Genomic DNA, 71,790 nt, shown 5'->3' on the forward strand with positions numbered 1-71,790 from the left:
TGTAAGAAATGCAAATCTTCAGAAAAGACAAACCAGCGGCATTCAACAACTACAAATTTCAAACAAGACAAAAACATGCATTTGGTTTAATCATTGCTATCGGTATTATGCCCATTTTACCAGAATGTATCTGTGACATTTCAGCTCAAAATACCCCACAGATCATTTATTATAACATGTCCAAAATGCCCCTGCTTGGGTATGAGCAAAAATGCACTGTTTGTACCTTTAAATGCAAATAAGCTACAGCTCCTCACTCCCTAACCAACAGAGACAGTGAGCACTTTCAGTTAAAATAGATCTAAGCCCTGTTAATTCGTTCCCCACCATTGACGAGTTATCTCGTCAATAAAGAAAAAACATTTGCATAAAAAAAACTAGTTTTTGAAGAAATGTTGTGTTAATCTGCAATACCGCGATTTTGCACTTACCGAATTTATGAAAAAAAACTGAAGCCAAAACTTTATTTACTCATTTGAAACCCTATGAGCCCTATTTTAATGATCTAAGCGCATTGTCAAGCGCATGCACACGGTCTAAACTGGCATGTCCGATTTCACTTTTGCTAATTTAACAACGGGAACAAAAATTTTATTTGCCTCACAATAAAACAAAAAAAATTTGCAAATGGAATAAGACATTTTTGCTGAAATTTTCTTGTATTAAGAATATTCAAGAAAAACATTCTTATTCCATTGGCAGAATTTTTTGCTTGTTTTAAGCACAAATTCACTTAAATTTGATATGTTTTGTTTAAAAACTAGACTTATTTTCTTAGGTCATTTGCTCATCAAGAAAAAAAACCCATCTTGATTTAAGAACTTTAAGATATTTCTACTGAAAACAAGACAAAAATACTAAATAAGAAAGTCATTTTTTGCAGTGACGAAACTATCTCATTATTGAGATATGGCGGACAGCTGAGGATGGAAACTATGGTAATGCAGGGCTGTCAGTCAGTGGCAGGGCTTTATCAGTGTGACATGACATTAACAAGAGAATAAAAACTGCATGTATGAGCAAGGCCGGCCCTGGCCAATTTGCTGCCCTATGCAAGATTTCACCTGGTGCCCTTTAGAATCACAATTGTGTTCCAATCATTTTCCTAAACTTACACAGAAAAAAAATGCACAGCTTTGTCTAGTTTTTCTTAATTTTGAAAATATTTTGGAAACACACACACAAACACACACGCACGCACACGCACACATATACACAATATCCTGTCACTCAAGGATTTGATCTTGACATTGTTACTGAAGCGGCAGTTTAAAATATAAACCCAGAATTCAGCGAACGTCAAGAACAAGAAAACGGAAACATCAATCAGACCGAGACGCGGGATTTAAATTACGTTACACGGACCATGTTTAAATTTCAATGTTTCTGCACAGAAATACCAACTTTGTCTGGTATTAATAAGCTACACATTGGAGTGCTGGCTGCTCCCCGCGGTGCTGAAGACGCGTGATGGCACTATGCACAGATATTTGCAATCTATTGGAAAGCGAAGGAGTCATTAGTTGGGTTAGTAAAATAACGAAATTATAGCTTTTAAATAGAAGAAAAAAGTTTTTTGTAAAGAGATATTTTTTTAAGTTTAAAAGTGCACAACTCTTCTCAAGAGGAAGAAAGCTATACTTTTCCTCTTTCGTGCAACCTATCGGAAAGCGCAGATGAGTTTGGTTAGTAAAATAATGAAATGATAGATTTAATTACAAAATAGTATTTATATAAAGAGAAATATTGAAATAAAAAGTGCAAAACTCTTCTTAAGTGGAAGTAATAAAGTAAAATAACGAATAATAATTATATAATAACGAAAAATAGTTTCCAATAGGTTGCACGTAAATATCTGTGCCGCCACCAGTACTCCGTCCGAGCGCATCTTCAGCACCGCGGCCAGCACTCCAATGCGCAGCTTATTAATACCAAACAAAGTGAACAAGTTGGTATTTCTGTGTAGAAACATTGAAATTTAAACATGGTCTGTGTAACATTATGTAAATTCCGCGTCTCTGTCTGATTGTTGTTTCCGTTCTGATCTTGTTCTTGACGTTCGCTGAATTCTGGGTTTATATTTTAAACTGCAGCTTCAGTGCAGTATAGCCACAGAGCTATTTAACAAGCACGATCTTCCGAGATTATATGCTACTAATAATTCATTAATAACTGCTGTTTTCTTGTGCAAAACTAAATATTTATAGTTAAATGTTTATATACATATATTAAAAAAATAATAATTTGGGCGCACGGACGCCCCAAGGGGTCGGCGGCGCCCTTAGCATTTGCCTATTCCGCCTATGCCCAGGGCCGGCCCTGTGTATGAGTCTACTTCGGTTTAATGGAGATTATAAAAGAAGAATTGGGTGGATGTTTTGATTGTAGGCTGGTTGTATTCACACACTGCCAATACACATTTATGTCCAAACACCTAGTAAAATTGTATTTTGCATAATAGGGGCCCTTTAATACCAGCATCTAAGGGCGTTTTCACATCTGTAATTCGGTTCATTTGGTCCGGACCAAAAGCAAAAAATGATACATTGTAACTTTTTTAGCAGATTTGGTTCCATTTCACACCACACTGATTGCTCTGATCCGCACCAATTGAAACGAACCAAAATTCTGTCATGTGATAAGATCAACATCACTCATTGGCCACATGTATTTGAACGTATTTCCTAAACGGCTTCACGATTGGTCAGAACAACGTGCGGGAAATTCCAACGGAACCCCCGGAAGTAAACAAAAGAAGGATAATACAGCAGACACCATGGACAAACGGCTGTGCGCTGTGAATATGTCTCCGTGGTTGTTATACATTTGTATACAGCACTCTAGACAAACTGTTCATTTTCAGAATGAATCGCGGATGCGGCTTGAAAACAAAGGTTTAATGCACTACAAACGGCGAAGACAAAAAAAATCCGAGGCTCCGCCCGCACCTCCTTGCAACTCCAGGTATGTCCGCGATTTGTCATTTTGCTAATATTGCTAACAGAGAGGGTCAACAAACACTTCCTCATCCGATAATGCACTGCGCAGTTGCCTACGGCAGCTGGTTTAGTCCAAAATGCGCAGTACTTTTGCAGTTAGGTCGGTTCGATCTTGGATCTTGTTCTCACCACAAACAAACCGCTCTAGAGTTCGTTTGAAAGCGTACCGAGACCACCTCTGCAAGCTGGTCTCGGTCCGCTTGTTTGGTCCGCTTTTGGTGCGCACCAGAGTTCGATTGCTGCATTCTCACCTGCCCAAGCGAACTGCACCAACTGAGCAATCGAACTCTGGTACGATTCAATCGAATCAAACAAGGCAGGTGTGAAAACCCCCTAAAGCTATAGTAATGGCGAGAACCAGTTAATCTGCACACAAGTAGATCCAAACACTTCACAAATTGGAGACTGGCTTTGAACTGTGGGAGGACAGCGGAGTACCCGGAGTAAACCCACGCTCACAAATATGGGCTCGAACCAGGGACCTTCATGCAGTGAGGTAAACTTTAACATTAAAGAATTAATTCAAAAATCATTTAACGCTCAATTTAATAGACATTCTAAAATATGACTATTCAAATTAACTGAAGGGTTATAAAATCAGATGTGAGGTCTGAAAGATAAACAAAGCTGTTTCTATAACCTTACAGATATGACCTCTTGTAATGCATCACTCGAAACCAAACTGATACTAAAAACAACAGCAAACAGAGGAAGAGAAAAAGAGGTTGAGCAGAGCTGAATGTAACAGGTTGCTGGACATGGGATAATGTAGAAAATTAAATAATATTTCCTTTGGATATCTAGTATGGATATAGGATTGGAAAATCAGGGTAAATATATTTAGACATTAAGCCCCACATTTGCATTCCGAGCTTTCTCAATCATTTGTCAGTATCTATGTGATGGATTTTAGACGGCCTCCGTTCAGGTTCATAAAATGTCAGCTTGACTTTGTTGTCTCTGTTTTGCAGATCCATGCGCCTCGTATTAAGTAGTTTTAGTCCGGGGTGTTTATTTACACCATGTTTATTCAGTCACAGCTTGCAAAGATCAAGGCCGCAGGGAGACAGAGACCGAATACATTAAAGCATCATTAATATCTCACTAACTAACTAACTGAACCGAACCGGTCCGGGCGATGTGAAGAGATGAATGCTTTAATAAACACTTCTGAAGGTTCAGGCAATGAGATTTAATAAAGAGAAACAAAAGCTGTCCAAGCCTTTATGGGGGTTTTGATGCAGTTGAAAGACAAGCATTAATGAGTGAATGCAGATTAGAAAGCGTTTGAAGTACAAAGCCGGTGGGTTATGTCAAAGAGACACCACGCAGTGTGTTAACTAAATGGATGCTGTAATTTCTCTCTTCATATTCATATGCTTTAATGTTTTGAAATTGATATGAAAAAGAGGAAGAACCCCGGGAAATCCCTAAACATGCACCAACTCAAGCACGAGGATGCTGCTGAGGAATAAATGTTTGGCTGATCTGAGTTCAAAAGATAGCAAACTACACAAGCAAAAATACATTTTGTGCTATAGGTGTTTTAAAATTGTGATCTAAATTGTTATATCAAACCAAAAACAATTAAATATGACTGAATCATAGTGCATTGCTGTACTGTAGGTTGCAGTAATTACTTTTTTTCAGTCTGGTACTCAATTAATTAGCAAGTGCACGTTTTCATTACACAGTAGATGCCAAACTATCAAAATCCCACTTTGCTGTAAAACTAAAGCTGCACTTTTGGATATCAATTAAAATAAATTCTCCTAGTCATTTATATTTTAATTTCTTTAAACAAGTAGCCTACAGTAATAGCAAGTTAGCACAGCTGTTTAGTTAAACTTTCATACAGCCAACTGAGGAAAGATTTACCTCAGTAGCCTATTAATCTTTTGTTCTCCATGTATGTCTAAGTTAAATTGTGTTTACCTGAATTAAAGGTAGGGTAACAGATTTGATCCTGAAACATTTTTTGTTATGCTGGTTAAAAGTCTCCTTACATCCTGATAGCAATCACTGTGTTAAGTTGTTTAAATGTATTTGTAGAAATTTATGTCATCTGTGAAAGGCGTAGGACCAAAAAATGTTCAACAAATCATAGATTTCGGTCCGAACGGACGTTTCCATTTTTGTCCCTCATACGTAAGCATAATTTGAATGCCCACCGCGCAGCGAGTCCACGCAGACACCATACGTCATCGGCGCGTTCACGTGCGCTCACCTCCTGCCTGTAAACAGTGAGAACAGCAAACTTTTCTGCTAAATTGACAACCTACACAGGAGGCACAAAACTAAAGGCATCTTTTATAACAACAACAGCAAAAACTGCCTGGATCAGCAAGAGCAAAACCCCAAATGAACATCGATAACTTTACTGCTTTACCACGAGATGCAAACAGCTGCAGGAGCTGCAAAGGGTCTGAAAGAGTCGTTGCACTGTTTATTTTGGTAAGGTAGGTACGCGATATGTTTGTATTGAGATGGATTCAGATATTCTACTTTGATGAAACATTGTGTTGCTTATGAAATTTGTGTTAGTTTACGGATTAGCGTAACGATATAGTTACTACGTCTACACAACCGAACGTGTGCTTAAACTAATTCTGATGTAAACCAGTTGTTTGGTTATTTTGGCAGTGTTATTCGACTTTGTACTGCAAAGTTTTCTCACTGCTGAATGAGACATGAGATGTGACCGTCTGATCTGTGCGTGTTCATGTGTTTTGGAAGAGGCGTGACTTTGGATGGCGGTTTGACTTGAGGGTGGGATCGGGATTTCATTGCTAGGCGGCTACCGTTAGCATTTTTCAAAATGTGTTACCCTACCTTTAACCGTCGATCTTTATTTCATGAATGTCTCGTTGGTCTCCTCCTGTACAAACAGCGGTGTATTTGAAGTTAACTGACTGAACTGACCACGTGCGACGTGCGCGTGCCCGTGTCGTTAACGAACGCGACCACTAGCGCATTTTGAGCGGCCGATACTCTCGCGCGAGGCTTGTGTATTTGAAGTTAACTGACTGAACTGATCACGTGCGACGTGCGCGTGCCCGTGTCGTTAACGAACGCGACCACTAGCGCATTTTGAGCGGGCGATACTCTCGCGTGAGGCTTGTGGAACTGAATGGAGCAAACGGCGAGGGTATAAAAAAAGTTGTGAAGCGTTCAATATGTAAATGAGATATTTTTTAATGAAGGCTTTCTGAAAAGGTGACATTTTCCGTACTGTAATCGCGCATATTCTAAAATAATTGGGACATACCCACCCACACGTGCTGTAGCTATTACGTTCCCAAGTGACTTCGAGCAAATTGCATATTTAATGTAAATTCCCTGATGGATGAATAGGATAATTCTTTGACTTAATTTAATAGTGTCAGGTGGTAAAAGAAACATGTCACACTAAGTCTTATGCAAATGTTTAATGTGATGTGTGGTATAAACATTTAATAGAATATGTGCAAAAATATTGTTTAATATGACAGAATTAAAATGATATTAATTTTAAGGGTCTTCATTTCCAAGGACCTTTGACGAGAGAGAACCGGAGCATTGGAAGTCCTCTAAAATGGATATCTGGTGTAATCTGTCATCTTAGAAAGTAAGTAACTTACCAGTTTTTAAACCCATATTTTTTATGATATGGCTTTTCTAGTCAATATCATAGACTGTAAAAAATATGGACGTAGTGTCCATGACACTACCTAGGTTTGTAAAGAGCTTTTTGAAGCCAATAGTTCGCCATCTTGGCCACGCATCACTCACGGATAACTGAAAATTTGTAAAGAGGTGGGATGTGGGTAAAGCTGAGGTGGCTGGTTGCTGAAAACAAAAAGTGACAGCAGTGCCCACGCCCTTAATTATGCAGAAACTAGTAAGGCTTAATATAATTTAAATGGATGAGTTACAAAAAAATCACCCCCTCACAGTTGTCATGAAGGGCAAAATTAGCTATACAGACCAAAATCATTTTTTGTACCTTAGGCTGTAAACATTTATTTCTGCTGAAAAGTTGGACATTTTAAATTGGAGGTCTGTGAGAATTGACTCCCTTTTGGATACAGCCTTTAGTGGCCAGTCGATGAATTGCAGTTTAAATCACTTCTGTATTGGCTTCATCCGACAGACTGCCCCTCGGTCGATATTGAGAAAGCAGTGTGGCCCATATGTGGTGGTTATAACACAAATATAGCTAATTACAGTAAATGAGAAAGAAACTGGTGAGAGACACAAAGATACAAAATGAAAGAAAATCAGTGAAACTGAATTAACATGTGTCATGCATAATATTAACATAATATTAACATATTAATATTAGCATAATTATAATAACATACCATTTTGAAGTACTTTGAAGTAATATCTACAAGGCATATGTGTATTGTGTACTGTGCATACACCTCGCGATACTGTTTGAATAAGACTTTACTGCACACCAAAGTGTTGTTGTGTGTAACACAACGTAACGTCACATTTAAAAGTAAATAATGAATGGTCATTTTACTGTCTGTCAGACTTTGGCTGTACATCAAAGTGTCTTTTCATTACAAATTTAAGGAAAAGAAAGTGTTAGGAATTTCAAAAGACGAACCCAAGCGCAGACGTAACTTAACAAAAAAAGGATTTATTTAGACACAACAGGGGAAAACAAAACTCACGAGGGGGAAAAACAACAAAACACTAAACTAACAAGAAACTACAAGGACTAAAATCAAGAACTAGACTTTAAATATTAAGCACTGGAACAAGATACTCACAACAACAGGCCAAAACGGACCAGTACAAGACACCAAACACAAAGACTTTAAATAGGGAGAAAATAACGCGGCACAGCTGAAATGAATGACAAGTAAGGGAACGGGTAAAAAGTGACGAGACACGGGAAGTGCGTGGTCAGAATAAACCAATAATAACCAGAATAAACCAAAAGCCACGCATCTCCCACATGAAACATTGTACTGTCAGAACCCTGCCATGATGAACTAGATCTAAATAAAAAACAGGAATCTGGCAGGATCCTGACAGAAAGATTTTTATTAAAATATTGTAAATATCAGCTAATATATCAGCCACTGCAAACTATCAATTTAGTTCATCCCTAGTGAAAAATCAAGAAAAATCTCTACTAAAACTGAGCTGGCAGTCCAGCTAAAACCAGCTCACCAGCATATGCTGGTCTTAGCTGGACTCCCAGCTTGGTTTTAGCTGGTTTTGCTGGTGTAGCAAGCTGGTCTAGCTGTGTTTTGGTCACTTTTTAAGCTGGTCTAGCCGTGTTTTGGTCACTTTTTAGCTGGTCTAGTTGGACTTAGCTGGTCAGGCCGGAAGACCAGCTGGACCCACCAGCTTTGCCATAGCTGGATTTTTCAGTAGGGGTATTATTGGCTTTGTGTTTAGTTAAAGAAAACAACAAATTTCCTGTAGAGTAGCTTTACAAGAAAGAGTATGCAACTTGCTTCAAAATTATGCCAATTCGAATAACCAACTAGGGTTACAAAAAACTAAAATACAAGAGTATGATGCGAGTAACACTCAAGATGTCACTCTGGGAAACTGACAGGTTCGGACATGTGTGTGCTTTACAGAGATTACTCAGAGATGTCGAGTGAGAAAGTCTTCACTTGTTTTCTAACATGTCTTCACACTACTTTAACACAATGGAAAGGTGTGACAGCAGTCAATGTTCTTCACTGTCTGGTTCACTTTGCCTCCATGCTGCTCTTAGATGTTTGATTTTACTACATGAAATCTCTTTTTCCTTATCAAATCTCATCAGCACAGACCTTCGACTTATAGCGAGCGAGAAGCTGCAGAGAAATAAAATGTATGTGTGAACTCTTTCACCCATTTACCAGAATCAAACATCTAATTAAACAGTTATGTTATGTGCACCGACTCCTATTAATGTGTGTGATTCATTATTAATACAGTATGTCAGTCTGATGGATAATGCTGTTAAAGACAAAATCTCTTTCTCGCTCTTTCTGAAATGAACTCGTCGTGCCATGTTAGTGAAGCTTTGTTACAGCTGATATCATCAAGACTACATATGAATATGAATAAATAATATCATATGAGTAATTGTTTGTACAGATCATGTATGTGCTATAAGAGGTGCGGTGTGTACTGTAAAGCAGCATACTACATACATCGCCTCAGGACTGTATGAGCGAGCATGAGGAAAGACCTGTCAATCTGTCTCTCTCTCTGTAATCAATGCACATCATGAGCTATATTTTATTAAACATCTCGCGTTCGCTCTATCATTTCACACTTATTCACCGAGCTCCGGGAAAATGACTCCTCGTGGAGAAAATCAGATGTTTCCCTTTCACATCACAGAAGTAACTGATCAGATATGCAGAGTAAACAGGTGTAACAGAAACGAACTCGGTGAACCACAGCAGTGGTTAATGTGTGCTTTACATCAAAGTCATATCATCACTGTGCTGGTGTTTAAAAGATTATTCATACAAAATCATGAAATTATCAAGATTGCCTCATCGCTTTGGGAACATTTAAGGTTTAATGCAGTTTTAAAGGTGCTTCGTGATCCCATTTTTCAAACTGTAATGTTGCTGTTACACCATAAATAATGCCTGCAAAATTATAAAGCTCAAAGTTCAATGCCAAGGGATATTTTCTTTAACAGAATTCACTTTTTAAGGACTACAGAGAAAAGCTGGTTTACAGTTCTTTACTTCCCAGGTAGATTATGACAATTTTCTGAATTTTTGACTAAACTCCGCCTACAGGAATACGCCAGAAAGGGCGTGACCTTTTTGCGCTTCCACGAAGAAGAGGAAGAGTTGCCTAAGTAGAGTGTTTTTGTTGGCATATAATCGAGACCCTATTATTTTCATCCCAAGTCAAATCCCCTTTTTTGGCCTTTGCTAAGGACAGCCTCATCAATCTGGTGTGAACTTTCCGGACAACGTGCGCTTAGCTGCTGTCGTCGAATCACAACACACTAAACAAGCTACATAAGCTACACGTGGCATGATGGCCTCAGTCTGCTCTTGGGCGGCCAAGAACTTTGTATGAGGCTCTCAGCCGCATCGCCGAAATGGCTGGTCTAGGAAACCGGAGCATTCAGAAGACGATTCCTGTCGAGCTCCTTCATGCCCGCAAGACACAGCCAGAGATGACGTTCCTGGACCACCAAGGGTGGACATCGCACGTCCGACGGCTTGTGTGGTGACCTTAGTCACACGTGGCGCCAGGTCATTGACCGCACAGTGTCTGAAAGACCGCCGAATCGTGACCTAAGCCTGGTGGAAGCCGCCTCCCCACAAGGCTCATGTCCCGTGAGGGAAGGGTGGCTGGTCCCTTGGGATGCCAATGTAACCTTTAGCTGCTCCACCATCAAGAGAGGTGAGAGGAGATGGCTGAATGGTCGGTTCTGGGAGGAAAACTGGTTTTCCACGGCCGCGTCAACCATCATGAAACTCGGGAAAGGTACAGGTGTGGGCTGTCTTCTTGGTTAGACGGATCGGTGGGGGAGAAGCTCTCCACTCCAGTGATGGGAAAACGCCCCTTATTCTAAAGGGCGATTTATAGTCGTGTGTAGGTTCTACACCGTAGCTATCCGTAGCCTGTGCGTAGCTCTGCGTAGCCTGATGCGCACCTCGCAAATTTTTTAACAGCGCATCAGTTCTACGCGGACCGCAAGTGCTGTGATTGGTCCACCAGAACCCCTTCCTTCAGGTAAAAAAACTGCGTCATAGGTATTTCCGTTTGCGACGGTGAAAACAAAGACTGGCCAAGTTGAGGAGTGATTTAACTCAAACTGCAACAAAAGTCGCTGTTTATTTACATCCATCATTGCTGTTTTTCTCAAATTATACACAACATGTTGCTGTTTCTTCTTCGTTTGTGGCTTAACTCGCAAAGCTTCTTCTTCTTTGGCATTCGCGCTGCTACTGTGGTTACACGCGTGGTTACTGCCTTCCAGCGGCCTGCACGCGTGTTTGCACAACGACGCGGACGACGACGCAAAAGTATAAATGAAAACCGACGCGGAACCTACGCCGTCGCGGCTACGCCATAGGACCTACGCACGACTATAACGAGCCCTTAACTCTATAGTTTTTTTTATTATAACTTATATATTTAGAAAAATCCCTTACCCTATGTATTAATTTTATTTATTACACTGCTCATTGGAATGCTTGATTCTGATTGGCCAGTCGTGACATTTGCAAGTTTTTTATTCCCAGATAACAACCGCTCAAAACTAATAACACACGGTAACCCGGATGCTGCAAAACATTTTCATAGGTACAATTTAATATTACACAAAAATTAAATATCAATATGTATTTGAATAATATTTTAATATTTAATACATGACACTGAGTGCATTTACATACACCGTCTTGCGCCGATTATGCTTAATAAACTGATTATATACGGGTTATAACACATAAAACCTTTTTTTAAAGCAAAAACTCATCGACACAAACAGTTTTTAGCTCATTATCCCAGATTTTGCTTGCATGTAAACACCTTATATGAAAAAGGCTTTCTCTCAGTTTTGTTCATGCGAGAAACCTGACAAATCTCCATATACCATGTAAATGCAGTTTTATGCATATATGGTTTATTGATTTGCATGAAAACAGGTTTCTATAATAAGCAGTCTTTAAAATAGTTATCTCCTTATTTGGTGCATGTAAACGCATTCATATTTACAGATGATTAATCTAAACAATGTGTTTGGACAATTTAATGTCTTGTCTTATCCTGAAATGGAAAGTAAACAGATTTTCCTTGTGGAAGGTTTGCATTCGTTTAAAATAAGCAAATAAAATATTTCAAATCAATATTTAATGTTCCTTACCTTAAATATGATATAAATATCCATGTAATAAGTGAGATAATATAAAAGCAGCTAAATTGCAGTTCTTATCATGAAATTTAGTACAAGATCACATTGTCGGGGCTTATTTCAATGATAACAACTGGCTGCCTATATATTATCCCTTATTTGGTCCATATATATTATAAGGGTGATTATATACATTGTTTTTCTTTTAAATTTTCAGCCTAAGTATTAAAATACTAGTTTTATAATAAAATCAATTAATATGTTAGTAGAATTACTTTTTCGGTCTACAAAAATTATTTCAAAAATTTCAGCATGCAACCTCAGATTAAAAGACTAAGGAGGCGTGCACACCAAGGAGTTTACGGCTGGCGTATTTTTTTCAATTGTTTCCAATAGAAGCGCTGCACTTTTCAAAAATGTCAGCAGCTGGCGGGTTTTGTCCATGCTATTTTCAACTTTGGGTAAAACGCTCGGCTCATCAATGTCACTTCTCACTCGGCCATCCAATCACACAAATATAACAACCACCAGACGACGCATCGTTCAATGACTGATAAACAAAGCAGAAGTATCATAATGCTTAGCTAAAAAAAGATGGCAAGCCTGCCATTTTCAGTTGCGTTTAAACGCTTCGGTGTAAGTGACACGAGTAATATTTTATTCAAGTGACCCAAAAATTTAACTAAACTTTTCATATTAATGATGCAGTTTTTACCTTCCCTATTTTGTGATGCAAACAATTCTTTACAAAATCTTTAGATGTCCACTGTGGTCATATTTATGTGTCATGTAAAAGTCAAGTCATGCTACGACTCTCATTTGCATGAGTCGCTGCACGAGTATGTCACCACCGAAATCACCTCTGAGCGGTGTCAACACGAATCGTCTGTCTCTACTTCACTTAACACCTCTCTCTCTCTCTCCTCTCTCTCTCTCTCTCTCCTCCTACACCCCCCCACATTCATTTTCACCCTTTTTGCGTTCATGCCTCCCTAGATTTCATTCCCAGCAGCTTGCAACCCCTCCTCCCCTCCCTCACTCGCATCTCCACACAAACAGTCTTCCTCACATCCCTGTCTCACTTCCCATCACATCGCCGGCTTCATCACCTCTGTCCGTGTCTCCGTATCATCCTGCCTCGCGCTCGCTCGCAGCCGTTCTCCGGCTCTCATCATCCAGCCCCCCGAGGACAGAGCTGTTTCTCATCGTCCGGCTGTGGTTCATCTCGAGGACGGGCATGGAGCACAGTCACATCTTCACCGTTCTGTCTCCTAACTCCACTTCCCATAGTCCTCGCGGTTGTCCTCTCGGACAGTTGCCTGTCATCTACTACAGTTCACTGCTCTGCCTTGGCCTGCCTGGTAAGACCGGTACATGACATGTCATTTACATTTATTATCAGACAATTGTGATTATGCATGGTTTTATGTTTTTTTCATATTGCAAGTTGACAAGTTGAACTTTAGACGCTGTAATCTTGTTTGATGACATCCTTGACAAAGTGCTCTGTAACCTTGTGAGACACAACTGTTTGGCACCAGGACTGTGGATTTTAAAGGTCACCAGTGACAATCTGTTGCGACTCGTCTGTTTCGCATCATGTCCACGGGCTGCTAATTGCATTGTAGATCGGTATAATGCCTCAGTTTTACTCCACAGATGGGAAAATTAGATGTGGCTTTGACTGCAATGACCTGAGGAGCCACTTATATGAATAATGGTACGCCTTGAGTACGCCATCGTATGAATTGGCCTCCGGTGTTAAATATGCAACCTGCCGGACACTTAAATTGCGTTTTGTCCCGGCAGAATCGGAGGTTGATTGCTCATTTGCATCTAATGGTATTATCTGCAGGTGTGACGTCTTCTGAACAATTTAATCAAATCTTCTCTCTCTATGGCACAGTTTCAACCACAAGCTGTGGAGAAAGATTCGTTTGTCAGGTTGAGATAAATCACTGCGCCCTTGAGCGACGCACTTAGCTTGAGAGGTTTACACAAATATTTGTATTTGCCATCACAGGCAATCTGTGTTCCTGTTGCACGACAGTAAGATTTTCGGGTTGGACGCAGATCGGGAGTCGAATAGAGGCACGGTGATCAGATTCGAGTCATCACACCTGCCAGTGATTCGGGTAGATGGAGGCGATAGAAGAGGCAGAAATGGAGAGCAGGTGGGAGATGGACGAGTCTCAAAGGAATCATGCATAGGACGTGACAAAAGCGTGGAGAAGGGATGGTGTGGAAAGATGAAAAGGAAAGATAGGTTGAATTAAAACAGCTGTGATTGAAGGGTTTTAAAGCAAAGGACAAATAAACCCTCTAAGTGCGTCTGGGATGTTTTCTTGTAAATTTGCATTTTTTAATCAGGCTCTTATGATTAGGTTCACTCACTTCACTTTAATTGCAATAAAAAGGTTTTTAGTCAGTAAGTGAAATGCCTTATTTTCACATATGTCACCATATAAGTATAAGCAAAAATCTCTACTTCTAAAGAAAGTCACCAGTCTGCACTTTCTAAGTAAAAGTAAAAGGTTTTTTTTTAAATCAGTTTCGGTCTATAAGCCGCTTTTTTTCATAACTGGGCTGGTGCTGTGTCTTACAGTCAGGTGTGCCTTGTAAGTCAGTATGAATTAATTTTGACATTTATGAGGCAAGAGACAACATTACCGTCTACAGCCGCGAGAGTCCGCCATATGCTGCTTCTGTATTTATGTAATTCAATGGATTCAGTAATGTGGAATGACAAGTATGCGAACTTCACGCTACTTGGCTTGTTCAGTTAATTTAGACTATTTAAGCTTCCAGGTAAGTTCTGTATGCTATGATTTATCATTTAAATAACTGATAATATTACTTTAACATACAGACATCTTTTCAGCCTGCTGTTCTGTCTGCTATTGTTTAGTTGAATAACTCGCCTTTACAGATTAAATGTCTGTTCTTCGGCTTGAATTTTGTGAAATAATTTTCTAAATAAACGCGACGTGTTGTTCACTGCGACTTATATATGTTATTTCGGCTTATACTCCGGTGCGGCTTACAGTCCGGAAAGTACGGTACCTAGTATATTTGATAAACCTCCTTTAACTGGATAGAAAACTTTTGCAACTTGATGTATGTGCACTGTCGTTCGTTCAATACTTCTTCCGTGCACTTAGAGGACTTTGCTGAAAAACCGCTGTGCCGTTTAACAGATTCTGCAAACAAACCTGCATTTTTTAATGGATTGTGGCCAGGATTATGCAAATGTGGGTTCATGATGTCACTAACCCAGGAAGTAGCTCACTTGTAGTCTATCCAGCTGTTTATTTCTAGTTTATAAGGAGCGATTTCTAAAAAAAATTGAACTTTAAACATTGTAACTTTGTAGATGTTGTTTATGCTCCAACAACAACAGTGCACCAAAGCTTTTAAACGCGTCTGAAAACACCAACCTGATGTCGACTGTGAGCGCTTGCCAGCATTTTTTCAGCTAATGATGCTTATGTTTTGTTTCCCAGTTGTTATACAATGCGCCGGTTGGTTGGTGTAGTATTTGTCCCGCCCCTCCTCCACTGTTATTGGACGGCTGAGTGAAAAGTGACATTGAAGAGCTGAGCGTTTCACTCAAAGTTGAATATCTTTCAACTCTTGGCACTCGGTGCTGAACGCGGAAAAAGTGCTGAGTGCCGGCGGTCAGCATGGAAAATAAATGGCAGCTGCTGGTGTTTTTGAAAAGCGCGGCGCTTCCACTGTGAAAACATATGATTGCCGCCAGTGTAAATGCCAAATGACCTTAACTGAAGTTAAAGCAACACTATGTAGTTTCCATGTAAATATGACTTACAGCTCCCCCATGTGGTTGAAAAGCGCAACAGTGCCTGGTATCAGACACTCTTCTGCAGGCAGGGGCGGGGCTGTGTTTCCTACCCTCCACCGCCACTTTCAGAGTGTGCTTGTAGCAGCTAGGAGGCTGCTCAGGTTGCAGCAACCGTAAAATTTGTCCAGTTAAAAGTTGTTCTATCACTGAAATAATTTTAGAGACATTATTTAAAGGTAAAAAAACTACATAGTGTTGCTTTAAAATGTAAAATGATAATAGACACAGTGTTGGGGAAAGTTACTTTTAAAAGTAATGCATTACAATATTAAGTTTCTCCTCAAAAAAGTAACTAATTGTGTTACTTAGTTACTTTTCATGGAAAGTAATGCTTACGTTACTTTTAAGTTACTTTTTCTTTCTTTCTTTCTTGCTATCTCCGTTTCTGACTCACACTGTTCCTGCTCAGAATGCATAATTCTAAATGTATAAGTTCAGTTTAATTCAGTACATTATCTTATTTTTGAATTGAATTAATTAAACTGAAAAATAACTCATATTACTTTTTTAAAAAGTAACTCAAATATTAATGTGTACATTTATAAAGTAATGCATTACTTTACTTGTTGCTTTAGAAAATAATATTATTACGTAATGCGCGTTTACTTGTAATGCGTTACCCCCCCCCCCCCCTTAAAAATTTAAAATATTTCTCATAGATTTCTCAAAGCTATTGTGTCTAAATACACAGTGTTGCCACAGATTCAGCTGTCAGTTAGTAGTCGAATGAGGTAGATGCTAATATGTTTGTGTAGAGATACGTGCCAAAAAAATAATAATTTTCTTGCAACAAACAGAAATGTTGTTTGAGTGACCACAAAAGCACTAAACTATTGGACAGAGGGTTACATTCAAGAGCCCAAATGTTCATTGATAAATCAGACACCGTGTGTGATGTAGCAGTGTGTGTTAGAGATGAACTCACCGGCCGCTGTGAATTGATTGTTAGAGGTTAAGCACATTAAGGTCACTAATTGGAGAAGGTTGATCTTATTTCATTCCATTCTGTAAAGTACAGCCGTTAAAGTGGAGACTGTTTGATTTGTGCCTTCTAGTGATTTCTATATTGGAGATGGAGGGTGTTTATCCAGAATTAATCTCTATATCACTAACGATCATTCACCAACTCCACATTACCCGCCTGCCTGCTGTTATTCCTTATCAGTGGTGGCTGGTAACTTCTCTTCTGAGGGAAATATATGTTTGGTGCGTCATGTTAACCATGCGTCATGTCAAAATACGTACCTGCTGCACACGCGTCGAAAGGGTTTATGATTAAAGAGATGCTCACGTTTACAAAATACTTACAAGGCGCTCACTTAACACTAAACTCTGATTACACAAGCGTGTCTTTTATCATAAACCCCTTTGAAGTGTCTGCAGCAGGCACGTATTTTGAAATGACGCGCTGAACACATTATGACATGATTAGCCACACACATAATGGACTAAATAAATGTTTTGAAGAGCTTTGTCCTCAAAAAAGAAGTCACCGGCCACCACTGTTCCTTAGTTAAGAGGTGAAGCCAATGATTTCCAATTCAGGAAAACGATCGGAGCGGTTGCTGTCTGAATGAGAAAAGTGTTTTTGTGAGAGTATTCGCATTTGTGTCATGGATGTTGAGAGCGTGTGAGTGAATCTATTTTAAGAGGTTTGCACTTTCACAGTTTGAGAGTCTTATTGGAAATCTTATTTCAAGTATCATTTATGTATATACATTCAAAAGAAATACAAATGATCTTCTTGTTGTCATACAGTAAAAGTATAGAGCTATACATTTTGAGTGCATGTTTTTGATTTGATTTCTTATTAAGACCTCAAATTTTTCATTGCACATTAATTCATCTGAAGAGGTTAGAGGAGACACGTGTGAGAATATTGGGGTCTTTAAAATAAACGGTTAATCTTCTCTATTCACATGCTGCTATAGTGAGCTCAATTTTTTAATATAAAGCCAGATAAATAATTAAGTATGTTTGTCCCTTACAGAAATACAGTACGCTTGAAAAATTATGTTGAGTTGTTTCAGCCCATGATTAGCCTACTAGAAACCCAACTGTTGGTTTAAATGAATCTATATTTGACCAAACCAGGAGGTGAAATAACTCATTTCAACGCATTTTGGGTTAAAGTTAACCTAAACCCAGCTGTTGGGTTTGTCCTATTGTGCAGTTTTATCTCTAGTACAGGAGATGATTTTAACATAGGTAGTAGGTCAATGTTTAATTATAATTAGAAAAAGTAATAAACAGATTACAATCTATAAAATAACCAAAATGAGACTGAATTAAATCAAATATTTTATTAAGTTTTAAGCCTTAAAAGAGAGAGATGACAATTGGTGCATTTCAATTAAAGATTAGCGCAAAACTATAGCGTTCTAAATGCGTTTTCATTGCGACTAAAAAGTAATTTTGTGGTCTCAAACACCATGGCAACAACAAGCACATGACATCAAAATCCTTTGAGAGCGACTCGAAATAATACAGAGCAGTCAACTTCCGAATTACTCTCGCATTTTTTTTTGGTCATGTGCTAGCTGATTTTTGTGATGTCACAAAGTCGAACCAACCTCTTGTGTCTTGTCCTCCAATCAAACATACCACGCTATGTTTAAAGAATGATCATGCGACTGTTTTGCGATATATTCCTTTTCCGAATTGTTTAAAAACTTTTTTGCGATGGCGTTGTATGTTTGATTGGAGGACAAGAGTAGGTGTGTTCGACATCAAGAACTGACAAGCTCATGACCTCGAAATATTGCAAGAACAATTCGGAAATCGACTGCTCTGTATGCTTCCAAGTTGCTCTTGCGGTATTTTGATGTCATCCACATTTTTTTAAACGCTTTGTAATGCATATAGTGAACTGTGTACAGTATGCAAAAAAGTTGTATGCCAGTATTCTGAAAAACGACACACACACACTGCCTAAATAGAAACAAAGCAGACTGTGTGGTTAAAATGGGTTGCTCCTGTTTACGTCCCCAGAGACAGGAGTCAGGTGAAATCAATACGTTTACAGAGTTGACCACAGCTTAATGGAAATGTCAGGAAATGCACAACCTTCAGCCGCAGTAGATTCAGTTTTGTTTGCCTAAACATGCTGCGTTCTCAGCAGGGAAGATTAATTCAGTCAAAGAGAAATCCTGAGACAACTGTACAAAGACAGAAAAGTAACAGCAGAACAGCAAGGATAAAAGAATAAAAGAGAGATTTGAGAGTACAGCCAACTGTTTAAAAAACTGGATTTAATGTTTGACTACACACTGCTAGACATAATGTAGACAAAAAAGTCTGAAACACAGAGACTATAGACAGACACACACATCATCACTGATGTTTAGCACACAGTCTGCACTCAACTTTAACACTCACTTAAATGAATGGGCAAAGTAAATGAACGAAATGAGGCACTTTTCACTAATAGCTTTACATTAAAGCACAAATCATGAATTTTGTTACTATTAAATGTGTTAGATAAAGTCTTAGGTAACATAAAATATAGCTTTCTTAAAGTGCACTGTATCTTTGTACCAGACACTTTTTCAGTGTTGTAGTCAAGACCAACTAAACTGAGACAAAGCCCAGAGGGTGTCGAGATCAAGACCAAGACTTTAGGGGCTGAGACCAAAACAGGACAGAGACCAAAGACACTCGAGACCGATACAAGACCAAGACCATCAAAGAATTTATGGAATTATTGTGGATGGATATTGTAGGCCTTTGTATTATTTGTTGACAAATTTCTTTTTGGACAATCCCCCATTCAGCTCTTTACGGGCACAACAGTAACAAAAGAAATCAAATAGGAAATAAGTCAATTACCCCATTCACACAGACCTTTGGTCCCAGAAAATACCCGTAAAATTGCCAGACATGCGTCTGTGTGAACACAAACACGTTCCGTAAATCTTCTGAGATCGTTGCCAGAAAGAGGACCTAGTAAGATACATGGAAACCCCTCTGTGTGAACAAGAAGCCGAAACAATGCCGTAATGAGCGTGTCGTAGTGAGGAGGACTTTAAACAGGTCACGTGTCTTTCCGGGACCTTGCAGATGCCGGCAAATCATGGCAGTGTGAATGAACAAAAAAAATCTAACGATCCCGGAAAATTCCAGGATGCATTTTCCGTGTTTTTTCCGGAATGTCTATGTGAAAAGGGTTAATGATTGCTTTTAAAGCCAGACATTTTTCATTTATTAATGATGTTATAAAACGCATAAATCAGACAATGCACCAGCAATTTAGGGTAATTCCCTTACCCAGTCGCACAAGGTTTCGTGATATAGTCACGTAAATGTTTGATTATTTTTCGTGATATTATCACAATTTTTTTTCGTGACCGTATAGCGAATTCCTGTTTTTGTGTGATTATCACGTATTGGTTAATAAACTGTTTTGTCCTATTTTCTTACCATTGTCGTTTCGGTTTAGGGTTAGATTTGGTGCTTGCATCAGAATGTCACTTTATGTATTGGTTTATACTATTTTTTCTGATTTCTTTTTTTATATGTCGCCTGGCATTAGGGTTAGAGTTGGGTTTGGGTATGGATGTCATTTTATGTAAATCTAAACTTAAACCGAGGCGAAAATGGTAAGAAAATAGGACAAAACAGTTGAGAAACCAATACGTGATAATCACACGAAAACAGGAATTCGTTATACAATCACGAAAAAAAATGCGGAAATTCGTGATAATATCAAGAAAAAATAATCAAAAAGTTACGTGACTATCGACTGATATAACGAAATTTCGGGAGACTGGGCTGAATTCCCCCAGTTGTGGTCTTGACCAGTCTTGAAATAAAATCCAGAGACCATGAAGTCTGAGACCAAGACAAGACTGAGACCAAAGACAGCCAAGATCAAGACCTTAAAGATCAAGATACCGGTCTCGAGTACTACAAACAACCCTTTACCTCAGAGATCTTCATCTTCTTTCTTGACTGTATCCATCAATTACAAACATACATCAATGTCATCAACTGAGTGACAGCTCAACTAAATCTATAATGCTGTTACTTGCAACCCAGTTATCTGTACTGGCATAGCGTTTGGTTGTTTTTTAACTAATTTGACAAGTGTCACAGCTTAAGCTTAAAGAGAACCTATTTAATTGCTAAAAACAACGTTATTTTGTGTATTTGGTATAATGCAATGTGTTTGCGTGGTTTATGGTTAAAAAACACATTATTTTCCACATACCGTACATTTTGGTAGCTCCAGATATCCCTGCCTTTCTCAAACGCTCTGATTTTGAAAAGCTCTGTGTCCCTGATTGGCCAGTTAATCTGTAGGTTGTGATTTTTTTAATTTGACGCTCCTTACCAGGCTTTACGTTTTTTCTACATCACCAATCCCAGGAAGTAATTTGTTGCCTACAATCCGTGTGTTTGTTGTAGTTCAAGAAAAGAGATTTACGTTGGAGACGATGGGCTCTATCTTACACTCGGCGCAATGCAGCGCAATGAGCGACGCAAAGTGTCTTTTGCTAGTTTCCACCCTGCGCAATTATAATTTTCACGTTTAGCGCCGCATTGTATAAATAAATAACAAATGCATTTGCGCCCCCTTTTGCGCCCATGGGCATTCTGGTCTGAAAACGAGGTGTGTTCAGGCGCATTGACCAACAAAAACCTGCTCTAAAGTCTAAAGTCAATGGCGCAATATGTTTTTTTGTTATTTAAAAAGCGCATTAGTAATATGCCCCTATAAACGGGAGGACAACGCGGGTTTGATCATCACACACATAAATGCACAGTAGTACAAAAAAGTTTTTAAATATGAAAGATTAAAGGATTAAATGTAAAAGATTCTTATTGAGTCTCTTAGACATAAATGAGGACTAATTATGAGACGTTAGAAGGCGCAAAGAGCTGCATCACCTGCAGCCTGGTAAGTAAATAAATGCTTTGCTTTAAACAAATGCATCTATTTTTAAATGTTTTTAAATGCTACCTCACGGATTTACTGTATATGATGAATCTGTACCTTTTTAAGTAATGCTTAAAAAAACTGACGCTGTCCAAGTGCTGAACCTTGAGGAGGGCCGTTTGTAAATTCTTTATCTCCTGTTTGTAACAAATAAAGTATTTTTACAGTACACACCTTTTCTTACATACTTGTAATTTTTTTTTATGATATTGGATAGCCATACATTTAAAGCAACTATAAGCCTGCTTTTTTACTTCCATGACTAAAAGAAAACGGGTTTTAAAGGTTTTAATAAAAAAATAACAATTTCAATAAAAGTGTAAAACAACACAATTATTTAACATTAATCTTAAACTGGGGATCTTCTTCCTCCGCTTAGTTTTTCAGTTTACAAACTCTAAAATAGGGATTAGACATAGCGCCAGCGCAACAGGCTTTTAAAGGGGATGAGAGCTGAGAGTCTCATTGGTTTATTGCACGTTACGCCCAAAATACTCCCATTGCTCATTTAAAAAATAGGACCAACCCTTTTCGACCTTGCGCTCGGCGCACAAACCATTTTTCCCGTCGTTAAATTAGCAAAAGTGGATTCGGGCACGCCCATTTAGACGTTGCGCTGTGCGCTTTAGACAATGCGCTTAGATCGTTAAAATAGGGCCCGATAACTCGCGTCATTGTTTACTTTGTACATTTTGCATATTGTTAACACGTACTAATACACACGTACACACCAAAGGAAATTTAAAAACATGAATTGGACAATAGGTGCTCTTTAAGAAAAGACAAAATATGAGATCTAAATTTTAAAGCCAGAAAGTACAAGGAAATACGCAAAGTACACAAAATACATGAAAATACAAGACAAGACTATCAATAGCATAATGTAGAGAATACTCCGCTTTAATAAAGTAAAACTGATCCAGAAACAGAATTTCGACACAAAATTCTCAAATTGGGCTCAGGCTGACAGAAACACCAAGCTTTCGAAGATCCTTCCAGAACCGACTTATATGAGCTATGCTATCCTCGTTATTAATAAAGCTGTATGTCTACTGTATGTGAAAAATGGCTCATCTGTTTTTATTTCCCCTGGAGCCGTTTGTACAAAACATCAAAGGTTGAAACATTTTAATGAAACTCCACTAAATCTCCTGAGCTATGTAAGAGAGCAACCATGTTCCTCTGGGAGCGAAGCTTGGTGGATTGGATACGATAAGAAATTACACTGTGAAAGAATTTCATGCTTTTTGTGTCCGTGTGAACTTCAGGAAAGGTAAAACATGACTTGCATCTTAAAACGTAATTACGCAGACCGTGCAAAGTTGTTTCTGTTGCTTGTGTGTCTGCCAGCATTTATGCAAATGTGAAAATGTAAAACTTGAGTGCAATTTGTAATCAGATGATGTTCTGAAACTGTAAGATGCAAATTCCCAAACTCCAGACTGGCATATGTGATCCAAATCTTTGTTAGCAGTGTGATGGGCTTTCAGACAGGTGTGTTAAAACACTGTGGACAAAGGTAACGTAAGACTCGGGTGATGGTAGTGGATTCACTGAAGAAAAATTAGATGCAAATTATCATAACATTTTTCAGTCTGTGCTTCTGTATAGTGCAGTAGAGCATTGCGTTAGCGGTGCAAAAAGTCAAACAGTAGGTTTGATCCCAGGGAACACACATACAGATAAAAAAACTACACATTGTAAATCACTGTAAGTCGCATTGGATAAAATCATCTGCCAAATGCATAAATAAATGAATGAGTCTCATTAGTGTGATCTTGTAATCTTGAATGAACAAATATTTCCCAAAGCAAATATAGTTCACATCATCACAGGCTATCAGGATGAATCTGGGTTAGGGAAGGAATTACAAAGGATGTGTGCTTTTAATCAAACATGCACTTTTCAGGTCAACATACTCACCTCAAAATGTTTCCCGAGATCTTTTGTAATGAGGCTTTGCCCTCCATGTGTCCTCTACCGCTGTGTTAAATCGTTTGGCTTAAATAATGGCAGCACTTTTGTGCGTGCACTCTTTTTATCACATAGAAAGGTCTCGACAATCTCTGGTCATTTCATCTACCTTTAGATCTCACGTTGCCTGTGCGTGGCCTGTGGAACAATACAGGTTTGGTTGAAAGAGTAAGAATGGGTGGATGAGAGGGTCTGGGCATCCTTGGTTCCCTAAGTGCAGGTCATTGTGACATGTTTGTTAAGTGCTGTGTAAGCACCAGAGATTGGATGTAATTGTGCACTTGTTGCCACTGCTTCTTCAGTCTTTCTTTATTGAAGGTCACAGACAGACAGGAAGGGTCTCACAGGGTCAAGTGCTCACATGTGTGTCACAGGTTTCAAACGTGTGTTAACTTGAGCACGTGGGTGAATGAGAGCACTTGCATGTGAATATGAGCACTTATGTGTGAATCCGAGCGCATGTGTGTGAATGCGAGTGCATGCAAGTTCATGCGTGTGAATGCAAGTGCATGCATGTGAATGTGAATTCATGTGATTTTCAGAGCTTATGTGTGAATGTGAGCGCATGTGTGTGAATGCAAGTGCATGCAAGTTCATGCATGTGAATGCAAGTGCATGCATGTGAATGTGAATTCATGTGATTTCAGAGCTTATGTGTGAATGTGAGCGCATGTGTGTGAATGCGAGTGCATGCAAGTTCATGCCAGTGCATGCAAGTTCATGCCAGTGCATGCAAGTTCATGCCAGTGCATGCAAGTTCATGCGAGTGCATGCAAGTTCATGCATGTGATTGCCAGTGCTTGCACGTAAATGTGAATGCATGCGTGTGTATGCGATTATATGCATGTGACTGCATGTGCGTGGCCGTTATTGCATGCATGTAAATTAATGTGCGTGAATGCGATTACATGTGTATGAATGTGACTGGATGCATGTAAATGTGATTGCATGTGTGTGATTGTGGTTGCATGCACGTGGTTGCGATATTGGATGCGTGTGAATGTGACTGCATGCGTGTGAATGTGAATACATTCGTGTGAATGCAACTGCATGCATGTGGATGCCATTGCATGTGTGTGTAAATTCATGTTGTTAGCGCATGCATTTGTCTGACTGACAATGCATGCATGTAAATTGAAGGTTTGTTTTAATGTGAGTCCATGTGTGCATGTGAGCGTGTGTTTGCATGTCATTGCATGTGTGTGAGCGTAGGTGTATATGTGTGAATGTCAGTGAATCTGAGCATGTGTGTGAATGTCATGGCATGTGTGTGACCTATCTGCAGCACTCGCATCCATAACGTCTCTGCATAAAATTGTGCAGCTTTTAACTTCTGCTCTCTTCATTTCTTCTCACAATCCACAGCAAACATCTTGACGGTGATCATCCTTTCCCAGCTGGTGCTGCGACGACAAAAATCATCCTACAACTACCTACTGGCCCTGGCTATAGCTGACATACTGGTCCTGATACTCATCGTGTTTGTGGACTTTCTGTTGGAGGACTTCATTTTAGGTGCTCCTCTGCCTCACTCCCTCAACAAGGCTGTGCAGGTCCTGGAGTTCTCCTCCATCCACACTTCCATCTGGATCACGGTGCCCCTGACCATAGACAGATACATCGCTGTGTGCCATCCACTACGCTACCACACCGTCTCGTACCCGGCCCGAACTCGCAAAGTCATCCTGGCCGTGTACGTTGGCTGTCTGATCAGCAGCACTCCATACTATTGGTGGCCAGAGCTGTGGCACGGGCTGCCAGGAGCCAGCGGCGGTGGGCGGAGCAGCGCCGGGCAACATGTGCTTGTGTGGGTCCACTGTGCCACGGTCTATCTGCTCCCCTGCTCTGTATTCTTCTCACTCAACGCCATCATCGTACGGAAGCTTCGTTGCCGGCGTAGCTGCTTCCGTCTGCGTGGCTACTCCACTGGAAAGACCACGGCAATCCTGCTGGCGATCACCTCTGTGTTCGCCGTACTGTGGGCGCCACGCACTCTCATGATCCTCTATCACCTGTACACGAAACAGCCAACGTTGCCAGCAGACGCCCGGCTACTGCACCTGGTCACGGATGTTGCAAACATGCTCGCATTGCTCAACACCGGCGTCAACTTCTTCTTGTACTGTTTCATCAGCAAGCGCTTTCGCAGGATGGCCGCCACGGTGCTAAAGGCTTTGTTCCGATGTCGGAAACAGCCACCACATTTTTACGCAAGTCACAATTTCTCCATCACCAGCAGCCCGTGGATCTCACCAGCAAATTCCCACTGCATCAAGATGCTGGTGTACCAGTACGATAAGAACGGCAAGCCCGTCTGCATATCTTCTTGAACGCCATAATGTACAAAGGCTAGTGAGTCTTCTGGCAAGCTCGAGGAGAAGTCTTGCCCAACCTCGGGAAGAAGGTTAGTGATGGTGAGCAGATGGCACCAACTGGGTTTTTGAAAGTGCCTCAATAAGAAATCCAGGTTCAGAGATATCTGAGGGGGTTTAAAGGCCAAGAATGTGGTTCAGAGTCTTCTTAGGCAAAAACAAACCGGCCAGTAAGCGATGGCGATGCCTTTCAGGATATTAATGCAAAAAAAAGGTCTTGACGTCAAAATCAACTTGTGACTCGTGCTCTAGGTGAAGACAACCAGTATACCCATCAATACATTTGAAGATTTTGGAGTCTCCAGCATGCTGTTTTTAGTTAAATGCACACCAAAGCAACATTCACTAATGGAGAAAGAAAATGGACATGTCCTCAATGACATGTTACTGTATGTGAGCCATCTTTAGACTCTCACCTTTCAAGACCTTTGTGACATTAAAAAAACAATGCTGGTCTCCAAGGGCCGATCGCAAACAGCACAAGCTCTTATTAAAGAATCCTCCCTTTAGATATGCTCAGATACTGCTTTGATATCGCTGTCTGATGAAAAATGATGACACAACATGAATACACAGACTCTGCATTAAAAGGCTTGTGGTGCAACTGACTGTTAAATGTTAGAATAAAGGCAAAAAATACATAGTGTTCATGATCTTTTCAGCCAATATAGACTTTCATTATGTGGAAGGATTTCCTTTCGAAAAATAATCAAGACTTTGTTACTCCTAGCACACAAACACATCAACACACTTCTTTGTCCTTTGCAGCCCCAAGAAAAGAGAAATGGGATTGAAAGCACTTTCCAAATAAATCAATCCCTTTCTCTGGAGTGAACTACTGGGGAAAACCACCTTCATTTATCTTCGCAGAGTCTGCCATCCGGAGCGCTTTAACAGCGGGTCATATCAGAGACATATTTAAACTATACACTACGTGTGCATAGATAAGGTCGACAACTTAAATGTGTGGCCTCTGTTTAGACAAGGTCAGAATCAGAACAAGATTCATTTATCAAGTGCGCGCACACACAAGGAATACCCAGGAAGCAATTATGCATTTAAAAGACGTCCAAACACCGCACAGATGTCTAGGCTAAAGCAAGGCAAAATTTGCTGGCTGTTAGTGAAAATTTAAAGGGGAAATTTGACTTTTTGACTTTTTTCATATTTAAGTGCTATAATTGGGTCCCCAGTGCTTCTACCAACCTTGAAAATGTGAAAAAAGATCAACCCAGTAACTTAGTTTTGGTAAACCATCCTCTGCAAGCATGTGAAAAATTAGGTCATTGAAAATTGGCTCCCCTTGATGATCTGCACTATCCAACCACGGCACCATCTGGGGACACCAAAGATTTATTTGACATCTTAAAAAAGTCTTATGAAATGCCCTTTAATAGATATCGAATCATAGCCCAAAAATAAATGAAATAAAATAAATAAATGAAACCAAACCCCTTGTAATCACTGTTGACTTTATATCATACATACCACAAGTTATTTGAGCAAAAATCCACGTATTTTAGCAAAAACGTATGGAGCCCCTAAAGGGGCATGGAGAAAAAATTAAAGGAACAGTATGTAGGATTGTGGCCAAAACTGGTATTGCAATCACACAACTGGTGGCCAATACACAACATGACAACATAAACATCAGTTGAGGGCTGCAACTCCACTTTTTAAATGACAATATCCTGGCCGGACCACTGTCAGTGATATAAGTATTTGAAATGAAAATGGTCTCTTAATGTCTAGTGACATATCAGGGCCATTTTATGATTAATTAATATACATTTCTTACATACTGTTCCTTTAAATATAGTTTAGATTCGCGTGCACACGTGAGACTATCGAGTGCTCACGTGCAACTATCGCGTGCGCACGTGAAAGCGAAAGTTTCATGTGCACACGCAAAACTAAACTTTAAAAAAAAATCTGCACATGAAGGTTTCGCATGAGCACATGAAAGTTTCACATAAGCACGCGCAAATTTCACGCGAGCATGCACAATTTTTACTTAAACACGTGAAAGTTTCACGTGAGCACATGAAAGTAAACTTTAGATTTTTTTAACTCCAATGTCACGTAACCACATTCAAGTTTATTTTCGTTAGATGTGCGTTACTCATACTATATCAGGTCTATAGTTAAAGGACAAGTTCGGTATTTTACACTTAAAGCCCTGTTTTCCGATTGTTTATGGTGAAATAGAACGGTTTTGACTGAATTTTCGACATATGCAGCTGCCCTGAGAATTTTCGCTTGTTTGCGTTTCACCTCACACCTCTACAATGGGTTTAATGGTGCACTGGAACAGTCCTTCCTAAAATGCATTTAACTTTCGTTTACAAAGACGTGAAACTCACCGAGTGGTCAGGGGTGTTCACTGATATGCTCACACAAAAATCGCTGCAAAAGATGCTTTCCAACAGCTGTTTTAGCATTCGTTGTTAACTTGTGGACCTATTTTTTCAAACGCCTCACACGTGTACATTCTTCCGCTTAGAGCTTGAATAATAGACACTCCGGCCCAGTTGGTGGCGCTAATCCGCCATTGCCAATTGCAAGAATAGAAACAAAGTTCCCGGCGCGGAGTAATACCATACATCACAGCACAACTAATACAAGTCAATGGAGTTGGCAAAAACTACGATAAAACCTGTTGGAATGCGTATTTTGCAGCGATTTTTGTGTGAGCATATCAGTGAACACCCCTGATCACTCGGTGAGTTTCACGTCTTTGTAAACGAAAGTTTAATGCATTTTAGGAATGATTGTTCCAGTGCACCATTAAACCCATTGTAAAGGTGGGAGGTGAAACACAAACACACGGAAATTCTGGGGGCAGCCGCATATGTCGAAATTTCAGTCAAAACTATTTCATCATAAACAATCTGAAAACAGGGCTTTAAGTGTAAAATACCGAACTTGTCCTTTAACCTAAATGAAATAATGTAATGACGACTATTGCTTGCTGGGTAAGGTTGTGTTCTTGTTCAACAAGGAAAACTAAGCACATGTTGCTGCTTTGGTGATCAAATATAAATGACATAAATGTGATTCCTTCAAAAGCAAAGGAGAAATAAGAAATGGACGCATTTTCATTTAAATCAGTATCAAAGTGTTGTAGCTTTTAATCCATGTCTGTTAGGTTTGAGACCATCTACAGGTGTATTCATAGGGTGTCTTTACTGTCAGTACTGTAAACCAAAAATTGATCTTGTTCATAGGTGCTCATACAAATGTTTGTCAGATCAAATGCCTCTTATACCAGTAGCAAATAGCAAAACATGGGCTTTATGTAAACTAGGTTGACTGAAATAAGGACAAAAACCCTTCAGTTTTAACATGTCAAAAGATTAAATAAACAATTTATGAGCCTTTCTGTGAAATCCAGGTTAAAGTCTCATAATCTAATGATGAGATTAGGAGCAAGTTTAATTTTAATCTTTGACATGATCTTACTCGGTCAGTATTAAAGATGCGTTTATAGGAAACTTTAGCTGGGTTTTCACAAGCAAGGTCAAATTTCATAGAGTCTGTGTAATGAAGTGTTTTAATATGCAATTATTTGGTGAAGCAGTCTGTATTAACACAAATGGATTATTATTGCTATTGTGATTGGTTATATTAAAGTGAAATATGAATCTGTACCGAGCTCTGAGCTATCCGCTGCCTTTGGGCCGGATGCGGCACGGAGTCGTCTGCGGTCTGCGTAGGGTTTGCATAACCTGTGTCATGTTAGTGAAACGGACAAAAATCATATATTATTATGTGTTAAATGCTATTTTAGATATGTACCGAATACAGTATTAAGCAAAACTATAAACTAGATTGGACAGCTGCTGGTAATGTGTCTACAGACAGATTTGTATCATCTAATTTACCCCTGTTTGTCATTCAATATTGTATTTTAATAAAGACAGTGTTCATATTTCTCCCATACTTATGCTTTATAAAAAATTGAGTTGGTTTATATGGTTGGGTAAATATTGGAGAAAACCAACAGTTGGGTTATAATAAACCTATGCTGGGTTGTTGTAACTTCTTAGCAAACCATGGATTGAAACAACCCAGTATAGAGGTTATGGTTTGTTCAGTCCAATATTTTTGCATTTATTAAAGATGAACCTGGGCTTGTATAGATTCCTGCAAAAAATCCAGATTATTGAATTGAACGTGAAGGGCCATTAAAAATGACTATATGTGCTATATGACCAGCATTTTCTTCATCTTTGAAGCACCATAGGGCTTTTTGTGATGAGCGTCTGGCCGTGAAAGATTTCTAGAAATCATTTTAAGCCACGGCTCGCCTTCCTGCAAAAAAAACGAACCTTGCATGAAAATATTACAAGGTATGAAAAATTCAACAAGGGTGATGAACCCTTAGACCTGTGTGCTATTATCCACTTGTGTGGTTTGGGGGAATTAAACATGTTTTAGCATATACCTGAAAAACAATGTTGAAGATACATCTTTGATATGTGTATGAAAATGTCTGTGTCCAAATGTGAAACATATTTAATATAGTGATGTCAAGCGATTAATCGCATTCAAAATATACGTTTGCATAATATATGTTTCTTAAATACGTACATGAATGTGTGTGTGCATTTATAATTATGCACAGTACACACATATTATACAAACTTTTATTTTGTATTTTGATCATTTTATTATTATTATTTTTTCCGATTAATCGCGATTAATCGTTTGTCAGTCCTAATTTGCATTATTTCCAAACTACAGAAATTGTTATTTATTTTCTTTAAGAACGTCTGATCAGTGAATTCATCTTTTTATCTGTGCACCATGTGAATGTATTTGTGTATTTTATGTGGTGGAAGATGGCATGCAAATTAATCTTGAACATGTATGCTACTTTACCTAATGTTTAAAAAACTCATTTGGCTCATTTATATACTTGACTGTCTTGCAAATAAAATGAAATATATATTCACTAAGACCATGATGTATACTTTAATGTTTTATGATGTTTTTCATCATGAAGAGGCATGAAATAATGTAATTCTAATGGTTTTAAGACATTTGCTCTACAAAAATCTTTTTATTTTTATTTTGGGATAAAATATAAAGTTGAGGGTGTAACTTGAGTTTCATTACTGTGCCTCCAAGTAATTAGTGCACCAGTAGGCCAAGCAAAGTCAATACAAAATTTTGATTAACAATCCCATCTCTTTCTCATTCTTCTTGAAGTCTTATTTTCGCCCAGGCAGAATTTTCGTGACAACTCGCAGTTTATTGAGTTTGACGGCCACAAGCTTGTCACCGAGCGTGCTTCATCACCCTTGACACATACCAGTCAATCTCCACAAGGCCACAGATCCAAAAGCTCATTTTTAAGGAGAACGTCTGGGCTTGTCAGCCCCAGGGATCAGCCGCCAAAAAAGTCCTCATTCAACGTTGATGTTAAAGGCTGAATAAAATGAAGTGGTGCTAAAGCACAGCTGAGGGTCTCAGACTCCACAGCAGCGTTTAACCCATGCTGGAAAATGTGAATATGAACAAAGTCACGTTTTCTAACTAACAGCAATTATATAACACAGGGGTATCAAATTTCCTGCTTATGATCCTGATGAAACACCTGATCCAGCTAATGAACCTCTTCAGAAGTATTACAGTATTACAGGACGGTGTATTTAAATATGGTTGCAGATGATCTATGCAGGAGATCTAAGAGCTAGATCAGACAACTGCGCTATAATAAAACGTGATGTACACATTGTGAAACTATTTCTTCAAAACCAATTTTGAAATTTGTGCATTTGGCAGATCCTTTCATACAAAGCAACATACACGTGCATTAAACTACATATATCTGTATCAGGAAGAGTGACAAAAACGGTTTGGTAAGATATGAAATTCAAGAATCTTTTAAAAAAACTTTAAAAGCACGCATCAGGTTTATTTCAATGCACATAGTGTATTTATGTTAATTTTATGCAATAAAAAGGTACATTTGCACCATTTTTATGAAAATTAAGACTGAATGGATCTAAAAATGTCAAATGGTGTAACCGCCAATTGCGCCAAAGAATGAGAAATAATAAAAATATTTTATCCACCTTGATGGCATGTAAGCATAAAAAAAATTAAAAAATTATTAGTAATTTCTGTTTTCTAAATTATCTTTGAGAAATTGTGTAAAAATGTAAAATATATATATATATTACACTAAACTAGGTGATTATATTTTATTCCACATTTTGTATGAATATATTTTAATTTTAATAAAAAAAATACTAGTTACACCAATTGACACAGACCGGTTACACCACATTGACATTTTTGCAATTATACCCCAAATATTCTTTCTTCCAAAATGAAATAAAAACAGACATTTTAGACTTGGTCCTCAAAAAAGATAATGTATGCAATCTGCAAATTTATTTTGAAATTTTAACCCTTTTACATTTAGTAGTACGGAGCCCCTAAGGGGACATAGAGCAAAAATTAAGTTTAGTTTTCACGTGTGCACGTGAAACTTTTGCTTTCATGTCCACACGTAATAGTTTCACGTGAGCACGCAAAACTAAACTTAAAAAAAATTCTGCACATGAAGGTTTTCGCGTGAGGACATGAAACTAAACTTTCGATTTTTTTTACTTCAATGTCACCTTAGGCGCTCTGTATAATTGAACCATACGGACACAAATTAATTAACGTCACATCATTGACTGCATTTTTGTAGGCCAACCCGGTTTGCAGCACACTTGTTTCCTTCTTAAAAAGCCCATTTATTTTTTCCCTAAACTTTTGGATTATCGCAAAAACACAAGCCCTTTGTTTAAAAGGTTTATGACAAGTGCACATTTTGTCTTGAGAGAAGAACACAAATTTTAAAATCTGAATGCGCCCACTTGAAATGAAAAGCTAAACTTAGGCTATAAGGGGCGGTTTCCCAGACAGGGAGTAGACTAGTCTTAGACTAAAAATAAATATAAGAGCCTTCCAAAAATATTTCTTACATTACATCAGTGCCATTTGTTTTGCATCAAAATGCACACAAGTAATGTTTTTTTTTAGTAAGGCATGTTTGTTCAAACTAGTTATATTTCCTAATTAAACTAAGGCCTAGTCCTGGTTTAAGCTAATCCCTGTCCAGGAAACCACCCCAAAGTGTCACAAGTGAGACAACTTGTTTTATGTCACAGAATAAAATTTGAAAATATCTTATGGTAACCCAAAATCTTATTTAAGTAGTTAAAGCACAGCCCCAAAGACTTCGGGATGACGGTACTAGAAGTGCTAAAATGCTACCTTGCCACGCAGCACCCTATTGATGATGAAAAATAATGCTTTCTCATTGAACAGTGAAATTAAGACAAAACAGAAAATGCAAAATTCTAAACTCCAGCAGCTAAGATGTTAAACTTGTTTATTGATTTGTTGTAAATCTTACAGATCAACACGTTTTACAGGACCAGAAATCAAGCATCTTGACTTCTGCAGGTTGGAATATAGGCCAACAATGCAGTCAACAAAATGACAAACGTTTCCGTTTTTTGGGCAAAGAAATGAAGTAATGAATCTTAAAACAAACCAGCAATAAGCTGTATTTATCGAAAAACACATGACAAAAAGAAATCTACCACTATCTAGTAGAAGCACATATGCAAAAATATCCAAATCACATTCACACCAACTCAAAAGATGTTATAAAGCAGGGCGTTTACATTTACGTACAATACCGAGGTACTAGTGAAAGTAAAAACCTTCCCGCCACTTCATCTCCAAATTAATCTAAAGCAACATGGGAGAAATATCACGGAGGTGAATCTGAAGTATGCTGCTGCCTGAATGAAGAATCTAACGGGATGAGTTGGAACTGGAGCGGGAGCGATGACGTCTGCGACCTGGAGACCTGGAACGAGAGCGCCTCCTCACCGGGGAACGTCGCCGTGGAGACCGAGATCTGTTAAAAGTACATATTGTCAGCTTTGGCCGAGATAAATCGCAGACACACAGCAATTATCTGATAAGAAAGAAGAGCTGTCAGAGAGACTTCTCAAAGAAGAGAGAGAAGAAACAGACAATCAGGTCAAAGGACATCGGTTGTATGTTTGCAAACAGGTGCGAGACGCAGAAAACTGTGTTAACTGAATTTAAGCCTGCGAGTACTGGGTTAGGTCCAATTCACACGACACACAACAAACATGTACAATACACACATGTGAGTGGGACGAAAAAGAAAACAGAATTAAGATCCAAACCTTCTCCTCATGCGAGGTGGCGTACGGCGCCACATAGGAGGTGGAGGAGGCATTCTGCGTGGAGGTGTCATTCTTCGCGGGACAGGTCGTATCCTTTGTGGCAGAACAGCGCTGGCTGTGATTTCCTGACCATCAATCTGACCTGAGGACAGGGTAATGGTATAAGAAATTTTTTATCTGCATTCAGCTGTTACAATATGGTTGCTTTTATCCCTTCCACGTACCTCCATCCATGTGTTTTAGGGCCTTCTGGGCATCTTCTGGAGACTCGTATTCTACATAAGCATAGCCCTTTGATAAATTAGGATGCAAGCGGTCTGGGGGCATTTCAACCATCTTGATCTTCCCATAAGTTGAGAAGATCTCTTGAATGTGGTCCTACAAGAAATCACATGCAAAACTGATCAACAAAGCCATTTTATAGTAGTACAAAAGATAACCTAATGAAAACGCTAGTCATTTACCAAATATTTCAATTAAGTCAAACAAACATTGACTGACAATATTAATCCTTACCTTGGTTACATTTCTGGTGAGTCTTCCCAGATGAAGTTTGGTTGGTTTGGGACTGGGGCTCCTCCTCTTCCTCTCTTTCTCATCGGTACGTTTTTGTGATTTGGATCTGATTATAGCACAATCACAAGTTTAGTCCCATGCAAAACAAACTGCATTTATGTTTTCCTTGGGATACACTACGTGATTTCAAACCTTAATCGATTATAAATCTATGGAATGATATAAAGACAGATTCAGGCATTTTGACATTGTAATCCTGTGAACGGAGGATTCGGCCAGATTGTGAGATCACATCAAAGTCTTTTTAAAGATCGGGTCACAGTGCCAGCAGCCATGTTTGCAATACCTGGCAGAGACTGCGCATGCACAAAGTCCCTCCCTACCAGAGGATGTCATTCTTTAACGGTTGCCGATTGGCTCTTTTTATTGGAAGGCGGGACAAGAGCGGCAATATTGACCGCTACGATCTCCCCTATTCATAGCAATACCAGTGATACATGACCAAACACACACCTGCTGACTGCAACAAAATGTGACTTGAGGAAAAAAAGGATTTGTAATAGTGGTATGCGCTACCATTAGTAATATAACACATATTATACAGGGTTCCCATTCAAAGTCAAATTACTTGACTTTTCACTGACTTTCAGTGACTAAAAAGCTGAATTTCCATGATCCATGTCTGGGATGCCGTGAGTCTGGATAATGTACTGTACACCTTGAGTTTATGAAAATGTATCTTAAACGTGTGAAATGAATAAACAGTGCGAATAAACAGCTGTTTAAATTGTATAGGGTGACCGTACGTGCCATTCTTCCCGGACGCGTCCTGTCCAGGATTTCTTGTGCGTCTTCCGGAAGTTGTATTTGTCGACCGCATACGTCATAGAGGATTATTATCATCATTACAGAAAAGCAACCGTTACATTTTAAGGTAAGAATGAAACTACGATTGTATGTCTTATGTTTTTAACTGAATGGCATATGCGGTCAAGAAATACGACTTCCGGAAGAGACACCGAAATCCTGGACAGGACGCATCCGGGACGACCGGCATGTATGGTCACCCTAAAATTGTAGTCAGAGGAGGCTTGGACCTGGAAATGGATTTCCTTACATCACAAGTTAACAAGCAGATTAGATTTTTTAAAGCAACAAACAAAAATCCCTGAAATTACATGACTTGGTCAAAAATATATAAAATTCCCTGATTTTCAATGTATGCAAATGACCTTTTAAAATTCCATGATATTCCAGAAATTCCATAAAACGTGGGAACCCTAATTATAAAGGGACTCTGTACCATTGCCATAGTTGTACAAGTCAGTCTTCTTACTCAATACTGCGGTTTTGTAACACGTTTGTGGCTGTCATGTTTCAGCTATAAAAGCACACAACATCCAGTTACAGCTTGCTCACTTTCATTGGTATCCCATAGGGGGCAGACCGATCAAGTCAAACATGTTTGATATTTATGATTTGGGACTGTGGAGGCTCTGAAGTGATCAGGAGCAGTACAATATTCATTATGACTTCACACAATTTGGAAATATTGTTTAGGACAATAAGTCACACATCCCTTATCGCTGAAGGTGCAAACTGGCCCAAGATCAGGCTTAAAATCTTAAAAAGTGTGTAAATGGGTCAGTTATCTGGCTCAAGCGTGCAACCTACTTTGATCGTGAACGACGTCGGTTGTCGTGGCGACGGCGGCTCGGACTGGGGGACCCGGAGGATCCGGACGAGCTAGAGGAACGGGAGGAGCTGGATGACCCAGAACGGCTGGTGCCAGAGGAAGAGCTGGATCCACTGGATGAGCCCGAGCTGGAACCAGAACTGCTGCTGGAGCTAGAACTGGATCTGTAGAAGACATGCAAAATACTTTAATACACAGAAAGAGAGGAGCCTGTTTGAGGATGTCAGACAACAACACTAAAGACGACATTAGGTCAGTTTAAGAGATCTGTGGGTCAGTTAATGGATCTGCTATCTGATCCAATGTCACTAAATACTGCATCCCATGATAAAACAAGCTTGCATACTTAAAGGAATACTCCACTTCCCATGTCATCCAAGATGTTAATGTCTTTTGAGGAAAACATTCCAGGATTTTCTCCATATAGTTGACTTTAGGGGACATCAGTAATTTACAGTTTTAATGCAGCTTGAAAGGACTCTAAACTAGAGATCGACCGATATATCTGTTTTCCGATATTTTCCCCGATATTTGAGCATTTTCCGATGATCGGATATCGGGTTTGTGATATCGGATTGACCGATAAACGAGAGAATTGAGAATTGCGCGCTGGACGCATCTGAGGAGAGGAGCTCACAGCAGCAGCAGCAGTGTGCACAGCAGATATGACGGCGGAGTGACGCGACTTCATTAAAAGGACTTTGAGTATACTTACTTTGCATCTGAGGCATTTATAACACATCTTATTTGTGCATTAATGTATGTTATGTTAAATAAGTTGATATCGTCGCTGCCTGATGAAACTCACGTATGTCCAAAACGGTAACTTTTCAGAAAGTGAAAAAAACACCGTATATCAAAAGCAGTTGAATGTAGCGTTGTCATACTTGGTACGGCATATTTACATGTAACCATATTCTTGCCAGTGTAATGATATAATCCACATTTGACAAAAATTGAGTTTAAATGGACATGCGTGCATATTTTACAGTAACTTTGATCGATACGCGTTCTTCTGATCATTAATTAGAATGGCCAAGTCGCGTTTCGTATTGACAGATGAATACGCTCAGTTTATTAAATAGCCTACGTCTTAGTTAAATACGCTTACTTTCTTTATTTAATATTAATTATAAGTGTATTAAATGTCTCTTGCAAACCATTAAGGGACAATGAATCAATACACTGACATGGTAATGCTACACAACAAGGGCGTCAGTTTGTGTTGAAAAGTGGTGGGGACAAAAGATCTTATAAAAACATTACTGCAGGACGGGAAAAATATTGAATAACGGCGCATCAAAAATGGGCATAGCGTAGGCCAGTCAACAACAAGAAAATACTCAGCATAAATTTATAAACCCTCAACAATGTCGAATGCACACATCACACATGTAACAGTCCCTGCAACACCAGCTCAACCGAACAATGCCAAAGCACCATACCGTAGAAAACAGCAGCGCGTTTAATAAATGATTACAGTGGATTTCATTACATATGTACAAAAAAACACACCATAAGCATACAACACAACATATGTGACACTAGACCACAAAACCAGTCTTAAGCATCGCTTGATTTTTCAGAACATTTTAACCAAATGCTTTCAAAAAGTGGTGGGGAAATCCCCAGCGTAAATATCACCAATGCTAGACAGATACTTTGTTTGCACAGTCCTACCGTAATTAAGTAACTCATAGATGTTAGTCTGGCGTCCAGGGGAAACGTTTACCTCGAAGGAAAGTCATTGTCATGTTTATTCTGCTATATCCAGTGCTGAGCTTCGATGAAACTTTACGAGACCGGCGAGATGCTTCACAGGCGGAAGATATGCGGCGTGATTGACAGCTTTGACACCAAACGGGTACGTGAAAATCAGATGACATGATTTCACAAGTTTTCATTGGCTATTTAGGTATGTGACGCATACTGTATATGGAAATTAACCTGGACATTCAATCTGTCGAAAAATCTCAAAATCGGCAAAATGAACATACGTGAGTTTCATCGGACAGCGACGATATATTAAAAGCAATGTATGCAGTTTGTCCAAGAATAGAGACGAACTCACAAAATCACGTGCTGTTCACTTACCGGGGTTGAAGGCTGAAGCTTTTAACAAGATTTACCCTAAGTTATATTAAAATTTACCAGATAAACATTATTTTGCTAAAATATCTATATAAATGTCTGTGGATATTAATTAATTATTTATTACCTCCGCAAGCGGTCACAGTTTGATACAGTTAATGCGCGAGTAAATGCATAGATAACAGCGCTGTCAACAGCCATTTCATAAGCTATAACAACAAAATATTAATTATTCTGACATCAAATAACATTACCAGTTAAGAAATTCAGTGATATATAAGCCGTTTTGTTTGTTACTTTCCTGAATGTAGTATTTCAGTCAGTGATATTATTTGTAAAACCTCTTTGCCAACTACTTGTTGGACTGCTGAAGGCTACATGTTGCTGGTCAAAACAACCATATTATTCCAAAAAAGGCACTTAATCCACCTGTTTTACTCTATAAACTATGTATAACAAGCAGCCAACTCCGCTATAGTTTTCTCTCTCTCCCGCAGCCAACCGCAGCGAACTTTGGATCAGTCCATTTCTGACGAAATGATAGGGGTGTTTGGAATGGTCCATGTATTGGGAATATAGTTCTACTCTAAACGATCCCAATTGAGGCATAAAAGTCTCATCTAGCGAAAAGCCATTTTTGTCAAAAAATATGTACTTCTCGTCTAGCCATGTGATGTGCCAGCATGACCTCACATATTATGTAATCAGGGTGAAAGGTCACGCATGACGTATGCGATACTACCGCTCCAGTGTTTACAAGTGGGGAGAAATAGGAGCGTTCAGACATTCTTGTATGTGTTATAATACTTATTAATGTCTTTGTTTCAGTTTATTGTTTAAAATGGTCTGCAAGTGTGTGTTTTATATGTAATGCATGACCTTTCGACGTGATTGGGTAATACGTAAAGTAGCATTGGCGCGTCACACGGCTAGTGCAAGATTAGAAGTTGTGGTTTAAAAGCACTTTTTGGGGCGTTTCGCTAGATAAGACCCTTATGACTCGGTTGGGATTGTTTAGAGCCCTTTTAAAGCTGCACTGAAATTGTTTAGTGAGGTCCACTTAAGTCAAATATATGGAGAAAAATCCTGAAATTATTTCCTCAAAAACTTGATTTCCTCTAAACTGAAGAATAAATGAAAGTGGAGTAATCCTTTAAATAATTTGTTTTCTACATAAAGTTACCCACGTAAATTATACATGACTACTTGACATTTTTGTAATCAGACTGTTGGTTCACATAGTAAGGTGCAGGAAGATTATAATGATTGACAGGAAGTGTTCAGTTAGGGTTGAACTACGTCTCATGATCAGACCTGCTGCTGCTGCTACCGGTGGAGTTACTGCGACGTTTACGAATCTTATCTCGACCTCTCTCTTTCTCTGCTCCCTCTTTTCCTGCGGGTTTCTCCTTTGCTCTCTCTCTGGGTTTGTCCTCAGAACGTTCCCTGCGCTTGGTCGGTGAAGGTGCCCTGTGTAAAGAAACAACAAAAACATTGATGGTTAGGAAAATGCGTCTGGTTTTACTTTGTTTACAGGAACTGTAAAACCAGTTCAAGTATGGTTTATCGATAAAAATGCAGTATGTAAAGACAAAATATTAACTGGTATATACACTATAGGTAACACAAGAAATGTAACTATACATATACTTAACATAAATATTTCACATATACTTTAGATGTCTTTAGCACTAACACCGTTTATACAATAAAAGTCTAATGATGACACCTAAATAATGAGAATGCATGACTGTGAATGTGCAGCTTTATTTAAATTGTAATGACAACATATGCATTGTGTTTTAATACATTTATAGTATAGTATATGTACCATTTTATAAAAGCTAAAAAAATAAAATTTGTAATACCACGACTATCCACTTCGTCAAAGTTGTGCGACGATAAAATGGTACAACAGTGGTATCAGTATGTCAATATCGTGGCACGGTATAACTACTATGGTATTTCATTTGCATTCCTACACTATTTACAGAATAACATACTGCATAAAACAAGGCCAGAAATTAATACAAATTACGTTTTAACCTATAAACGCAAAAAAATTAAACGGGAATATAACCAATAAACCAGCAACATTATCAAAAGCAATACATAATACAATAACTTATGGTATACGGCATTTAAACAATTTTAATTATCACATTATATTTTTTTGACTGCATTGTGTTTTCATATCAGCGACGATTCGTTTCATGTTAGCGCTAAGCGGCTAATGCTAACATACGAACGCCACTTTTACCACAACGCAAAATATCTAATATTGAATACTAAAATTGCGATTAAAAATTCTATACATTGTATTTATATCAATATTTCCACGAAATCGTCAGTCACAACGCAAAACTGCCACACAAAACAACAAACTTACATGATGAATGAACAGCGCGCTTCACACTCAACGACGAGCTCGAGCACCGTCGCGTCTTAATGATATCACGCGTCCGAGTAACCAAATCTGACGTCACTGCCTCCGCGACTAGTGCAAGAGGGCGGGGCTGTGCTCACGCAATGGACTACTTGCAATAAAAACACGAATATTTGTGCGTATACTGTTGTGTTTGTGATATTAAATGATAGATAAGCGCGCGTAACCATCGTAATGTGACCGTTTAGCGTCGGTTTGAATACAAAAAAGAGCGCTGTGATGTCGCAGTAGGTAAGAAATGATGTCTATTGTATTCTTAGTGCACTAAACCTGTATGCGCTACCATTGGGGTAGATGCATAAATTTGAATTTGTTCCATGATGGAAAATCCAGTTTGGACTGTGTATTTTAACTGCGTTTTACAGCACGATTGCTAGTTTACCTTATTGGAAGGTAGGTTATGCTTTAATTATAGGCTATTATAAGGATACTTATCAGTTGGAAGTTGGTCCAAACTAGCAGATCATCTTGGACAAACAACAAACCAGACGCAGTGCAATTCAGATTCAGATCAGATTCATGCAGTACAGTGCAATTCAGATTCAAATCATTCGGTTTAGTGTAGTATAATTCAGATTCAAAGTAGATTTACTCCAGTGCAGTACAATTCAGATTTTAACCAGATCAAATTGCAGTGCAATTCAGATTTAATTCAGTGCAGTGTAATTCAGATTCAGACCAGATTTGTGCAATACAGTACAAATCAGTTTCAAACCATATTCAGATTAGTGTAGTATAATTTAGATTCAAACTAGATTTACTTCAGTGCAGTACAATTCAGATTTAAACCAAATTCATTCAGTATAATGAAATTCAGATTTAAACCAGATTCAATGCAGTGCAATTCAGATTTGAAATAATTTAATTCAGTGGAATGAATTTCAGAATCAAACTAGATTCAATTCAATGGAGGGAAATTCAGGTTCAAATATAATTTAATACTCAGCCTTTAAAAAGCATAGTACAGGTTGCTCTTTAGAAACCAGGTACCAGCTTAAGATACGTTTTCCTGAAGGGATATTATGGTTATGTTTGCACCTTCAGTACAAATATGCAGCAATTTTCTGTATGGTTAGAATAGTCTAAAAATGTAATACATTTACTAAAGCACACTGCTTGGAATAAAGTTTTCCATTCTGAATGTGATTGTGTAGATAACATCACTTCTGTCTTTGCATTGTTTTTAGGATCTGTTTGATCCAGCCTACTGTTGAGTGTCAATACTACGATCACCCACCATGGGCAGACTAGATGATGCTGCCAAGCGCAAAGTTGTGGAGCTGCGAGAAGCAGGCTTGAGCTTCCGCAAGATCAAGGCTGTGCTGGAGTTGGAGAACATCAAGGTGTCTGCGCAGGCCATCTACCTCTTCCTAAAGGAATTTCAAGGGAGAGCTCGGAGGGAAGACGGAGCAGCGGGGAGAACTGGCCATGCGGTGCCGACTTCAGTCAGGGAAGTGGGCAGCAGCGAGACTCGACAGGTTGGCTGGAGCGACCAGCAGCTGAGAAACCTCCTCAGAGAAGCTTCACGAGTCGCAGCCTCTCAGCAGGCCACGTCCTCCTCGGCGGGACAGTCTTCTGGGACAGCAAGCAGAGGAGAAGCACAGGAGAGGGAAAAAGACGAGGATATTCGGATTGTCAGCGTAACGAGTTTAGCGCAGGGCACACAGCACACTGGCGTCCAGGTGCCACGGTCAGGAGGTGGCACAGGGGCAATGAGTGCTGCTAATTTTGCAAGACGACGACACACACCATCACCTGCCAATCCTGTGCTGGTGGCTCGTAGGAGACTCTTGGATAAAGCTTTGCTTCATCGAGCAAGGGTGGGTTTGTTTGTTTCAAGAACACATCTGCATTATCTTTTACCCCCAAAAAATTATGTTTTAATTTAAAGGAAATTTGCTGGCTTTTGACACTGCATAAATTATATTTCCATCCAATTCTCATTACTGTAACACAAATACCAAATGCAGTATTATTTATTTAGCAGTTGTAGTTCATTTAACTTTTTTATAGCAACAATTAAAGGTGTTGTAGGATGTAAAACTGTATTTACCTTGGCTAGATGAATAATAAGAGTTCTGTACATGGTAATGACATATGTGAGCCTCAAACACAATTGTTTCCTCTACAGTCGAGATGTACACCCCAACATTAAATTACACATTAAATTAAGTACAGTGGTGTTACAATGCTAAAAAAAGCTAAGTTTGCGCTATATGCTAGCGTTTAGGCTGAAGTTCTACTATTGATGCTACAGTTACGTTTTGCAGGTCCATACAGAAAAAACACAAACTTACTACTACACGTCCATTAACAATCTCCAAACAATTGATTATTCCTCAAAATCAGTATCTTTATCTTATACAGACTCGAACATAAAGTCTGTTCACACACACACACACACACACACACACACACACACACACACACACACACACACACACACACACACACACACACACACACACACACACACACACAGAGCTACTGAAGGAGCTTCTCTGTGAAGCAGCCAATCAGAGCAGAGCTCAACATTATTATTCATGACCCTCTTAAATAAGTTAATAATAGACCATTTTATTTTAATGGCAAATCCTAGGGTTGTAAATAGACATGTAAAACCATCTCTGGATCATTTATGCACTTAATAAAGCCACAAACCTACTATGTAGATATCAGAGAACAATTTAACAGATTATTTCAATGCATTCTTTGGCACCTTTAATGCATTCTGCAGTTGTGAAAATATTATACACACATGAACAATACTTTATGCAAAACTTTTGATGTTGGGGTCAAATGTTTTAGAAGGATTCATCCTATAACAGTTTTCTTGTTTTGTTGTAGTTTTGTGTATCATAGTGAATTTTCATGTGTTCTTTAAAGGTAAGGGAAGGTGGACCACAGACCGGCCAGCAGGTGCCGCTGTCAGTAAGACGAGATCAGTCCTGTTTCACTGGTCCTGATGGGAGAAAAGTTGGGTTACCCCAGACTGCTTCATATGACCTCACCAGAGCTCCAAATATGGTAAGTTTGGAATTATCATAAAAAATCGTGTACTATTTATTAGGTGTGGGTGATGAACCGGTAGAAATTTGTCAACTGGTAGAGATGTTGGAATATCATCTCTATCAGGATTGCTGTGTGCATGGTCACGAAAACGTAATGTTTGTACACGTTTTAAGCACCGCAGTAATTTTAAGCCGTCGAAACACAAACAACAGGGCTATATGCGCACTGTTTCTGTGTGAGAGGAGCGTGCAAGCTGCTGCTCATTGAGCTTGTGAGCATTTTTGCTGCTTTATTGGCCTTAAATACATATATGCATCAAAATTCGAATTTTTTGGGACGACCTAGTTAAGGGGGTAGGGTTTCCCAGCTTAGGCGGGCCGCCCGAACTGCAAAGTGCTGCGGGAAACCCTGGAACGGCTCAAAAAGACAGAACCGCATTTACATCAAAGGCGAATGAAGCGAATAATTTGCGCTGTTCACGCATAGTTGGTTGCTTGAACATTTTAAGTTAACTCGCTTCATTTGCGTGTGAAATTCAGACGTGGATACGCCAAATTTTTCGGCTTTAGCTAGCTTGTAGTCTCAATATGTGGGCTGGGAAAAGATTAATCGCGATTAATCGCATACAAAATAAAAGTGATTTTTGGCATAATATATGAGTGAGTGCTGTGTGTAATTATTATGAACATATAAATACACATATTCATGTGTGTATTTAAAAAACAATTACATGTGTATATATATTTATTTATATTTTTATATATTCTATATTATTTATAAATATAAAAAATTGTTATATAAATAAAAAAATCTGACATGAATATATGTATGTGTGTGTGGTTAAATATACACAATAATTACACACATATATTACGCAAAAATTACTTTTACTTTGTAAGCGATTAATCGCGATTAATCTTTTCCCAGCCCTAGTGTATATATTACTTAATATATACACTATTAAGTAATATATACACTTACTTAATTTTGCTCCTGTTTAAAGTTAATCAAACAGCATTGAGAGAAAATCTTTTAACAAAATCACTTTTCTACCTTTAATAAGATTTATATATATACATTATTATTTATTATCCTTTTTTCATCACTGACTGTTTATCTTCACTGAGCTTTATTGTAAGAATTATGAAAACTAAGATTTTAATAACAAAATCTCCCACCCCTATATGTAAGCGCATATTATGTTCTCCTGTCTGTGAAATCCAGGCTAAATCTCATAAATCTAATGATGAGATTTTGAGCATCAAAGTTTGATTTCACATTGATTTTAATTTTTGACATATTCTTACTCAGACAATATTAAAGATATCAAGATTATATTTGCACTGACTGTTTTTACATTATGTAGGAATATTTTATGTAGAAAACAGTAAATCACAAACAAATGTGATCTTTATTTAAATCTTTATTCCTCAGAGGGGCTCACACCAAGGACCCTTTCCTCCCAAGAGATGGATGCAAAGGACAGGCACTCCCGTTCGCACACTTCAGCATCCTCCTCGCATAGCCGTCCGCCCCCCAGACCCGGCCGCAGCTGGGAATACATCCCAAAACGCAGGTCCTCCTGCACGAGTCCAAAACGTGACCAGCCAATCTTCCCCTCCTCCCCAGAGGAACATCCTTGACCCCGGAGCTGTGAGCGGCCTGCAAGAGCAGATTCAGACCTTGAGCTCCGAACTGAGAAATCTGGGCGTAGCGCTGAGGATGATGGCAGAACAACAAGGCCGGTTGGAAAGAGAGCAAGCCCAGCAGACTCAGGTCCAGAAGCAGATCCTCAGCACCCTTCAAGAAGTGGCGACCAGACTAGAACCCTGCAACGTACTGCAGTCACCGTCTTCCTCAACGTTACCAGCGTCCTGTTCCCTGGCCTCCTCTGAACCCTTCAGCCAGGCCGCCCCCAACCAGGGCATCTACGCTCAGTGCAGTCAAGCACAGACGCGATACAACGAGATCCACGACTCGGGACTCGAGGGCATTGAGGGGTTCTCTCTGGACCAGCTTAGCCCAGCCACCATGAACGGATTTCAGCAGTGCCCAAACACCGGCGTGCCCTCGTTCACCCATTCGCAAACGTTTTCCCATTCACCCTATACGCAGTCGCACACAGACTCATACACAGGCATGAATAATAAATCGGTAGATATGCCCTCAACCAGTTCGAATGGAACTTTCCAGAGTTGTAGTCCACCTAACCAGCCCTCCAGTCTTCCAGTGTCTCCACACGAAACAGAGCTGAACATTATTAAGGTGGAGAACGTCTGAAAATCCAGCAATGAAACATATGTCGAAAACTTGGATTCAGCACAATGCCTAAATTAAATAGACGACAGTTCACATTAAAACCCCTTGTAGCACTCTTGCAGTGATGTGGCCAAGCTGGGGTGCCTAAAAGTGTTTATTCTTACGAATTGCATCGCCTTTGTTTCGAGCTGTAATGAAGTAGATGTATTTTCTCTGAGAGATGTTTCTCACAGGGTAGATTCACAGACGAATTTATCGCTCACTAGGGACATGCTAGTGTTTCACAAATACATATCTATATATTCAGTGTTGTATTAGACCTTACATAATGAACTGTATTGTTTTTATTAACTTAAAATGTTTTGTTTTTATCTACATACACCCCTGGTCCCCATACATGGAAGTCGCTTTCATGTTTCTACAATAGCCCTAAACAGACAAACTGCTCTATAGAGAGACGACGATGTGTTTGTCCCGTAGCGGCTATCGTAGCTTCTCTATGCGTTTCGAAAAAGGGGGTGAGCTGTGGACTGAGCCATTGGTTGCAATTCACAATCTCACTTTTGACATTTGTCAAAATAACTTAAAATCGTAACACTACCACAAGGAGTAAAAACAGAAGTCCTCGAAAATTCAAATTATAGGCCACGTTATACACGCCCTGTGAGCAAATCCTGCAGAAAATCTGAAATGGGCATATGACAGTTCGGCATTATTGTAGCTATAAATTCGTGTTTGCTTTTAAGTACATTTTTAAGTTAAATAATAGAAGTTTAGCGTTATTGTAGCATCGTTACAAAGAGACGTTGATTTATATTATTGTACATTATTACATGTTAACTGTCCAAAATTTCAAGACCAGCAAGAAACTGTCCAAGAGAAGAGTTTTCTTATTTAAAATATGTTTTTGAATTTTCATATGAAAATAAATATCAGTAGTTTTAGTGAAATATTATGTTTTCTCTGTATTTTTTTTGTTTATTGAAGAAGTGCAACATAAAACAACAATGACATAGTACTAGTGTATGGTATTGATGGTACTGCACATTAAACACATCTTCAAACATTTGATCATAATCACATATGTGACCCTGGGCCACAAAACCAGACATAAGATGCACAGGTATATTTGTAGCAATAGCTAACAATACATTGTATTTGTCAAAATTACAGATTTTTCTTTTATACCAAAAAACATAAGAATTAAAAGCCTTATTTTTCAAAGGTTTAAATGGAAACTCCACTTTTTTTGAAAATATGCTCATTTTCCAGCTCCCCTAGAGTTAAACATTTGATTTTTACCGTTTTGAAATCCATTCAGCTGATCTCCGGGTCTGGCGCTAGCACTTTTAGCATAGCTTAGCACAAATTTATTGAATCTGATTAGACCATGAGCATCGCGCTCAAAAAAAAAACAAGAGTTTCAATATTTTTCCTATTTAAAACTTGACTCTTCTGTAGTTTCATCATGTACTAAGATCAACGGAAAATTAAAAGATGCGATTTTCTAGGCCGATATGGCTAGGAACTATACTTTCATTCTGGCGTAATAATCAAGGACTTTGCTGCCGTAACATGGCTGCAGCAGGCACAATGATATTACACAGAGCCCGAAAATAGTCCCCTGCTATTGAAAGATACCAGCTTTGACTTATGGATTGTGGTTGTGTTTTTCTGCCCTACTGACTGCACACAGTTTGTGAGGTGAGGGGTTCAAGATGATACCCCCAACTGCAGTGAGATCCAATTCATCTTCAGAGACTCCAGGTGGAGGAGTGAAGTGAAAACACTGAAGAAGAGAAGTGAAGAAAAGAAAGAGCTCCATCCTGGCCAAACCCTCTCCTAAACACATCCTGCGACCTGAGAGAAAAGATGGGAATGCGTTTGTAACGACATAATTGTTAAACAACATAAGTCAAATTGATTTTGATGTGAATAGTAAAGTTTATTACCTGCAGAGAAGGGCATGAAGGCATCACGTTTGATCAGCTGACCGTTCTCATTGAGGAAGTGTTTAGGGTTGAAAGTGTTGGGCGTCTCCCACTCATTCTCATCCCTAAAAACAGACGTCAGCAGTGGCAAAACACTTGTCCCCTAAATTTTAGAACATATTTTAAAAACATTACTGATAGATACTTTGGATAAGTTGACTTAAACAACAGACTGTAAAGTGTGAATAATTTCTAATTTGATCAAGACGGACCTTCTTGATGAGATATCCATTGAAGTTCACATCACAGCTGGTTTTATGTGGCAGATCCAAGGGCACTATATTCGCCAGTCTCTGGATTTCATGGATCACAGCGTCTGTGTAAGGTAAATTCTTCCTGTCCTCTGTAACCGGTTCACGTCCGTCAAGCACCCTGTCAATTTCCTCATGAACACGATCTATAACCCAAAAGATCACACAGAAAACATTTCATATCAATGAGACCTTTTACAACATTTTATTAGAGACAAAAGTAATACAGTATGACCTTGTATGTGAGGATATTTGGCCATGAGCAGTAAACCCCAGCGTAGCGTTGTGCCGGTGGTGTCAGTACCGGCAACAAACAGGTTGGCCACAGTCATGAGCAGGTTCAGATCATTAAATTGTGAATCATTTTCTCCAGATTCCTGTTAAAGGCACAGAAAGCATGCTTTATTATTATGTAGGTTGAGAATTAAAGTTGAAGTCAAAAACCACTCACATCTGATGCATACATTCAAAATATTCTACCTCTAAGCTTTGTTTTTGGATGAGGAAGGCATCGACTAATCCTCTGCAGTCGAGAGGGTTAAAGGTCTCCCGTAAGCGATCCACCAGCACCTGCATTTCAGCAATGTTGCTTTCCATACTTTCCATTAGCAGTCTCCGGGTCTCCAGCCAAGGCCCAAGCACTGGAAACATGTTGTAGATCTGCAGGTCAATAAAGTATGACATAAACATCAGGGCTGCATGTTCTCAATAACAGGTATATATTTTTTTAGGCGTGTTCCCCAAAATGTAACTTAGCGGGTTGCACTCTGAGGCTATTTTGGAGATTTAAGCCTGGATTTGGCCTACCCAATTTCAAAAGCTTCCCATACCCACATGCAGAGGTGTACATACATTTCACCGGAAGCCCTTTGAAATTACATAAAACACTGTTGAAAGTGCTAAACATGGTTGTATGTTGTTGTCAGTCCTCTAATAAACACAAAGATAAATAAAGAAAAAGATGGATCTGTCTAAAGAAATATTAAGTAAACATGTGTCAGTACAACTCGATGTCCCTAAATATGAACATTCAGTCAGTAAAGGAGCAGACATGAGAAGATGTTTATCTCATGTTATTGCTTAAATTGGTTGATGGTGGACAAGGGTTTTCGAGCCGTGACACTAGCATGGTTAAACTGTAAATAAAAAAATGACACAGTAATACTAACCAACATTTTTGGTAATCTAGACATAAGGATAAATAATCAGTACATACAAAAGATTTATGAAATTATACAATTTGGAAAGAAAAGAGTTCTAAAAAGTGCACATATAAATAGCAAATGTATCTGAAATATCAGAAAAGATTTTAAAATGGGAACCTGTATGACAGCAGAGCCGATCCTGAGGATGTTCTGGTTTGCCTTGTTAACCATTTCTTTAAACTTTGGGTCGTCATATTCGAATCGATTTCCATAAACAATAGCTGAGATGATGTTGGAAACAGCATAATTTAAAGGTTGTGTTGTATCAAAGGGATTTCCTGGAAGAGATACAGAAACAGAGATTACATTTTGTTATACATACAGCACCTAAAAAGGTTTTTATGAACGGTTCGCTGTAGTTGTTACACCTTGGTAGGTCTCAAAAACTTCCCGCAGATATCGGGTCTCCTGAATAATTTTCTCTTCACTCAGTTTCTTTCCCATTCCAAAGTCTTTAAGAGTTGAGAGAGCAAATCTTCTCATGGTTTTCCAATTGTCACCATTTGCAAAAAGGATTCCTGCAGGAAAATGTTGTTAATTTGTTTGTTTATTTTCTGAAAATATACATCACCTCATTTCTCAGAATGCTGAAAAGGTTCATTTGAAGCAGTTCAACGATTCAGTGTGTCTAAGTCCCTCCTTTCTGTGAGCCTACTCTGCTCTAATTAGTCAGCTGGCCCAGTTTGTTGTGATTGGTTTATCCGCATACAGCGTGTCGGAAATGCAGGTTAACGGTTTTTAACCAGCTCTCCTCCTTCACACAAATAACCTCCTGGACAGCAACCAGTCTGGATTCAAGAGTGGTCACTTCACCACGACTGCACTGCTCTCAGTCATTGAAGCCCTAAGGCAGCCAATGGCAACCTCCAAATCATCTGTACTGATCCAACTGGATCTATCTGCCGCTTTTAACACTGTCAATAACCACATCCTCATTTCGACCCTCAAGGTTATGGGTGTCTCTGTTACGGCACTGCTACGGTTCAACTCTTACCTCTCAGGTAGGTCATTTAGGGTATCCTGGATAGGTGATGTCTCTGAACCTCAACGTCTCAATACCGGGGTACCTCAAGGCTCAGTGCTTGGACCACTGCTCTTTTCGATATACATGACATCCATGGTTTCTGTCATTTGAAAACATGGCTTTCCTGACACTGCTATGAAGATGACACTCAACTCCACTTGACATTCCTGCCTGACAATCCTACGGTTTCTGCCCGCATCTCAGCATGCCTGAGTGACATCCCCCTCTGGATGAAGGATCACCGGCTCCAGTTGAATCTTTCAAAGACACAATCTTTCCGTTCAGCTAGGTTCTTCGACCATTACACCTTCCAGGACAGCCAGAAAATTGGGAGTGGTCGTTGACAGTGTTGAGGTAACACATTAAAAGTAACGTGCATTACATACCGTAAAACTTCAAATAATAGCCCGGGCTTTTATTTTCCCAAACCTATCATCACACCAGGAGTCTAAAAGAGACAGGCGTCTATAAGAGACAGGCTTTTAATTTAATTGTTCCAGCATGACAGCAGGAGGTTACCACATATTACGTTTTATTTTTAATTTGAATGTGTTTAACAAATTAGTTCGTGTAATAACAACAGTCTTAAATTATTGCCAGTATAAATAAAGCAAACAATGATATGTTTTTTTATTGGTTGTTGCGTGAAATCTTACCCAGATACAACAGTGCTATTTTCTGATTGGCTATTGTGTAGCCTCTTTCTTTTTTTGTATTGGCTCGCTCGACTAGAACTCTAGGGAAGACGGGCTTGATAGAGAGAGAGAGAGCAGTGCGGCCAGATACATTTTAGGCGCTGCAGCATATTAAATATGATAAATAGTGTTTCCGCGTGAGAAATACAATGTGTGGCGGGAGTGCATGCATGACAAAAGACTGAAAGCCCGGCTATTATCAGCGGCCCCAAAACACTACCGGCCCACCGGGAAAAGTCCTGACTCTCCAGATTGCCACTTCGCTACTGTCATCATCACCTCAATCCTGACGACGAAGCTTGTTGTGTTGTCATAGTGATGAGTAAAGGAACAACTGCGTCTGTCACGTGACATCTACCGGTAAGCAAAAAAAACTTTAGCGTGTTCAATCTGCACCATAGAACTGTCTTAAACAGACTATCTGACGGGTTTTAGAAGATTAAATACAACCCGAAACTAAAAAACAGACCAGGCCTTTATTTGAGACAGGCGTTTATTTACCCAAACCTGTCGTCACACCAGGCGTCTAAAAGAGACAGGCGTCTATTTGGGACTCGGCTATTATTTGAATTTTTACGGTAATAATATTACTTTTCTTCGCATTACTTTATAAATGTACACATTAATATTTGAGACTTTTTTTAAGTAATGCGAGCTACTTTTCAGTTGAATTAATTAGATGTAAAATGAACGTATTAACGTAGAATTGCATACTCTATGCGTGAACAGTTTCAGTCAGAAAAAGTAACGCAAAAGTAACCTAAAAGTAACGTAAGCATTACTTTCCATGAAAAGTAACTAAGTAACGCAATTAGTTACTTTTTTGGGGGAGTAACTTAATATTGTAATGCATTACTTCCAAAAGTAACTTTCCCCAACACTGATTATTGATGATCAGCTTAACTTCACGGAGCATGTTGCCAGCACCACCCGCTCTTGTAGATTCATCCTCTACAACATTAGAAAAATTAGACCATTCCTATCTGAGCATGCTGCACAAGTCCTAGTTCAGGCTCTTGTCTTGTCCAGAATGGACAATTGCGATGCGTTACTGGCCAGACTCCCAGCCTGCACAACCAAATCCCTACAGATGATCCAGAATGCAGCAGCAAGAGTTGTATTCAATGAGCTAAAAAGAATGCAATTTCACTCCCCTCTTTTGGCGCGTTTCCGTTGCATAGTACCCCTGTGTCAGGTCACTTCACTTTGGCTTGGTTAGCTTTTCCATCGAGTTTAGAGCCATTTCTCAATACCATGTATGCCAAACTCGGACTTGTGTCCTTCGTAGTTCGAACTTGCAAGTTCAGACTCGGAAGAACGAACTCCTGGCGCGAAATGCATTCTGGGAAACTTTGCTGTTGTAAGTCCACACAAGTCTCCTCTGATGCATCCTTGATAAAATGGGCGGATCAAGAACACATCCGGGGATTTTATGTGAATTTGGGCTTGATGCGAACTTTGATTTGGAACAGTACTTGGTCCGCGACTGATGACGTTTCACAAGTCCACAAGAACACAAGTACAGACAAGAACGCATATTGAGAAACGGCCTAGTATCACTTCAGGAGAGTGAGCGATTATAGGCGGGTCGTTATATTTGCACTGCCTACTGCCATAACATCACACATGTGATAGCATCGTTGGAATGCTATACATTCCCACACATTTATTTATTTCTCAGTCCGCCACAAAATCAAAATCAATCACCACAAATAGATGTTTGCACAACGTATTTGTCACTACCTCTATATCACATGACAGTTTTTGTACAAACACCCGTGGCGTAAGTCGATGTGCTCCACTGAGCCTTATACATTGCAAAAATAGCATGCATGCGACCTGCGCTCCGTGAATATGCCGCCACAAACCGCAAGCCTGGAAAACACAGGTGTGGTGTTCCTGATTCTTAGCCTGTGGATGTTATTTACAGCTAAAAGGGAGTTTGGGAACTTACATCAAAGCACAGATGACAACAGGTTTGCTCGAGACATTTGCTCGAAGGTAAAGCTAATCACTCGTCACAATTTTCTCAGTCCAGTCAGTGATCTACAGTGTTGTCACGTTTTAGTATCAGCTCAGCTTGCTTGGAACCCCAACCGAGATGGTACTAAAAAAGTATTGGGTACTACCTACTGTATCCAGTGGAAAAGCCCCCAAAAGTAAGCTGACCCGACCCAAACGGTGGGGTACTATGCAATGGAAAAGCGCCATCTGTCTGGTTACACTGGGTTCCGATAGCAGCTTGCATCAAATTCAAAGCTCTGCTCCTGGCTTTTAAAACCACCACTGGGTTACTCGCTTCACTACCACGTACTTTCTCTGGTTTCTCATCTGTGGAATGATCCGCCGGTCATGACAAGATCATTAATAAGAATATTATGGAAGTAAATGTGGCTCATGAATGGTATGGTTACAAACATTTCTCAAAATATCTTCCTTTTTCTTCAACAGAACAAAGAAATTAATACATGTTTGTAAAAACATGAGAGTGAGTAAATGATGATAGACTTTTCACTTTTGGGTGAACTATCCCTTTAATGCAACAGTCTAAATTCAGAAATAGGCGAATATGCATTTTCTCTCCCTGCACACACAGAGGAAGGGTGAGAGAGCGAGCGACAAAGAGAGGGAGAGGACTTCTGTCAGAAAAGTAAATATACATTTTTCAAAAATGGACCAACAAAACACAAACAAATCAATCAAAATAAATAAAAAGAATGTGTTTAACTGACGGCTAAAGTGATGTGTTACCGTGTCTTTTATTGATGTCTTGGAATATGGGCATGATGTCTCTTTCCCCAAATTCTTCAGCCTGGTTCACTAGTGCTTGTTTAACCGTCTTGAATCCGGACAAAACCACAATCTTTTTGGGTCCAAGATGAACTTTGAACACTGACCCATATTTCTTGGATAACTGAAACAAGAGCAAGGAAAACAGTTTAAATGTTAACAGATATCCATCTATTCTTCAAACCTCCAAATTAAAAGTGTGCTATGTATTAATGAATGTTTAATTTTTGTTTCTGTACAAAATGTACCTTTGTGATTCATTAGGAATGTTTGAAAAATAAGTAACAAAAATTTTTGTATTCTTTCAAACTTGATCCATGCCCCCCCCCCCAACCCAGGGCCCAGTTGTTCAAAATGTTTAATCTGGATCAATATAAATTAAATATATTTTTTTTTGTCAAAATTAAGCATAATTTTGTTAGTTACAACTGGGGATTAAAAGGGATTATTTATATTGACTTTTTTAATTGACTGGAAGGTCCCCCCAATGTTATACTTTAAATCTGAGGTCTAAGGACCACTTAATGGAGGACCCCCAGAACATCTATCAAATTAAGACTAGATTTAAATACTTTGTTATGTGGTTACATACTATTATATATATATATAAGCATGGTAATACCACCATGGACCCCCAAAGTGCTCCTGACCCCATGTTGTGCTCCTTGCCCCATGTTGAAGACCCACGTTTTAAATACTTTAATAAAAGATATACATTTGTGTAATAATATATTAATAATAAATTATTATTATGTCATTCATAATCAAATGTATCCCAATCTTTTTCAACAATACAAACTGACAATTTCATCCAGATCAAAACCTAGATTGGATTTTGTTATCGAAATTCACAATCTTTTTCTTCTTTAGACCAACCAGTTTTAAAATGTATCTAATCGATCGGTAAAATCCAATCAGATTACTTTTGAACAGGTGCTGCTTTACCTATGAACAAATCTTTGTATGTCACTTCCGATTGTTAAAACTCAAAGACTTAAGTGAAAGCATTAAAAAAAAACTATTTTCAAGTTAGTTTCAATAAAAACCCTCAAGGAAGAACACAACATTGAGACACTCACACATTCATTTAGGTCTGTAACTGTGGATTAAACTAGGGAAAGATCTGGAAAATCTATCAAATTTAAAGCGAACTCACATTCAAGAGGCTCACATGAAGTTGTTTAAGGTCCAGAAGATGCAGGTTTCCCACGAGCGGGAGTGGTTTGGGTCCTGGAGGCTCTTGGTCATCTTCTGGAGACCTGAAGCAGAAATAAATAACCAAAAGCAGCAGAAGAGCAGCGAGTAAAGCTCCTGTGCTGGAGACATTCAGGAGAAGTGTTTCCACTAGAGCCATAGTAACAGAGATTAACACACAGCTGTAGTGAGTCTTCAGACTGAACAGACCAGTATTCATGCCAGGAAATGATTTGGTCCAAAACATGGAGGAAGAGGAATGGAGGAGGAGGATCCAGGAAAGATTTGCAATACAACAGCAGTAGGGTGTCAATCTGTCCACAGTGGCCACAAAAGTATTTGGATATCATCCCTTGTCAGTTCTAGTCTTTGTGTAGCTGTATGTGTTCAGCGTCATTTGTTATTAAAGGGACACTCCCCTTTTTTGAAAATAGGATCTTTTTTCAGCTCCCCTAGAGTTAAGCATCTGAGTTTCATTCAATAATCAAGAACTTTGCTGCCGTTACATGGTGGCAGCAGGCGCAATGATATTACGCAGCACCCGAAAATAGTACCTTCTGTAACTTCAATAGCTGGGGACCATTTTCGGCACTGCGTAATATAATTGCGCAGCAAAGTCCTTGATTATTACGCCAGAATGAGAGTATAGTTCCTAGCCATATCGGCTTAGAAAATCTCAACTTTTAATTTTCTGTCGGTCTTAGTACACAATGTAAGTACAGAAGAGTCAAGTTTTAAATAGGAAAAATATTAAAACTTTTTTGTTACTTTTGAGCATGATGCTAATGGTCTAATCAGATACAATGAATTATGCTAAGCTATGCTAAAAGTGCTAGAGCTAGACCCGAAGATCGGCTGGCTGAATGGGTTCCAAAACGGAACTCCGTTGTCCTCGTCTACATGTTGTCCCACGTTACAGTGTGCATGTAAAAAAATGTAATGTGTACACTTTCCATTCAAATCATCCTTAGACCTTCACCAAAACGATAACCTGTGTGGCTTTGAAAGTTTGCTTATATGATGTGTTGGTAAGCCTATAAAAATATTTTTTTTATAATTATTCTAATAGAGAAACTCTTTTTTTATTTTTACCAGTTTCTTTAGACCAGTGGTTCTCAAACTTTTTCCGCGTGCGGCCCCCCTTGTGTATGGTGCATTCGTTCCCGGCCACCCCAAAGACAACTTATGACAAAAACTGTTCTAAAATGTAACATTTTAATTAAACAAAACATATTGGGGCAGTTTCCCGGACAGGGATTAGACTAGTCCTAGACTTAAACACTTTTAAGAGCTCTCCAAACTGAAAACAACTTTCACTTACAGATCTTAAAATACATCGAGGCCCTTTGTTTTACTTCAAGATGCACACAGGTAATGTTTTTAGTAAGGCATGTTGTTTAAAACTAGTTATATTTCCTAATTAAACTAAGGCCTAGTCCTAGATTAAGCTAATCCTGGTCCGGGAAACCGCCCCATTAAGTTTTACAAAGTAGTGCTTGCGGGTTAGTAGCCTTATTTTTTTTAGGTTTAATTACACAGAATTCATGATAAATGAATGTATTTTATAAAATCTCATAAAACTGGGGCCCCCCTGGCACCATCTCGCGGCCCCCCTGGGGGCCCCAAACCCCAGTTTGAGAACCAGTGCTTTAGACCAATTACTTTCCAAAAATTTAAAGTACTGAAAATATGTTATCAAATGTTTTGACAATTACAATATATCTGTAATGCAAAGTGTTTTTTTACGACATTTCCACATCCCAAACACAACTAAAACTATAAAAAATTATGTTAGATTTATAGTGTGTAAATAATCAAGCATTGACAAATGACAATTGTATTGGGAGCACTTAGACTCATTTGATACACATTTTGATATAGTTTTATATTTGTTGTCCTCTGAAGTCGACAAAGTGAGGTCAGTTTGTGCCAGGTAACACTGAGGTAAATGTTGGTTTTAAAGGTTACCTAATATGGCATTTTTTCAAGATGTAATATTAGTCTCACGTGTCCCTAGAATGTGCCTGTGAAGTTTTAGGTCTCAATATCCTATAGATCAGTGGTTCTCAATGTGTAGTATGCAAGCTCCAGACTATTTGGAGAAAACGCTGAATGAAATGTAAATTCACAAGTTCGCCTTATTTGGTCTTAACATTAAATGGTAAATGAACTTGGCTTGCCACCTTCGAACGGAGCTCGCACCCAAGGCTCATTTTGAGTCCCAAGTTCAGAAATGCACGAAGGAAAAAAGAGCTGTGAAGGAGGGGATAAATTTCGTCAAAATTATCATTGGGACAGCGCAGAGACAGGACTGAATGTTCCGTCCTCCTGTTTAGAACTTTATTTAATGATAAAACTACAGTAGGGCTGTTAGTGTTCATGCATGTGATTCATTCATTAATCATTAATGTGTTAAAATCAGTCAGTCAGACCACCAGCACTGTGCCGGGGCTTGATCCATGGACATGAGGTTTGTTTTTAGTGCTGCGAGCAAGGGTGTCGCTTTGGGTAGGGACACTAGGTACATGTCCCTACCAATATTCGGGGAACACTGAATTGCCCCTAGCAATAATTTCAAACAAACAATTAATCTTTATTTATATATAACAACTAATGCAACTGATGAACAAAATCAAAATTAATTATGTCCTTTGCTGCAAGGACTGATTGGTGTTACAGGATAGCCTTTTGAAAGAATACGGAGTACCTTTGCTCTCGCAGAGCTTTCTCATCAACAGGATGCACTGCACATCAAACATATACACACACTAATTTTATCACTGAATATAACTAATTTTTTGTACTTTACAGCAAGATGTTCAACAGTGGTGTCTTTAAATTTAGCAACCACACTTTAATAAATTCTTTGAGATTAAAGCCCGGAATACACTGCAGGATTTTGCCCTCCTACAAGATCATTACCTTATCACACTGTGCGACATGGACAGTTTAAACTGTGAAAACAAATACCAGTACGCAGGTCATTGCAGCAAACACACTGTGCGGTGATCATGCCAAATTTCTGACACTGTCAGAAAACTATCCTAGGTTATTTTTGGACGCAAGACCGGGAAAACGGTCGTCTTTGAACCTCTCATATTGTATGTCAGAGGATCACCGATGAAGAGCCACGATCACAGAAATCGCGCCGATTGTTTCACGATGGCAATATTTCGTCTGGGACAGCCAATAATCGTGCAGTGTATCCCGGGCTTTACACAGCTGGAATAGTAAGGGGCGTAGGGTGACCATTCGTGCCAGTTCCGCCGGACATGTCCCAAACATGTTTTCGGGTGCGTTCTCCGGAAGTCGCGTTGCTCGACCGCATACGTCATCGAGGTTCTCACATTTCAGTTAAAACACATTAGAAAATTAAGATTTATTTCTTTTAAGACATACAATCATTGTAGTTTCATTCTTACCTTAAAATGTAACTGTTGCTTTTCTGAAATTGAACCCGAAATATTAAACCTTGATAACGTATGCGGTCGACCAACGCGACTTCCGGAGAACGAACCCGAAAACCTGTTCGAGACGTGTCCGGCGGAACTGGCATGAATGGCCACCCTAAAGGGGCGGCCTTGAGGCACAATTCTCATAGCGAATTTGGGGTAACCGAGTAAAGAAAGGTGGTCACATTTGGAAATTTGCTGCGCAGGAGTGAGATTTTGAATTATGATTACTATTCAGTCGATCTTGTCTTAAGGCAGGGAAGCTTGACATTTAACGTAGTCGAGAGTAATTCCGAGAAATTCCAGTGAGGTGCCGGGCCTTCATTTTATTCGGAGGCGACTAGGACCCATAACTTTGAGAAAAGTCAGAAAGCAAAGGAAAGGTGAGCAGGTTTTGGGGGAGACTAGAAGAAAATCGTCTAGTAGGTGAATGAGATGCGCTTTTTACCGGAGAATTCCCTTGTTGCTATGCCGATGGGGTTAATGCGATAGATGTGGAATGGGGGGGGATTAAAAGGGCCAATCATAAATTTAGCATCATCATCTTTTTGCAGGAGGGAGTCTACGGAGTCTGGGTCTGACCAGGTAGATTTGCAAATTATTATAGCTAAAGGTTGTGTCGGGTATGATTTGGAGACCGGGATCACAACCTTGCTGTGAACCTGAAAGAAGGAAATTAGTGAATTGTTTGTTGGGATGAAGTTGTAGTTCGTGTGCAAGAGCAGAGACATTGATGGGAGACGATAGATATTTCTTTTAAGATCTTTATTGATTTTTGCAGAGGATTTGAAAACTGTGCAAACAGGGCAGGCGTGCACACCGCCCCAAAAATTAAACACATGCAAATAGCGGCATCTTTGCATGGAACAGCAAAAATCATTAAAGTTGTTGCAGACCTGGGGGCTGGTGGATGCACAGAAGCTGCTCAAATATTTGCAGGACCTGGGCAAAGTGGAAGTGGAAAGTGTCTTTTTTTGGAAAGGGAGAAAGGTCACATCCGTACTTGAAAGAATTGGAGAGCGAAGTGAGTTGGAGATGGGTGGAGGGTCCATGGCGACAGCGTGAGCTGCCATTGCTAAGGGAACGGCTATGAGAAGGGTGTAAGAAGTCGAACGGCCTAATAGGGGTTGAACTGGGGCAAGTGCTGCAGGCTCGGAGGGGAAGCCCTCGATGTGCTTGAGGCTGGCGAAGGCCTTGGGTTTGCTGCAAAGTACTGCAGATTCTTACAGGGGGGCCAGGAGCTTTTTTGGAATATGTCAGGGGAGCATCTACTGGGCTCTGGCCGGTTTGAGCACTGAGGTAAAGCTTGTAATGTTGGGCTTTTGACATCCTTCTAGAGAATTCGATGTTTGCGGTCACAGGGTGGGCCGCAACCCGTTTACAGTCCATTTTGTTATTGCAAGAGTTGAAGATGGTCCGGGTGGAGTCGCAGAAGGAGAGGTTCAAGGACATCTCGTCGGAGGTGGATTTAAACAGCGGCGTTTAGGTGAAATGGCAGGAGGACGTTGAGAAGGGTGTCCTCTTTCCCCGGAGCTCTGCGAGGAAGCGAGATTAGGGTTAGAGGGTTCTGGAGATGGGCTGACCGCTGAAGACAAATCTGCGTTGGAGATAAAATCTTCATCGAAGGTGAAGAGAAGAAGTTCGTCTTGAACTTGGCAGGACATTGTTCCGGAAAAGGGCGAGCCCAATGCTGGATGAATAGTCACTGGTAGGCGTGAAGACTGACTTGCTTAAATAGGCTCTCAGAATAATTGAAAGGACTGAATGTTTAGGCTCCTCCTGAACTTACGTTAAGAACTTCATTCAAAAAATAACCACCCTGCAACATTATCAGAACTTAATTTTAGGGTTCCAAAAAATTACCAAAAAACAACCATTAGAGAACGTTCTGTATAAGTTATATTTAGGTTATTTTAAAAATAACCACCCTGCAACGATGAGCACTTTATTTTATGGTTCGAAAAAATTACCATTAGAGAACGTTCTGTATAATTTTTAATAACTCGTTAAAAACACTTTAATTATTTTATGGTTGCAAAAATAAAACCTTAAAAAAAACATTCCCGGAATATTACTATTTGGTTGCCAAAAGGATAACCAAAAGGATAACCAAAAAGATAACTTTAGGGGACTGTTTTGTGTTTGCTTGGATAACGTGACAAATCCAGGAATTTCACTTTTCTGTTCACTCACAACGAAACTCGATGTTGCGACATAAGTTTGGTCATCACGCAACGTTGACATTAAGTAACATTCACGTATTTTGGCTAGTTGGGTATTTCTTCTGATGTCTCTGAAGATTTCCAGAATAAGAGAACCTCTCGCCACGGATAAAGTGGACGTAAAGTTACCCTACCGTATGAACTCTCTGATGGGATTTTAGGTGACCTGAATGAGCAAACGTCTTGTCACACCGAGAGCATTTGAAAGGTTTTTCACCTGTATGAGTTCTCTGATGCCTTACAAAGTTTGTCTGTTGACTAAAACTCTTTCCACATACACTACATTGGTAAGGTTTCTCTCCAGTATGAACTCTCTGATGGATTTTGAAGTGAGATGACTGAGCAAACGTCTTGTCACACCAAGAGCATTTGAAAGGTTTTTCACCTGTATGAGTTCTCTGATGCCTTACAAAGTTTGACAGTTGACTAAAGCTGTTTCCACAAACACTACAGTGATAAGGTTTCTCTCCGGTATGGACTCTCTCATGGATTATCTGCTCAGTTTTTGTACAGAAACGTTTTTCACAGTGTAAGCATTTAAAGAGTTTCTGGTGTGATTTTTTTGAACCTGAATCCCTAAAGTGACGGGGTCTCTCATTGGTGTGTAAAAGCACATGTGTCTTCAGGACACGTTTACGGCTAAATCTCTTCTCGCAGTGAGGACACTCGTATGGTTTTTCTCCTGTGTGAATTCTCTTATGAGCATCAAGACTGAATTTGGCGCTAAAGTATTTTCCACATTCAGTGCAGTGGAAAGGCTTTTCACCATTGTGTGTCCTCATGTGAACATCTAGATTTGAAGAAGAGGCACAAATCTTCCCACACTGCTCACAGTGAAACTGCTGCTGCTTCTTCTTCTCTATATGCTGTTCTGAAGTAAAGCTGATCTCAGATCTGGTGCAGGTGAAGAGTTTCTGTTCTGTGTGTTTTCTCCCATGTCTCGCTGAATGTCTCTGTGAGCTGAATGTCTTTCCAAAGGTGATGCAGGAAAGAGTTTGTGCTGTCTGACACTCTTTTGATGTTGAGGACGTAATTTCTTCATCCAAACATGATTCACTCTGTACACCTGAAAGAAACATCAAACACTCTTATTTACACAAAGAAGGATGAAGAAATTACCTATTGCTAAGCCATGACCATCGAACACAGAAGAGCCAATGACAGTTGAGTTTCAGTTGCACTAGGACCGGAAGTCTGACAATTGCAGGATTCAGCACCAAAGAGAAGCATTGTAAGATCCGAAGTGTACATTAAAGGCGGAGTCCACGATGTTTGAAAGCCAATGTTGATATTTGAAATCACCTAAACAAACACGCCCCTACCCCAATAGAATCTGGACCTTCTGTTGATAGACCCGCCCCACACATACGCAACCCGGCAAGGATGTCGGATAGACACGCTCCTTACTGCTGATTGGCTATAAGTGTGTTTTGGTAGTCGGCCCGTCTCCTTTTCCAAAGCGTTTTTTAAACATCGTGGACTCCGCCTTTAATTTATTGTGTTTATGCTGCCAAAATGGTAAAACTATGTGCCTTGGGTACTTGTAACACTAATCCCAGGTATCTTGGGAGGATGGGCAATAAAAATAATTTTATTCCATTTTCTTTCTTTTAAACGCCATACGGGCTGATTCACACCGGCTGCGTGGCGTCTGTTGCGTGTCTTTCACATGGCAGCTGTGTGGCGTTTTCTATGCCCTTGCTTACCAGAAGCGTTTCTGACGCGGCGCTGCTGCTGCTAGCCTATTCTGTATACATGTATGTTTCCTATTGATAAACTGACCTGACGCTTCCAAGATGCTTGCGTGTGGTGTAAAAAATAGGAGTTGGTCCTATTCCTAGCATGCACGCGTTTTCGGCGCGGCTCGAGCCGCGTCTGAGACGTGCGTGTCATGCAGGCGGTGTGCACGGTCAAACCTGCTAACATGGTAGAGCTGCACGTTTAATCGTTAAAAGAAAGTGATCTTGATTCGACCCCTCAAACGATCTTAAAGCAACACTAGAGTTTTTGCTCTTTGCTCCCCTACAGGTTAGAAGCGTAATTGTTCATTACCACTGTCGTAAATACTGCAGCATAGCTGGCTCTGATTGGACTGTAGGTCTGCCATAAAGCAATTTTTTGTAGTTTTCACTCTAACTACAGGACCACAAACCGACGGTTGGAAACTTCTTTAGTGCGGTTTTGGCCGATAGAGGGTTGCAAAGCGAATGTGAAAGTGCCATTCACCCTGTTTTGAGTGGATGAACCACTGAAACTTTTTTGGAAACGTAATTTTAAGGTAAAAAAAAACTTGTGTTCGCTACTTCGCTCCACTGGTACAGCGGATGCTTTCGCCCGAATTCGCAAAGAAGTTAGTCAGATAGAAACAGAAACTAATAAGTGAGGCAGAGCTATGCGCAGGTACGTCTGACAATAACCTTGACGTTGTTTTAGTAACAAAAAAAAAGGATCTTAATCTGGATGTTATCCCTTCCGAAAGGGTTTTTAGCACGGGGGAAACATTCATTGGCTGCGTCCAAATAACCACACTTGCTGTCTTTGCACTTGACCACTTGACTGCTTACATTACGTTTCCCTGTATTTGGCCCAAGCAGCTAGTGGGCGTGAATATTAAGCGTGCATGTAGATTTATTCAACCGATGGATGTTCACGCCACCAGCGAGAGCATCAAAAAACGCTGTCAATGTACCGTGACCCTCGAATGCATCCTCTGGAATCCTCTCAAGAGGAGGTTTCCGCCTTCCGATTAGTTGCCACCGAATGTTTCCGCCTTGCAATTGGTTGCCGTCGAACTGCGTCATAGCTCATTACCATAAAGTAATGTTAATCCATGTCTACTTAAAATGTATATTTACATTTTTTTCTTTAATACATAATCACACTACAATTAACATTAACTGAATTTAAAGATTATCTACACTTATCTGAAACTTTCAGAAGCATAATTCTTTGCACCTGTAAAAACTAATGTTCAGGGGTTGTACATCTTTAAAATTAACAAAGTTCTTGAGAATCGTGATAATTTAAGCAAAAGAATTGTGATTCTCATTTTATACAGAATCGTGCAGCTCTATAACATGGGAGCCTAAATAAAAACCGACACGCCACGCAGCTGAGACGCCTCACGCCACGCAGCCGGTGCAAATCGGCCCTAAGGCTATATTCATGACGAGAATAAAGTGTAGTTAAATAAAGCAAGTCTAGAAAAGATGTTTAAAATTAATTTCCTCAAAAAATCTTGATTCATTATAAACCTTTTCAAAAGTATCAACAGAATAAAAAAGGTTTCTCACAGGGGCAGATGTAATACAATCCAGAAGAATGTGTTTAATGGACAATGAATTCTGACAAGATGAACATTTTGGAGGATTTTCTCCTGAGAGTAAAAATTGATGTGTCATTTTTGAATGTCCTATTCTGCATAGATGACTTGATTCCAACGATTCTCAAAGCAGAAATCATGTTTTTCCCTCATGTCACGTCAGGAGTTTTTTCACATATTTTTTAGACATTGATCCCATTCTGATTGCCATTTATTTCTAATGTATCATTCATTTATCGTTTGTTTTTTAAGACATTTGACTCATTCTGAGGATATTTGACAATTTAAAGATCTTGACTATTGCTGGAAGATCAATTCTCATACTTTCCAGTAAATCCAGGCATGACTTTGAATCAGTCATTAAGAAACTCTTCTGTGAAGACGTTTCCATAAATTTTAAAGCCAACAATAAAGCACTTACTTCTGCTGTAAAGATTGAACTTTGATCTGGAATATGTATTCCTTGACTAAATTAATTCATTGCAAAATCAGCCGTTACCTGGTTACCAGATTTGGATCCATTTGTGTATATTAGACTAAGCTGGGGATAAATAGCTCTTGCTGATAATAGTTGCTGATAATCATTTGGATGCGTTTTCTGATTTTCTTTCAAAAAAATTAAAGGTTTTTGATATCCCATGGAGAAATTTAGCAAAAGTGGGTTTGTTCCAAGATGTTTAAATCTACTTTGAGATTTCCCAGATGATGTTTTATATGCAGACAAAGTGGACGAATATAATTTGGTTTTCTTTCATACATTATTGAATACTGGGCTAAAAAAATGGTGGATAAGCTGGTTTCCTTTATTTGTTTTTAATTTGATAAATTTAAATTAATAAGTATAAATATATACTGTACGTAGATTAAATGCTCATGCCTTGACACGGATCTACGATTAAACTTTAATTTCATTACATAAGTGCCACTAGAGGGTGAACTACGACCATCGTGTCTGGATGTATGGACAATTGAAAGGTGGTTTAGCCTATATATATCAAGAGTTTCGTTGCAAAACGAGATAAATCCATTTTTTTACATTTTTGAAAAAACATGTTTAATATTATGTTATCATGTTATTATTTTGTTTTATGGTGCTACTTAGCTGTATTTGTTAGGTTATGAAGGTTTAAATCAAAACAAACCAACTGCAGTTGAACTGAAATTAATTGGAATGCACAACCAAAAAACTAGATTTCTGAACAATTAAAAAAACGGTGGTTATCTCGTTTTGCAACGAAACTCTTCATCTTTAAAATATTAAAAAAGAAAACACGAAGTGCAGTTTTAGTCATAAGGATAAGACGGACAATATGTTGTGAATACTTGAAATGTAACAATTTATAAAAGTTAAACAGTTATAAACAAAGTAAGTTAAAAAGAGCTCTACATGTGTTGATTATTACACTTGCACATTTTTGTGTAATGTTCATAGTTGAACTATTAAAATTTGGTTCTTGAAATTCAGGCTGTCACAATTATTAAATAATCGTCTCATCACGATTGCACATCTCTTTAAAAAAAACACAAGAGGGAGCTGCAGCGCCTTTGTAAACGAGACAGTATCAGATAACTTTTAAATGCGTGTTATGTGTGTATTAATATTTGCTGCCAGGTAAACCTTGCAAAAGATTTAATTTAAACAACAATGTGGGAAAATTATTTCATAAAGAAAAATTTATGAGAATGAATTGTCAAAGCCCTAAAATAGACATTGATCGTCGTAATCGTCACAACATCCTAGTCAATTAACCGTCAGCCAAATTTCATAACCATGACAGCCCTACTTGAAATGTTAAAGTGCAATTGTTTTTAAAATAGTAACCCAGGTGAAAAAGTAGTACACTTCCATAGTGAACTTAAAGTGCTTTATTTTCGCACACTAATTTTGTACTTAATATACTAAAAATTCATCTTTATTTCTTGACAAAAAACACTTGTATTAAACTTGAACTCAACTTTCTTACAAAGATGGGTTCAAGTTTACTACAAGTGGTACCTAAAGACATTTTTTAAATACATTTTAGCACATTTTAATTCATATTAATGGTGTCTCAAAATAGCACAGTGAAATACACTTAGATAATCTTAAGAAGTACTAAAGATGAATTTTTAGTATATCAAGTACAAAATTAGTGTGCGAAAATAAAGCACTTTAAGTACACTATGGAAGTGTACTACTTTTTCACCTGGGAAAGAAGAAAATATTAGTTTTCAGTAATTAAAAAGGCAAAACACTGGATACAAGAAGTTTTATTTTAGCCTGGTAATACCATCCTCTGCTAATTTGCTATGCTTTGTAATAAAATTTAGCGGAAGTACAAAGTCTGACGTAGTCAAGCTATTTTTATTTATGACCTATAACAAAAAGTAACAAAAACATAAGTTATAATATATATATAACTTATGTTGTTTTGTTAATTTTGTATATCTTTTGTATATAAAATAGGTCAAAGTAAAAAATATATATAAGGTAAAAATATGGGTAAAAGTTTGGCCCGCATCACATTTACGATTTTACGAATCCTTGTTGTATTATATAGTGACACTTATAGACGGTTTTATCGGACGCACGTGATACACGTCTGGATCCGAACTTTACTTCTGGTTTCGTTTTTTTAATGCTCTGACTAGTTGCTAAACTGATCTCTTGAACAAATGCCTCCTCGAAAATAACAAATGTTTTGGTTTCCTAGGTAATCTATGTGTTGTTTGTTTTGCTCGTTATATAAATAAACTACGTTTAAAGAACTTTGTCGTTATTATTCTTAGCGGAGTTTACCGGATGTTACGTGCGGACCACGACAGCCATTTGTTTATGTTGTTACTGCTGAAACGGTCTATAGAATGATTAAGTGTTCTTTAAGCCTACATGCCTGTTGCTCAACAAGATATCCTATTAGTTTTGACAGAAATCTAAACAGGTGCTCACATGACAGTTGCAAAAATATAACAATAATTGAGAAGACATACATACCTGACGTAATAAAGCCATCATCTTTCTCAGTGTGATCTTCCTCTTCTGTGGGTTCAGTTTTAATCTTCATCATGAGGTTCCTGCAATCAATGAGTTTAACCGAACACATCTTCAGGATCTGCTGCTGTTCTCCAGCGTTACAGACAGAATCCAGAGACTCTGTGGAGGTTTGATCCTCCTGTAAGCTCTGTTTACTGTCACACACTGTAGTGTCCTGAGTGTCTGTGGGCTTTGACTCAGTATAACAGAGTAAAGTCAGACGGAGCTCGGAGTCCTGTGAGTCCAGCAGTGTCTGTGGTGTGAGGCTTTGATCTCTACTCGTCCACACTGAATCCAGACATACATCAGTCAGATACACTGAAGATTCACAACAATCCACATCCTGACAACACAACACATACACTCAGTGTAAGATTATACAGGATTTGGTGTTGTCAAACAGACAGAGTGATTCATGTCAAGTATGTTTAAGCTGTACAAACCTCTCGTTTCAGTCCTAAATCTCCTCTTGACCTCAACTTTGTCTCCAGTAACGCCACCTCTTTCTTCAGCTGAGAGATTTCTGTGATTAAATCATCTATATCCAGCATGGACAGATCAGTTCCTACTGATTTACAGCACAGCACATCCATTTTATCTCTCATTATCAACGAGACAAGACTACACTCCATAAAACACGCAAGAGAGAAAGACAGACAAGATACACAAGCATCACAAGCAGTCGGAAATAACTTTCTTTTCTTCTTCTAATGACTTTTTATAGCGGCATTTACCGCCACCAACTGGACTGGATTATGAAGTACAAGCGTATCTTCTTCTTCTGGTGTTTTATGGCGGTTTGGCAAACCAACTGAAAGGCGCATTACCGCCACCTACTGTGCTGGAGTGTGGAATGAACAGATTTGGAAGAGATATATAAGATAATAATAATAAAATTAAAACCTAGATTATATATATTGTTCCTGTGGTTTTATTTGGGTATTTAAATAATAATTCTTGTAATCTTGATTGACGACACTCGTTTCCTAACAGTACTTTTAAAGAAATATTGTCAATTCTTATTCCATCCTAATTCTTGTATTAATTGGAAACTCTCCATTTCACATGCAGAACACTCAATAAGAATATGCATCACTGTTTCAATGTTAAAAATATCCTATTTTTACGACAAAATACACAAAAATTTTTTTTACAGTGGTTTACCATTATTTAAAATGATAATTAAAACTCTGTAAAATTATGTTTTATACAGAAAAATACTATATTACTAATACAGTATTTTTTCTTTCTTTTTGTAATTAAATAAAAATGTCCTTATATTAAAAGTACATGACCATACTAACAATTTAAAGTGACACTCTATTTTTTTGAAAATATGCTAATTTCCCAGCTCCCCTAGAGTTAAACATTTGATTCTTACCGTTTTGGAATCCCTTCAGCTGATCTGGCACTAGCACTTTTAGCATAGCTTAGCATAATCCATTGAACCTGATTAGACCATTAGCATCGCATTAAAAATAACCAAAAGGTTTCAATATTTTTTCTATTTAAAACTTGATTATTTTGTAGTTACAGTACATTGTGTACCAACGGAAAATTAAAAGATGCAACTTTGTAGGCAGATATCTCTAGGAACTATAGGCTACTCTTGTTTTCGTGTCACATCTTTAAATGTTGGTATTAATCATTAAATTATAAGGAACTTGTTTCATACAGAATATTTAATATGTATATATACCACCGAGCTATAAAAATGATGGTATGGTAAGACACATATATTAATTTTACAGCACTTGTCTTTATTTTAATGTAGTAAGGCTAAGAACTCAAGTATGTATTTAATTTTATTTTTCTTGTTAAATATTTAGGAGTTTTAATGCACTTGATAATTTGATAACCGAGAATCAACGTTACAATGAGGAATGAGAATATGCCATTTCACTTAACACTTTATCTTCTCCGTCCTTGCAAGGAAAGGAAACGAGGATGCACAAATAAGAATTGAGAAGCACCCAATGTTGGTTTTGTCTACATCTCCGATCCCAGGAAGTAAACTGTTGCCTACAATCCGTGTGTTTGTTGTAGTCCAAGAAAAGAGATTTACGTTGGAGACGATAACTCACACCATCGTTTACTTTGGGGTTTGTACCTTTGCACATCGTTAACATGAAGTAATGCACACTTACACAACAAAGGAAATGTAAAATTGTGAATCGGACCATAAGTGCTCTTTAACACCTATTGCAATTCTTTTACATTGTATAAAATCTATTAACACACCAGTGTTTGTAGGATTATATATGGACCAACCATAAAAAATTTAATTCGTAAAATATAGAAAAAAATATGTAACACATTAGTATGATGAACAACTTCTCCTCATTTATTAGCTTGCATGTATTGGCTGTTTATTAGCAGGCTACTTAGAAAGTACATCTTCATTCCCATATATAATCATAAGCATATAAAGCAAAAAAAAAATAATAAAAAAAATAAAACCTGTCAATTATACAAGGGTTCACTGAAAAAAAATAAACAGGTATAACATTAGAAAATTCGTCTTCCCACTTTTGAAATGGTGGCTACGCCCCTGCACCAATAATATTTTTTTGTAAGGTTTGTTTGTAAAAACTACTCAAATGTCCTAATATAACTAAAGGCCTAGTCCTGGATTAATTTAAAACCTGTCTGGGAAACTGCCCCTCTATGTTTTATAATAATTAGATCTATACTTAAAGGTACAGCGGAAGATTTTCCCAAATTGCATTTAAAAAAAAAATGCACATGCGCAACACTCTACCTGCTCCCAAGAGGGAACGCCTATTAAACACATGCACGAGAGAGAGAGAGAGAGAGAGAGAGAGAGAGAGAGAGAGAGAGCATGCACGAGCCTAGTTATTCTCTTCGCTCTGTTTACAAGTTGCTGTCGCTCTGTTTACAAGTAGCCAGGGCTAGCCTCGCTAATCATAGCTTACATCAACTTTTACTAGCAATGATTTTAAATGGATTTCTCCAAATAGCATGACAAACTTTACCTGTCGAGTAGAAACTTCTCGTGGGAAGCCCAACCTGTGCTTTCAGCGCACGCCAGCGTGTGAAATATTCTCCCAAAAACACTCTGGTCTTGTTTCTTTCTTGAGAGACCTTTCTCTTCTTGTCAAACAATTCGTAAACACTTTTTTGAAAAAACACAATGAGAACGCGAGCTTCAATGAATGGTTGAAACCATAGACCACCACACATATAAACATGAAAGTGTGCAGAAAATGAACCTAGGGACGAGTAGTACGATGGCCTTACGTGAACATATCATCAGAATGATTGACAACTGGGATGTCTTGATGATCCACCGGAAAACGAAAATCTTCCGCTATACTTTTAACTAGTTATTCTGCCTTTTGATTTATGACTTGTGGTTGTGTTTTTCTGCCCTACTGACGGCACACAGTTTGTGAGGTGAGGGGTTCAAGATGAGACCCACAACTGGTGTAAGATCCAATTCCTCTTCAGAGACTCCAGGTGGAGGAGTGAAGTGAAAACACTGAAGAAGAGAAGTGAAGAACAGAAAGAGCTCCATCCTGGCCAAACCCTCTCCTAAACAAATCCTGCGACCTGAGAGAAAAGAAGGGAATATGTTTGGTAATGACATACGACAGTACGTACAGACTGCACTATTTTTGCATTATGTGCACCGTTTTCATTATTAATGGGTAATATACTACATTTATCAACCATACTGCATGTTTCAGTTTCAAGGCAATGCGACTGAGCTGAACTTACATTTTAAATTTTTTAGTATCGATTTTTTGCTAAGTAGCATTCCAGTACAAACACAAGACACAACACTTATGTACTAGCTGCTATATTAACACTGTAAAGTTTATTACCTGCAGAGAAGGGCATGAAGGCGTCACGTTTGATCAGCTGACCGTTCTCATTGAGGAAGTGTTCAGGGTTAAAAGTGTCGGGCGTCTCCCACTCGCTCTCATCTCTTAAAACAGAATACAGCAGTGGCAGAACACACGTCCCCTAGATTTCAGAAAAAAACACAGACAACATTAGTGTGCTAAATACTGGGGGGGTTTGATCGCTAATTTTGGCTGGAAACAACAAAAATAAATACATTTTTTAAAGATAAACTAATGACAGATAAGTTGTGCTGGACAACAGACTGTAAAGTGTAAATAATATACAATACGAGTAAGACGGACCTTCTTGATGAGATATCCATTGAAGTTCACATCACAGCTGGTTTTATGTGGCAGATTCAAGGGCACTAAGTTCGCCAGTCTCTGGATTTCATGGATCACAGCGTCTGTGTAAGGTAAATTCTTCCTGTCCTCTGTAACCGGTTCACGTCCATCAAGCACCTTGTCAATTTCCTCATGAACTCGATCTAGGACCCAGAAGATCACACAGAAAATGTTTCATATCAATGAGA

General features: G+C 38.8%; 6 protein-coding genes across 6 annotated transcripts in view; 2 read left to right on the plus strand and 4 right to left on the minus strand.

The window, feature by feature from the left end:
• Window positions 1–12,821: 12,821 nt before the first annotated feature.
• On the plus strand, window positions 12,822–27,903 carry LOC141349001 (probable G-protein coupled receptor 139). Its single transcript, XM_073865162.1, has 2 exons — window positions 12,822–13,193; window positions 24,972–27,903. Exons 1-2 carry the CDS (start codon window positions 13,070–13,072, stop codon window positions 25,934–25,936), a joined length of 1,089 nt encoding a protein of 362 aa, XP_073721263.1. The 5' UTR covers window positions 12,822–13,069; the 3' UTR covers window positions 25,937–27,903.
• A 5,454-nt stretch (window positions 27,904–33,357) lies between these two features.
• Window positions 33,358–41,040, minus strand: LOC141362891 (RNA-binding protein with serine-rich domain 1-like). The gene is made up of 7 exons (XM_073865156.1): window positions 40,902–41,040; window positions 39,827–39,982; window positions 36,400–36,585; window positions 34,726–34,831; window positions 34,434–34,587; window positions 34,210–34,351; window positions 33,358–33,911 (listed from the first exon to the last, which is right to left on the minus strand). Coding segments are annotated over exons 1-7 (852 nt in total). The 5' UTR covers window positions 40,904–41,040; the 3' UTR covers window positions 33,358–33,805.
• Window positions 41,023–47,179, plus strand: LOC141362889 (uncharacterized). The gene is made up of 4 exons (XM_073865154.1): window positions 41,023–41,189; window positions 42,146–42,778; window positions 43,845–43,985; window positions 45,405–47,179. Exons 2-4 carry the CDS (start codon window positions 42,197–42,199, stop codon window positions 46,248–46,250), a joined length of 1,569 nt encoding a protein of 522 aa, XP_073721255.1. The 5' UTR covers window positions 41,023–41,189; window positions 42,146–42,196; the 3' UTR covers window positions 46,251–47,179.
• Window positions 47,180–47,235: 56 nt separating this feature from the next.
• Window positions 47,236–55,717, minus strand: LOC129422025 (cytochrome P450 2K1). The gene is made up of 9 exons (XM_055177699.2): window positions 55,342–55,717; window positions 54,147–54,309; window positions 50,045–50,194; window positions 49,794–49,954; window positions 48,952–49,131; window positions 48,707–48,848; window positions 48,433–48,617; window positions 48,182–48,323; window positions 47,236–48,089 (listed from the first exon to the last, which is right to left on the minus strand). Exons 1-9 carry the CDS (start codon window positions 55,624–55,626, stop codon window positions 47,881–47,883), a joined length of 1,617 nt encoding a protein of 538 aa, XP_055033674.2. The 5' UTR covers window positions 55,627–55,717; the 3' UTR covers window positions 47,236–47,880.
• A 3,372-nt stretch (window positions 55,718–59,089) lies between these two features.
• Window positions 59,090–68,123, minus strand: LOC141362890 (uncharacterized). The gene is made up of 3 exons (XM_073865155.1): window positions 67,832–68,123; window positions 67,350–67,731; window positions 59,090–62,119 (listed from the first exon to the last, which is right to left on the minus strand). Exons 1-3 carry the CDS (start codon window positions 68,018–68,020, stop codon window positions 61,179–61,181), a joined length of 1,512 nt encoding a protein of 503 aa, XP_073721256.1. The 5' UTR covers window positions 68,021–68,123; the 3' UTR covers window positions 59,090–61,178.
• A 2,019-nt stretch (window positions 68,124–70,142) lies between these two features.
• The window catches only part of LOC129422043 (cytochrome P450 2K1-like), a 12,744-nt gene continuing 11,096 nt past the window's right edge, over window positions 70,143–71,790 (minus strand). Inside the window, exons 7-9 of the mRNA XM_055177731.2 lie at window positions 71,561–71,745; window positions 71,237–71,378; window positions 70,143–70,961 (exon numbers count right to left, since the gene is read on the minus strand). Coding sequence (XP_055033706.2) covers window positions 70,753–70,961; window positions 71,237–71,378; window positions 71,561–71,745 — 536 coding nt within the window. The 3' untranslated portion in view covers window positions 70,143–70,752. The remainder of the gene's footprint in view (window positions 70,962–71,236; window positions 71,379–71,560; window positions 71,746–71,790) is intronic.

This window comes from Misgurnus anguillicaudatus, unplaced genomic scaffold (assembly GCF_027580225.2).
Source record: "Misgurnus anguillicaudatus unplaced genomic scaffold, ASM2758022v2 HiC_scaffold_29, whole genome shotgun sequence".
Taxonomy (NCBI): Eukaryota; Metazoa; Chordata; class Actinopteri; order Cypriniformes; family Cobitidae; genus Misgurnus; species Misgurnus anguillicaudatus.

Excerpts from the sequence above, each read along its gene's own strand:
- LOC141349001 (XM_073865162.1), top strand. The coding sequence starts at position 13,070 with ATGGAGCACAGTCACATCTTCACCGTTCTGTCTCCTAACTCCACTTCC. Across the intron at positions 13,194-24,971 it reads GCTCTGCCTTGGCCTGCCTG|CAAACATCTTGACGGTGATC; the intron begins GTAAGACCGGTA and ends CACAATCCACAG.
- LOC141362891 (XM_073865156.1), bottom strand. Across the intron at positions 34,832-36,399 it reads CGACGTCGTTCACGATCAAA|ATCCAAATCACAAAAACGTA; the intron begins GTAGGTTGCACG and ends TGCTATAATCAG. Across the intron at positions 34,352-34,433 it reads CCTAAAACACATGGATGGAG|GTCAGATTGATGGTCAGGAA; the intron begins GTACGTGGAAGG and ends CCCTGTCCTCAG.
- LOC141362889 (XM_073865154.1), top strand. The coding sequence starts at position 42,197 with ATGGGCAGACTAGATGATGCTGCCAAGCGCAAAGTTGTGGAGCTGCGA. Across the intron at positions 42,779-43,844 it reads CTTTGCTTCATCGAGCAAGG|GTAAGGGAAGGTGGACCACA; the intron begins GTGGGTTTGTTT and ends TGTTCTTTAAAG. Across the intron at positions 43,986-45,404 it reads TCACCAGAGCTCCAAATATG|AGGGGCTCACACCAAGGACC; the intron begins GTAAGTTTGGAA and ends TTTATTCCTCAG.
- LOC129422025 (XM_055177699.2), bottom strand. The coding sequence starts at position 55,626 with ATGTTTTGGACCAAATCATTTCCTGGCATGAATACTGGTCTGTTCAGT. Across the intron at positions 49,955-50,044 it reads AGTTTTTGAGACCTACCAAG|GAAATCCCTTTGATACAACA; the intron begins GTGTAACAACTA and ends TATCTCTTCCAG. Across the intron at positions 48,849-48,951 it reads TCCAAAAACAAAGCTTAGAG|GAATCTGGAGAAAATGATTC; the intron begins GTAGAATATTTT and ends TGCCTTTAACAG.
- LOC141362890 (XM_073865155.1), bottom strand. The coding sequence starts at position 68,020 with ATGGAGTGTAGTCTTGTCTCGTTGATAATGAGAGATAAAATGGATGTG. Across the intron at positions 67,732-67,831 it reads ATTTAGGACTGAAACGAGAG|GATGTGGATTGTTGTGAATC; the intron begins GTTTGTACAGCT and ends TTGTGTTGTCAG. Across the intron at positions 62,120-67,349 it reads TGATGGCTTTATTACGTCAG|GTGTACAGAGTGAATCATGT; the intron begins GTATGTATGTCT and ends TGTTTCTTTCAG.